This window comes from Semicossyphus pulcher, unplaced genomic scaffold, assembly GCF_022749685.1.
Source record: "Semicossyphus pulcher isolate SPU_LCO1_2020_fin unplaced genomic scaffold, fSemPul1.0.p SCAF_19, whole genome shotgun sequence".
Taxonomy (NCBI): Eukaryota; Metazoa; Chordata; class Actinopteri; order Labriformes; family Labridae; genus Semicossyphus; species Semicossyphus pulcher.
The window spans coordinates 37,114-109,202 of NW_027211692.1; the positions used below are offsets into that span (position 1 = coordinate 37,114).

Below are 72,089 nucleotides of genomic sequence, written 5' to 3' on the forward strand. Positions count from 1 at the left end.
CTCCCACGTGGAACCGCTGCTACAAGCACACAGGGACAACACCACGGTGAAGAAAGTAGTGCTCTCTTTCGGGATCAATAACAGGGAAAACAAACCAAAGGAAACAACAATAAAGCAGGTGCAGAAGGCTCGCAGAGCATCCAAACTTGCATTCCCGGACGCAGAAATCTACATCCCGGTGATCAACTACTCGGACACACTACCCCCGGAACAACAGAGGAACCTGGATACACTGAATAAGTACATCATGGAGAATACGAATCACATCCCAAAACTGCGGAAACAGGACTTTAAAACAGCAAGGGACAACGTCCACTGGACCACAGAAACAGCAGAAAAGATGCTGCAACACTGGATGACGCATTTAAACTAGACATCCCCACAAGCCTACAAACTGAGGAGGGGAGCAAGAACATAGTACTCCTGGCCAACAACTTTCAACCGACAGAGCCCCAAATAAAACTACTGGAAAAAGGACTTTCCTTCATCCCCACGCTAGATATCCACAAACAACAGAGGAATAACCTAAGACAGGACATAGGAATATACCACAGGAAACTAAAACTGGCAGCCTTTTTCCAAAACAAGAGAAAAAAGGACAGGATACCCTTCATGCCCACATCCAAATGGGAGCCTAGAGGGGGACAAATTGCCCAGGAAATCACCGACTTGATCACCCTAGACAGGGAAGCACTAGACGTACTGCCAGAACAACATAGAGATCACTGTAACCTAACGCAGGAGGAGGTAACAGCCCTCAGGAACCTAACCAAAAACAGAAACATAGTCATTAAACCAGCAGACAAGGGAAGCGCTATAGTGATCATGGACAGAGAACAGTACATCTGGGAGGCTGAGAGACAGCTCAACAACCAGGAACACTACAGGAAACTACAGGAACCCACTTACCTAAAAACAGTGGAGGACATAAATAAAATCATAGATACGCTGTTGGACAAAAAATACATAAATACGAAACAGAGCAGCTACCTAAAGGGAAAAGAAGCACCCAGAGCCAGGATATTCTACCTACTACCCAAGATTCACAAAGCACCAGACACATGGCCTAAACCGTATGAGATTCCATCAGGAAGGCCGATTGTCTCTGACTGCAACAGTGAATCCTACAGGACGGCAGAATACATAGATTTCTTTCTAAATCCTCTGTCGAACCGCCATCCTAGCTACATAAAGGACACCTATGATTTTGTAGCCAAAATCAGAGGCATCACCGTCCCACAGTCTGCGTTTTTATTCAGTATAGATGTAGACAGCCTATACACCAACATAGAAACAACAGAGGGACTAAAAGCAGTTAGGAAATGGTTCAACAAATACCCGGACAAAGACAGACCGGATGCAGAAATCCTGGAACTCCTGTTCATCAACCTGACGAAAAACGACTTTGAATTCAACCAGGAATTTTACCTCCAAATCAAAGGGACAGCAATGGGCAAGAAATTCGCACCAGCCTATGCGGACATTTACATGGCTGACTGGGAAGAAACAGTCTTCGAGAAATGCACACACAAACCCACACACTACTTTAGATATTTAGATGACATCTGGGGCACATGGACACACGGCACAGACACATTTTTAGACTTCATGAACATCTTAAACACGCACCACACATCGATCAAAGTTAAACACACCACACATAACTCCTCAATTAATTTCTTAGACACCACCACATACAAAGGCCCTGATTTTAACCGCACTAACACATTAGACACAAAGGTTTATTTCAAAGATACTGACACACATTCATTACTACACAAAAACAGCTTCCACCCAAAACACACATTCAGAGGACTTGTTAAATCCCAACTCTTAAGATTCCACAGAATCTGCAGCCAGTCCACGGAATTTGAAAAGGCCACTCAGACTCTATATGGGTCGTTGAGGAAAAGAGGCTACGCCCGGAGCTTCCTGAGGAAAATCCGAAAGTCGTTTCTGGAAACAAAGGAGAAGAACCTCAAAACTCCCATCCCCCTGATAACAACTTACTCGAGCCTAAGTATCCACATTAACAACAGAATCAAAAGGAACTTTGAAGACACTCAAAGGAACAATTCTGTGATGCAGGAATTTAGGATCATATCAGCATATAGGAAAAACAAAAACTTACAGGACATCTTAGTCAAAAGTAAACTAAAACCAAAACCGGGACAACCACACAAAAACAAACCGCAGTTCTTTAAAGAGAAAAAATCTGTAAAGAACAGGGGAACCAAACAGGTATTTCCCATCCTCCAGAAAATCAATCTGGACACAAGAAACTGCGTGTACATCATCACATGCAACAAATGCGGGAGCCAGTACATAGGAGAAACAGGGAATTCCATCCGAATCCGACTGGCACAACACAGATATAACATTAAGAACCAGAAAGAAATGCACACTAAATTAGTCCCACATTTTCTGGAACACGGCCTTCAATCACTAGAAGTGAGCGGACTCGAACACAACATTAATTGGACAGCTGCACAACGGCAGCAGACAGAGAGATACTGGATTCGTCAACTCGACACCAGATATCCCACTGGACTGAACATTAAATAAATTTGACATGCTTTCTCAGCCCGACCTGCCGAGTATCAGAGTGAGGTTGGAATCAGGGAATCCACAGATGGCCTATGCATTCCCTGTCTTTTTTAGAAGCACAAGTCAGTTAAAACTGACAGCTCTAGAAAGCAGGATCCGTTGTCCCGAACCTAACCAGCTCGTGCCTCTGGGGAAGCAGCCCTGCCATTGGCAGACTGTCCAGATCAAACCGATCAATGAGAAAGGAGGGGGCGGAGAAAGCGGGCGGAGCCCAAAATACACAGACACAAATAGAGCAGCAAAACACTGAGCAGCCACACTGCCTGATGAAGATCTAACCAGATCGAAACGTCGCGACCTACACACCGAGAGAAAGGACAAGCTTCCACCTCCAGCAAGAACCAGAAGGACGAACCCTCCCTCCACGGAAGAGAACTCTCTCCACAGAGGACCAACAAGGAGCAAAACTGACTTAGGTTGATACCTTACTCAGTTTACTCAGGAGACCTTCACAAAGGACCTCTCCACACGCTGCAGCAGCCCTCCAGCAGAAACAGCACTCCGGAGGACTCAGCCTACAGCACAAAAACACAAATCTAACACAGGTCGATACCTAACGGTGCCAACTAAAGCCTTGTTAAATTTGTTAGGTAAGTATGAGCCACAAAGGTAGACGCCAGCCCCGGGCTGACAACACACACTACCAGAGAGGCTACACCACAGCACACACACAGCACCACAGGAAAAGACAAATGACACAGTGTCAGAGCTCTTTTCAAATCACGGTGAGAATAATGTTTAATTTGATCCGTATGGTACACCACCTGCGCAATATTACTGTCAGCGTGGACCACAACAAAGAGTCCAGACCGGATCCTCCCAGCCTGCTACGCAAGATGAAGGAACTGATGGATCTCATCAAACCAGCTTGCCCGACAGGGAAAACCTTGCTCCTCCTGGAAGGCAATGCTAGAAACTGGGGCTACAATACTCGAGTAATCCTTGATGGACACTACACTGATGAGATCGACAGACTGTCCGCAGAGCTCTCCCAGGTGCTCACAGGAAACTGGAGAGAACCATGGGAAGTAGCTCAACGCTGGGCCTGGAACAACCTCGGCAAGAGACTGCACAGGAGCTCTCTGGAGCACACCAGGGCCATCATCATCAGCGTAAACAGCCCCAAAACAACACCTTCACAGCCACCGACCACCACTCAGAACCGGTACAGCGTGCTGACGGAGGAAACCGAGAGGGAGACAGAGACCGGCAACAGCTCTCAGAGTGCTAGCACAGGAGAGAATGAAAATCCTGCCCCCTGGACGATCCCTCCAAGGATCGCCCCTGCAGACACGCCGGCACTGTCACAGACAGAATTCCCTCAGATTCCAAAAACCCGACGCACGCCGAACAACAGGAGCCGTGAGAATAAAAAGAGGAGCAACGCAGAACCAGCCGCGACTCCCCCTCCGGCCTTCCAGCCGTCTGAGATTTCCCCGGCAGGCTCACCACTTGCACCTTCTTCCCTGCAGCTCTCTACCCACTCGGTCACTCCAACACCTAGACCGAGATCCCGCCTGCATGCCTCCCCCACCGCCTCTGCATCCTGCGCGCCTGCCTCCCTCATCTCCCCAGCATCTAACTTGGATGCTTCTCTCCTCCCTTCTCACTCTCCATTTTCTGCTTCCCTCCTCTCTACCCACACCTCTCACTCATCTGTGCCTAATCTTAACCTTTCACCCTGCATGCCTGACCTGAACCCTCCTGCCTTATCTATTAACCTTTCCCTCGACCCTAACTCTAACCCTAACCAAATTCCATCTTCTCTCTCTACCCCGGCTCCTGCTGCCTCGTCTCCTAATCCTTCCCCTGACTCTAACCCTAACCCACCTCCATCCTCTCCCTCGCTCCCGTCTCCTGCTGCCTTGTCCCCTAATCTTTCCCCGGACACTAACCCTAACTTGAATCAACTTTCATCCTCTCTCTCCATCCCGTTTCCTGACCTCTCCACTGCACCGGCTTCTCCAGCCTCCTCTCCCTCCTCCCCCACTCCTCCCAGGGCGCACATCTTCCCCGTAGTAACTGTACAACGGACACTAGTCTCTACGGAGACTCCCAAAACAACTCACAGACCAACACGCCACCCAAACACCAGTAGGAAAAACCTGGATTGGTCCCTGAAAACCCGGAAAAGTTGTCTCATCATCGGTGACTCGAATCTGGCTAACATCCCACCACACACGAACGAGGATGTCCAGATTGACAGCTATCCGGGCGCTAAATTCTCCCACGTGGAACCGCTGCTACAAGCACACAGGGACAACACCACGGTGAAGAAAGTAGTGCTCTCTTTCGGGATCAATAACAGGGAAAACAAACCAAAGGAAACAACAATAAAGCAGGTGCAGAAGGCTCGCAGAGCATCCAAACTTGCATTCCCGGACGCAGAAATCTACATCCCGGTGATCAACTACTCGGACACACTACCCCCGGAACAACAGAGGAACCTGGATACACTGAATAAGTACATCATGGAGAATACGAATCACATCCCAAAACTGCGGAAACAGGACTTTAAAACAGCAAGGGACAACGTCCACTGGACCACAGAAACAGCAGAAAAGATGCTGCAACACTGGATGACGCATTTAAACTAGACATCCCCACAAGCCTACAAACTGAGGAGGGGAGCAAGAACATAGTACTCCTGGCCAACAACTTTCAACCGACAGAGCCCCAAATAAAACTACTGGAAAAAGGACTTTCCTTCATCCCCACGCTAGATATCCACAAACAACAGAGGAATAACCTAAGACAGGACATAGGAATATACCACAGGAAACTAAAACTGGCAGCCTTTTTCCAAAACAAGAGAAAAAAGGACAGGATACCCTTCATGCCCACATCCAAATGGGAGCCTAGAGGGGGACAAATTGCCCAGGAAATCACCGACTTGATCACCCTAGACAGGGAAGCACTAGACGTACTGCCAGAACAACATAGAGATCACTGTAACCTAACGCAGGAGGAGGTAACAGCCCTCAGGAACCTAACCAAAAACAGAAACATAGTCATTAAACCAGCAGACAAGGGAAGCGCTATAGTGATCATGGACAGAGAACAGTACATCTGGGAGGCTGAGAGACAGCTCAACAACCAGGAACACTACAGGAAACTACAGGAACCCACTTACCTAAAAACAGTGGAGGACATAAATAAAATCATAGATACGCTGTTGGACAAAAAATACATAAATACGAAACAGAGCAGCTACCTAAAGGGAAAAGAAGCACCCAGAGCCAGGATATTCTACCTACTACCCAAGATTCACAAAGCACCAGACACATGGCCTAAACCGTATGAGATTCCATCAGGAAGGCCGATTGTCTCTGACTGCAACAGTGAATCCTACAGGACGGCAGAATACATAGATTTCTTTCTAAATCCTCTGTCGAACCGCCATCCTAGCTACATAAAGGACACCTATGATTTTGTAGCCAAAATCAGAGGCATCACCGTCCCACAGTCTGCGTTTTTATTCAGTATAGATGTAGACAGCCTATACACCAACATAGAAACAACAGAGGGACTAAAAGCAGTTAGGAAATGGTTCAACAAATACCCGGACAAAGACAGACCGGATGCAGAAATCCTGGAACTCCTGTTCATCAACCTGACGAAAAACGACTTTGAATTCAACCAGGAATTTTACCTCCAAATCAAAGGGACAGCAATGGGCAAGAAATTCGCACCAGCCTATGCGGACATTTACATGGCTGACTGGGAAGAAACAGTCTTCGAGAAATGCACACACAAACCCACACACTACTTTAGATATTTAGATGACATCTGGGGCACATGGACACACGGCACAGACACATTTTTAGACTTCATGAACATCTTAAACACGCACCACACATCGATCAAAGTTAAACACACCACACATAACTCCTCAATTAATTTCTTAGACACCACCACATACAAAGGCCCTGATTTTAACCGCACTAACACATTAGACACAAAGGTTTATTTCAAAGATACTGACACACATTCATTACTACACAAAAACAGCTTCCACCCAAAACACACATTCAGAGGACTTGTTAAATCCCAACTCTTAAGATTCCACAGAATCTGCAGCCAGTCCACGGAATTTGAAAAGGCCACTCAGACTCTATATGGGTCGTTGAGGAAAAGAGGCTACGCCCGGAGCTTCCTGAGGAAAATCCGAAAGTCGTTTCTGGAAACAAAGGAGAAGAACCTCAAAACTCCCATCCCCCTGATAACAACTTACTCGAGCCTAAGTATCCACATTAACAACAGAATCAAAAGGAACTTTGAAGACACTCAAAGGAACAATTCTGTGATGCAGGAATTTAGGATCATATCAGCATATAGGAAAAACAAAAACTTACAGGACATCTTAGTCAAAAGTAAACTAAAACCAAAACCGGGACAACCACACAAAAACAAACCGCAGTTCTTTAAAGAGAAAAAATCTGTAAAGAACAGGGGAACCAAACAGGTATTTCCCATCCTCCAGAAAATCAATCTGGACACAAGAAACTGCGTGTACATCATCACATGCAACAAATGCGGGAGCCAGTACATAGGAGAAACAGGGAATTCCATCCGAATCCGACTGGCACAACACAGATATAACATTAAGAACCAGAAAGAAATGCACACTAAATTAGTCCCACATTTTCTGGAACACGGCCTTCAATCACTAGAAGTGAGCGGACTCGAACACAACATTAATTGGACAGCTGCACAACGGCAGCAGACAGAGAGATACTGGATTCGTCAACTCGACACCAGATATCCCACTGGACTGAACATTAAATAAATTTAACATGCTTTCTCAGCCCGACCTGCCGAGTATCAGAGTGAGGTTTGAATCAGGGAATCCACAGATGGCCTATGCATTCCCTGTCTTTTTTAGAAGCACAAGTCAGTTAAAACTGACAGCTCTAGAAAGCAGGATCCGTTGTCCCGAACCTAACCCTAACCCTAACCCGCCTGCCTCCCTCATCTCCCCAGCATCTAACTTGGATGCTTCTCTCCTCCCTTCTCACTCTCCATTTTCTGCTTCCCTCCTCTCTACCCACACCTCTCACTCATCTGTGCCTAATCTTAACCTTTCACCCTGCATGCCTGACCTGAACCCTCCTGCCTTATCTATTAACCTTTCCCTCGACCCTAACTCTAACCCTAACCAAATTCCATCTTCTCTCTCTACCCCGGCTCCTGCTGCCTCGTCTCCTAATCCTTCCCCTGACTCTAACCCTAACCCACCTCCATCCTCTCCCTCGCTCCCGTCTCCTGCTGCCTTGTCCCCTAATCTTTCCCCGGACACTAACCCTAACTTGAATCAACTTTCATCCTCTCTCTCCATCCCGTTTCCTGACCTCTCCACTGCACCGGCTTCTCCAGCCTCCTCTCCCTCCTCCCCCACTCCTCCCAGGGCGCACATCTTCCCCGTAGTAACTGTACAACGGACACTAGTCTCTACCGAGACTCCCAAAACAACTCACAGACCAACACGCCACCCAAACACCAGTAGGAAAAACCTGGATTGGTCCCTGAAAACCCGGAAAAGTTGTCTCATCATCGGTGACTCGAATCTGGCTAACATCCCACCACACACGAATGAGGATGTCCAGATTGACAGCTATCCGGGCGCTAAATTCTCCCACGTGGAACCGCTGCTACAAGCACACAGGGACAACACCACGGTGAAGAAAGTAGTGCTCTCTTTCGGGATCAATAACAGGGAAAACAAACCAAAGGAAACAACAATAAAGCAGGTGCAGAAGGCTCGCAGAGCATCCAAACTTGCATTCCCGGACGCAGAAATCTACATCCCGGTGATCAACTACTCAGACACACTACCCCCGGAACAACAGAGGAACCTGGATACACTGAATAAGTACATCATGGAGAATACGAATCACATCCCAAAACTGCGGAAACAGGACTTTAAAACAGCAAGGGACAACGTCCACTGGACCACAGAAACAGCAGAAAAGATGCTGCAACACTGGATGACGCATTTAAACTAGACATCCCCACAAGCCTACAAACTGAGGAGGGGAGCAAGAACATAGTACTCCTGGCCAACAACTTTCAACCGACAGAGCCCCAAATAAAACTACTGGAAAAAGGACTTTCCTTCATCCCCACGCTAGATATCCGCAAACAACAGAGGAATAACCTAAGACAGGACATAGGAATATACCACAGGAAACTAAAACTGGCAGCCTTTTTCCAAAACAAGAGAAAAAAGGACAGGATACCCTTCATGCCCACATCCAAATGGGAGCCTAGAGGGGGACAAATTGCCCAGGAAATCACCGACTTGATCACCCTAGACAGGGAAGCACTAGACGTACTGCCAGAACAACATAGAGATCACTGTAACCTAACGCAGGAGGAGGTAACAGCCCTCAGGAACCTAGCCAAAAACAGAAACATAGTCATTAAACCAGCAGACAAGGGAAGCGCTATAGTGATCATGGACAGAGAACAGTACATCTGGGAGGCTGAGAGACAGCTCAACAACCATGACCACTACAGGAAACTACAGGAACCCACTTACCTAAAAACAGTGGAGGACATAAATAAAATCATAGATACGCTGTTGGACAAAAAATACATAAATACGAAACAGAGCAGCTACCTAAAAGGAAAAGAAGCACCCAGAGCCAGGATATTCTACCTACTACCCAAGATTCACAAAGCACCAGACACATGGCCTAAACCGTATGAGATTCCATCAGGAAGGCCGATTGTCTCTGACTGCAACAGTGAATCCTACAGGACGGCAGAATACATAGATTTCTTTCTAAATCCTCTGTCGAACCGCCATCCTAGCTACATAAAGGACACCTATGATTTTGTAGCCAAAATCAGAGGCATCACCGTCCCACAGTCTGCGTTTTTATTCAGTATAGATGTAGACAGCCTATACACTAACATAGAAACAACAGAGGGACTAAAAGCAGTTAGGAAATGGTTCAACAAATACCCGGACAAAGACAGACCGGATGCAGAAATCCTGGAACTCCTGTTCATCAACCTGACGAAAAACGACTTTGAATTCAACCAGGAATTTTACCTCCAAATCAAAGGGACAGCAATGGGCAAGAAATTCGCACCAGCCTATGCAGACATTTACATGGCTGACTGGGAAGAAACAGTCTTCGAGAAATGCACACACAAACCCACACACTACTTTAGATATTTAGATGACATCTGGGGCACATGGACACACGGCACAGACACATTTTTAGACTTCATGAACATCTTAAACACGCACCACACATCGATCAAAGTTAAACACACCACACATAACTCCTCAATTAATTTCTTAGACACCACCACATACAAAGGCCCTGATTTTAACCGCACTAACACATTAGACACAAAGGTTTATTTCAAAGATACTGACACACATTCATTACTACACAAAAACAGCTTCCACCCAAAACACACATTCAGAGGACTTGTTAAATCCCAACTCTTAAGATTCCACAGAATCTGCAGCCAGTCCACGGAATTTGAAAAGGCCACTCAGACTCTATATGGGTCGTTGAGGAAAAGAGGCTACGCCCGGAGCTTCCTGAGGAAAATCCGAAAGTCGTTTCTGGAAACAAAGGAGAAGAACCTCAAAACTCCCATCCCCCTGATAACAACTTACTCGAGCCTAAGTATCCACATTAACAACAGAATCAAAAGGAACTTTGAAGACACTCAAAGGAACAATTCTGTGATGCAGGAATTTAGGATCATATCAGCATATAGGAAAAACAAAAACTTACAGGACATCTTAGTCAAAAGTAAACTAAAACCAAAACCGGGACAACCACACAAAAACAAACCGCAGTTCTTTAAAGAGAAAAAATCTGTAAAGAACAGGGGAACCAAACAGGTATTTCCCATCCTCCAGAAAATCAATCTGGACACAAGAAACTGCGTGTACATCATCACATGCAACAAATGCGGGAGCCAGTACATAGGAGAAACAGGGAATTCCATCCGAATCCGACTGGCACAACACAGATATAACATTAAGAACCAGAAAGAAATGCACACTAAATTAGTCCCACATTTTCTGGAACACGGCCTTCAATCACTAGAAGTGAGCGGACTCGAACACAACATTAATTGGACAGCTGCACAACGGCAGCAGACAGAGAGATACGGGATTCGTCAACTCGACACCAGATATCCCACTGGACTGAACATTAAATAAATTTGACATGCTTTCTCAGCCCGACCTGCCGAGTATCAGAGTGAGGTTTGAATCAGGGAATCCACAGATGGCCTATGCATTCCCTGTCTTTTTTAGAAGCACAAGTCAGTTAAAACTGACAGCTCTAGAAAGCAGGATCCGTTGTTCCGAACCTAACCCCTCCCCCTTGGACATTTATAGCATATAAGTTTATATAAAAATAAATATAATATATTAAAATGTATAAATAAGTACATATTTTATAGTAAAATCCATAAATAAATGAATATTATACATTAAAATCCATAAATAAATAAATATTATACATTAAAACCCATAAATAAATAAATATTATCATAAATTCCATAAAAATAAATAAATATTATCATAAATAAGTAAATACCATATATTAAAATGTCCATAAATAGTATTAACATCAATTACAAAGCATTGGGAAAGGGAAACATAGGGTTAAAACCTAAAAAATAAAAGACAAACATGCAAAAGTTAAAATAACACTGACACAAGCTCTGGCAAAACTTGTGCAGTATAAAAGCGGCCAAGCTCAGAACAGCACTCACTTTGCTTAGACCATCAACGAGACAACATATCTCTCTCTCATTAGACAGTCTATTGCCAGCTATTCTTTTCTTTTGTTCTTTTTTAGTGTGTGCCTTGGCCTGAAGAAGACCCACTACAGGGTCGAAACGTCGCCTACAGGCACGCAGTATTTAGTTAAAAACAGTTAAAAACAATTTTATTTTACTTTCATTTCATCTAAAAACAAAAAAAAATATAAAAATATAAAAAAAATATAAAAATATATAAAAAATAATTTTTGATTTTGAATTCATTGGTTTAAAAAAATATTATATATATACAGTTTCATTTCATAACAATCTAATAAATATACAAACAAATTCATTATCAATGAATGACAAAGGCGATATTAAAAAACAATACCCACATGATGGGTAACCCGGACGAGGGTTGGACAGAGGTCCGTTATGGCAGGAGACACCAGCGCTTCCGTCAACCCACATGGGACCGGGGCTTCGGGTCCGCCCGAGGGATGGACTGTGCGCCTCCCGCCCCATTCAAGGGACGGGCTCAGTTCCCCTACCCCAACCCTAACCCTAACCCTGAAACGTGCTCCTAGCAACTTTCCACACACTGTTTTTGGGGTAAAACACTTAGGCAAATTTTCATTTTCCCATTCGTTTCTATGGTAAAACTTCAAACGGTTATATCTCCAGAAGTCAAGGTCGGACAGAATCGGGAGTGGGTGGCATCTGCCATAATTCCACCGCGTTGAACACGCCAGACTTGCTCCCATGTCTCTATGACCTTCCGTTCCCGAGATACACACAGTATGACCACAAAAAAGGGGCCTATCTCCCGACCGGAAGACACCACAGCCAAACGGATGACACCGTTGGAAAGCCCGTCACCCATTTTGGAGCTTGGTTTTGTCTCTCTACGGCCTTCCTATCAAAAGTTATTACGCTTATTACAACATGACACAACGTGTCATTCCCCCGTTTTCCCTTATACCTAACCCTAACCCTAACCCAATGGGCTATCCTAACCTTAACCATCCGAGGCTCATGCCTAACCACAAACCCTCCACTTGAAGATCACACTCATCCATCTTCATCTCAGCTGACTCCTCCCGAAGCTCAAGAAAAACACTCTCCCTAACTCGGGAGTCTGGACCTTCTTTGGCCCCGGAAGGGACTGGGGAGAATGGGGATGTGGAGCTGGCTGGACACCTACAGTCAGGCGTTGGTCATTGGAAGTAAGGGAACCGGTTCTGGTATTGGGGGATTCTAATTTATCTAGAATTCCCTCCTACAGCTAATCAGCGGTCCAAATTGAGAGCTATCCTGGAGCCCAAATACACCATCTGAAGGGAATACTGGAAAAGCTGAACCCTCATGCTTCTACTCAAAAGATTGTGCTCTCGGTGGGCCTCAACAACTGCCTAAGAGAAAATCAGTTTGAGACGATCAAAAAGCAATTCCAACAGCTGGTTGCATTGACCCAGAGGGTGTTTCTCACCGCACAAGTCTTTGTGCCTTTGATCCAGCACTCAACCAGGCTCCCACCAAGGGCACAGTCTTTGATTGAACAGACCAATCTCTTTCTGGTACAACATTTTAGAACGCTAAACCTGATAGAAGCCCATCTCTTCAGTGTAAATAATCATGATCCGGTGCACTGGACAGCCAAGACGGCATTAAACATTTTGGATTCTTGGATGAAACAGTTAAACTAAAAGCGGGGGGGGCCGAGGTCCCTCACCCCCACACATTCTAATATACTTAATTTGTCTCTTACTTATGAATTGAATGAGGCTGAACAAATGCTCTTGGAGAAGGGCCTCTTTTTTGTTCCAAGACCACTGAAGGTGGACATAAATGATCTGAGGAGAGACCTACACGAGTATCACAGATGTCTTAAACTGTTGAATAATTTTGATTATATTACAGATATTGGGCCTCATTTACGAACAGTGCATATGCATGAATCTGTGCTTGAACTGTGCGTAAGCACGTTTGACGCACAAATCTGGGATTCATCAATTTGTTCTTACCTAAATTTCTTCGTACTCTGCGAACAAATTTAGAACTCCCCCAGACACAACACACACCCTTTTAACTAAATGCATACGTAAATTAAAACTTCATTTATTGAAAAAAAAAAAAAGGCTTTAATAGAGAACAATAATTGAATTTACTAATGTATGGACCAAACGTAAATGCCCTGTCATCCTCATAATTTATTGTCATATAATTAAAATCTTCAATTATAGCAGTTGAGTTAGTTTATTAAGTTTACAATAGAGTAGACCATATGAAAATGTTCATATTGAAATGGAACACTTTTGGCCTTTATTCAATTTTTTATTGGCCTATAATTGATGGGTGATTCCCAAAAAATTGTAGTGCCATGACTGTGCACATCTGTAGTTGATTTCATTGATTAATTGGTATGGAAGATATGTAAAGGAGTCCCAATTTACCTCCAACCAAATGGAGAGATGGCAGATCTTGCCTTGCTGGAAGATATTGCTGCCTGTGCATTCAGGAGAGAGCGCATCTTCAGGGGCCGTCAAAACATGTTTGACAAAAGTGAAGAATGGCTTATGAGCCGTTTCCGACTGCCAAGGCATGTTTTGCTGGAGCTGTGCAATTCCCTGAAGCCGCATCCTCATCACCCGACACACCGCTCTCACCCTGTGCATCCTCAGGCTCAAGTCCTGTCCACCGTCGTCTTCCTGGCTACAGGTACATTCCAGAGGGAAATAACGGATCGGGCTGGGATTTCACAACCTACTCTGAGCCGTGTCATCCCGAAGGTGTTGAATGGCATCATAAGACAAATGCCAGTCTTCCTTACATTTCCTTATGGCGAACAATGCCAGAGTGAAGTGAAGAGGGGGTTCCATGGCATTGCTGGAATGCCAAATACTGTTGGAGCGACAGACTGCACCCACATGCGCATTAAAGCTCCATCAACAAACTCTATGCAGTTTATGAATAGAAGGAACTACCACTCAATCAACATGCAGATAATCTGTGACGTTGACTGCCGCATCCTCAACGTTGTGGCCCAATGGCCCGGAGGCACCCACGACTCCTTTATTTTACAGAACAGCACAGTGGGAATGCGTTTGGAGGCAGGGGCTATAAGGGATGGGTGGCTTGTTGGTGAATAGCTATTTAAAAGAATATATATCTTAAGTGTAAATCCTGTATTCTGTTTATGCTACAATGTGTTCTATTATTTAGGTGACCGGGGATATGGTCTGAAAACCTGGCTGATGACTCCCTTTGCCAACCCTCAAACCCCTCAAGAGGTGCGCTACAACACCATACATGCACACACGCGTGCCGTAATAGAGCGAATATTTGGACAGCTCAAGGGTCGCCGGATGTGCTTGGACACAGCTGGCGGCAAACTACTTTATGCCCCCAAGAAGGTGTGCAAAATTATTATGGCATGCTGTGTCCTGCACAACGTAGCCATAGCACATGGCATCCCCATACGAGCCGTAGCAGAACCTCAGCCAGAGGAAGACGGGCTGCAGTGCTGGCTCGACACACCTTAATGCAGTGTCTTTAATGATGGTAAGTTAAATGCCTTGTTTCAAGTTATATACCGAATTCATTTAATTCAAGGGTTTCTAACCCTAACCCTAACCCTGGCCCCTGTTAATCTCAGCCTCCTAGCCCAAAGCACTACAGCGTTAGCGCCCCCTACTGGAACCGGGCCATGTTGGGGCCCCTAGTCCTGCAACGCTTGTGACCTGGGGCCTGAAACTTGGCACACATGGAGAACCTCCTAGAAGTGTGCACACATGCAGGCTAAAGAGACCATCACACGCACTAAATTTCAAGTCTCAACATTCAAGAGTTACAGAACATCGCCGACACTCGGCCATCCTGCTAATGCCGATTTTTCAATGGGAGTCTATGGGAGGTATACCAACAGAATGAGCTAGGGACACCAAACTTCGTACAGACCTGTGAGGTGGCGTGGGATCTTACACACCAATTTGGGTGCCTAAAGGACCATGCCCCCGGAAGTTAGGCCACAAAAAAAAATTTCTCCCACTTACGGTGGTCGGACAGACTCGGGGGTGGTACCGTTGGAAAGCCCATCCCCAAATTAGTGTACACCCAGCCAACTTTCAAGTCTCTGTGATCTTCAGAAAAACAGTTATTCGAGCAGGGAGCGATTTCGGGGTGATTTTCATCCCTTATCCTTAGGTCAGTCCAAAATATTGTCTGTGTGTAAGTCTTGAGAGTGCCAGCTTAGGAAAGAGGGTGGTTAATTTAGCGTGCAGACGATGTCTTTGTGTAAGCATAAGTAACCTCAACTACAATCAACACCTGACAACAGTCAGTAAGAAATCAAATCAATAACATGAAAATATAGTAAACGTTCCTGCTTAGCCAGTACGGTTCTAGCTCTGCCCAGATGGTATGTTACCAGACCGTGGATGGAAAGGCGTTGCTGTGCTGTATTGCAGCTTGTTAGGCCGACGATCCTGTTGCTCAACCGGGCTGGGGGAGCAGTGGTTCTGGTGAAGTTGCAGTCGTTGTGTTGGCGTCCAGTTGGAGGGAAACTGGTCCTTTGTTGCTCCGTTGTCCTTATTTGAAAAGCAGGCAGACTCTTTCAGCTGCTGCTAAACTACGGTCACTAGTTTGTGCTGAGTAAACTGGTAATCTTTTCAGCAGGATGTCGTATCGCTGCTGAGGCCTTGCTCTGTTAGCAAGCCTTGAGAGCTGTTGAATTGGAGGGAAGTGTGGCAGCAGCTCCAACCTTCTTGGAGGGCAGTGGAGAGCTTCTGAGCTTCAGAACAAAAAGAAGACAAAAACCTGAAATGGGGGAGGGGTGTTCACGTGGAGGTGCGAAAACCTAGAGGCTGCTGGGAGTTTGAGTTTCAGGTTCAGCTGCCATTTTGAAGTGTCAGTTTAAAGTCCATAAATGAACACATTCCAATATTGGAGATGCAGTGAATCCCAACAATTCTTTTTCAAGTTGTGAGGGTTAGGGTTATTTTGAACTTTTCCTGACATCATGTTAAAGTTTAACCTGTCGTCCAAGCATACCTTTTTTCTATTTTTTGTACCCTAAGAAATCTCATTATTTTAACCCTAACCACCAAGTTTTATTGTTTGGTCCAAATGACATTACATTTGAGTTTAGACAGACAAGTTTAGTTAAGATATTTGTTCCAACTTCATCTTTTGACGGACCGGCATCTATCCCTTATAAGGACTGAAAAACTGTTAAACTCCAGGGACTTTTTACCAATCCACGATGTGACCTTCATTTATCGCCAAAGATATTGTCTGTTTTTATTATTTTTCAAAGCAGAAAGTGTCGGTGTTACAGCCACCGCCACACCCCATTCTCTCAATGTGTGTGTCTTATTCCTTTTTGAGTGTTCTGCGTGTGTGTGTGTGTGTGTGTGTGTGCGTGTGCATGTGTGTGCCATGACCCCAACCACCTCAACCACCTGTGTCTCGGGCTGGAGTGACCTGATTGAACGATCATCTCCGTTGTCATCCAATCAGCAGAGAGAAATCCGCCAACTCATTCCTTTAACGGACCGTTACAGCTCTCACCACGAGAAGATGATTTTTTTCATCACCTGACTGTTCTGTGCCTTCTTATTATCATTGTATATATGCCTATTGTTAGTTGTTCAGTAGTTAAGCAAATAATAAATATTGTAAGAGGCACTCGCCTGTCAGATTGGGCCAGGTAAAGTTGACTTTAGTTTCACACTTGCGCACGTAAGATGAATTATTTTGTTAGACACACTAGGTTTAGGGGTGCTGTTCACTTGTTTGATTTTGGGAAGGTTAGAGTAGTAAGTTTATTTTTATTTATTTGTTTCCCCTGGGCAGCTGTGGCTCAGTAGTTGAGTTGGTTGTCTTTCAATCAGAAGGTCGGAGGTTCGATACCCAGCTCCCTCAGTCTACATGTCGAAGTGTCCTTGAGCAAGACACTGAACCCTAAGTTGCTCCCTGTGGCATAGCCAACGGGTATGAATGTGACAACTGATTGACAGTTGGGCACTTTATGTAGCAGCCTCAGCCAACAGTGTGCCAATGTGTGTGTGAATGGGTGAATGTGTCATGTAGTGTAAAAGCAGCTTTGAGTGGTCGCAAAGACTAGAAAACGTTATTTAAGTGCAGTCCATTTACCTTCGTCTTCGACTCTAGTTTAGAGTCCTTTTGTTGTAAAAGGAACCCTTTCAGTTGCTCATTTTGCCTCACCTTTTTGGTTACTGTTACAATTTTCCTTTTTTTCTTAATAAATAACTTTTCTTTACCATAAGAACTTTCAACACAGAAAATAAGATTATCACGAAATTTTGATTTAATTTCCTCTGTAGCGGAGGTGGTGCCCCTTTCTTAACAAATTTTCCCTTTCTTATTGCAAACTATTAAGTATTACTTTCAATAAAAACTTATTTATGCTACAAAACCATACGTCTGGCTTAGGGTTAGGGTTAGTCTTTTCCAAAGGAATTGCTTTCATTTAGGAACAACTAATTAAACAACACAAAGATATCGTGATTTAGACAATTTAATAAATACTTTTGATTCTCTGCTGATGATGTCACATGTTCAATAAAATCGCTGATTCATTAAAATCACACTCAATTTCATATTTTACAAAATTGTACTTGTACAGTTAGGATTCATTTAATTCTTGAGGAATATAAAGAAAGTTTTACTCTGAAAAACTGAATCACACATTTCTGCTGGCATGATACTGAACAACAAACCATCAACAGGAAGATACTTCTTGAAAGGAGCAGTGCTGATCAATGACCGACAGACAGGTACAAGGGTGGTGATGTTGGAGCTGTGTGGGGGGTCCCAGCAGGTAGAGAACAGAGGCAGCATGCTTCACAGTGTTATATTTTTAATGTCTCTAAAAAGTGTATACTGACAATGAAAAGTCTTTTTTGCTGCTGTTTGCATAAACTGTTAGATTCAGTTAAATTACAAAAAGCAGTCAGTAATTGGATTTCTGCCCAACCATTGTTTTTACACGGAACTGTTCTTTATATGGACCTATAGACATTTATTTATTTACACCAAAAAAACCAAACATTATATAAACAGTACATGGTTTAAACAGAATGCTTCTTCAACTTGTCTATATCTGTTTGTTCTGATCCAGAAAATGTTCAAGATCAGGTCACATTTTTCAATAATCCAGTCCTCAGTGTAGGATTCTGATTCTGAATGCTGTGAAGGAGGAAGGGAGTAATCTGATGACTGAGCAGCCAGATGTCAACTGTAGTCTGACAATAATCAAAGAAAATGTAATTCAGAGTTTAATTAGAGGTTCTGCTGAGCTGCTCCGTTACCGCCTGCTGGGATCTCATGGTTTAATTACGTCACAACATACATTTAAAACAACACATCATTGTGCTTTAGGCTCACATGCTTCCACAACAGACCTGATCTGCTGTCTGAACATGCTGAACTGGAGTCACTCTGGTTTCTGTTTGGTCTACTGAGGAGCACACCTGGACCACTGAGTGAAACATCTAAGTTAACCAGGTCAGAACCAGGATCAGGTCTGAACCAGGATCACTTCTGAACCAGATCAGGTTTAAACCAGGATCAGTATGAGGTCTGAACCAGGGTGAGGTCCAAAGAGTTCTGAACTCAGTGGTCCAGATCTAGTTTCCACATAAGAGTCTAAAAAGGAAGAACCAGATTCAGACAGGATTAGATCAGGTCTGGACTACAAAGTGTTTGGAACTGTGAATCATTTCCTGTAAGTGGTATTCATGGCAACCTGAAAGTCCAGTTATTCCGACACTTTAATCCGGAAAATAACACGACCCAGAAACTTGTCCCTGTCATCGTTATTACGCAGGTCTGAACCTTCGACTTTACACTCGACCGTCTGCTCGACGTTGTAGTCTTCTTTTGTTAATAACAACTGCACAGCGACCACCGGCTGCACGTAGTCAGGCTGTAAGAGAGGCAGAGGGGGATGAGGGAGAGAGACAGAGAATCATGTAATATTATTAATATCTTATTTTTGTATATTGTTGTTAGTTGTTGTGTGTGATAGATTGTTGATGATTTGGCAATATTGTCTTGACTTTCATGCCAATAAAGCATAATTCAATTGAATTCAAATTGAAATTAAGAGAGAGACAGACAGACAGACATGGGGGGGCAGACAGACAGACAGAGAGAGAGAAGGACAGACAGAAAGAGAGAGACAGACAGACACGGGGGGGGGGGGGGCAGACAGAAAGAGAGAGAGAGAGACAGACAGACAGAGAGAGAGAAGGACAGACAGAAAGAGAGAGACAGACAGACAAGGGGGGGGGGGCAGACAGATAAAAAGAGAGAGAGAGACAGACAAACACGGGGGGGGCGGCAGACAGACCGAAAGAGAGAGAGAGACAGACAGACACGGGGGGGGCAGACAGATAGAAAGGGAGAGAGAGACAGACGGACACGGGAGGGGGTAGACAGATAGAGAGAGAGAAAGAGAGAGAGACAGACAGACGGAGAGAGAGACAGAGGGGTTGTTTCAATGTCCATTTATTTTTCTATTTTTTGTTGTCTTTCATTTGGACTTTTGAAACTCGACATGAATATATAAGATATGAATAAAAGATGTCTGGTGAATTCTATTATATTAAATAAACTAACAATTAAACAATAATCTTAATAATAATAAGAATGTTAATAATATTTATAGCTACAAAGACCCACATGAGCTTTCTTGCCGTAGTATGGGAAAAACATTTTATCCAGACGACCTTCTGATGGGAAGTACTGCATCTGTAAGGGACTGTCTCTCTAGCAGAGAGAGAGAGAGAACTTTATTTAAAATGATGAGCTGACAAATTAAAAAAACATTCTTTCACATTAGAAATGTTTGCGTTGATTGTAAATCATCAAAGGACAAAATCTAAAACAAAGATAAACACTTGAAATCTGCACAACAAAAAAAGTTTAAATCTTTTCCAAGTTGTTTATTTTATTTATGTTGTGTGTGTGTGTGTGTGTTTGCGTGTGTGTGTGTGTGTGTTACCTTGGCCGTACAGTTGATGTAGGGGTCTCCTTGTGGTTTCAGTCCGATGACCTGAAAACAAACAGACAAATCTCTGTAATTCTCTCAAAGTGACATCATAACGGAAGACATAGAGAAGGAGGACAGTAAAGTTGGGAATACAGAACAGGACTTCACACCCCACCTTTTTACCTCAAGCCTATTAGATTGTAATTATTGTTTTTAGGAACCTTAAAGCTTTTATTCTGAAAGGAGTTTTAACATTTTTAACTCACATGTTGCTGCGCAGGTGTTTTTGTTTTTGTCATTTTTGAAACAATTGAAGAAACTCCCACACACTGTCTCGTTTGTTGCTATTAATATTTATTTTATATCATCGACGTTTCACAACCTGATGAAGATGCAGGAGTTTCTTCACCTACTGTGACTGCACCTCACTCCGACACACCTGTCACAATTCAGGTGTGCACAGGTCTTCTTAAGTGTTTTTGACATTTAAAATAAAGAATAAATGAGATGTGATAAAGTACAGCATAGTTATTTTAAAGCATTTCTGGTTGTATTTACAGGACCATTACTTTGAATTATACTTTTAGGGTTAGACTCAGAATGAGGTTTTATTTGAACAAATACTAAGACTGAAGCTGAACTAATTTTTGATCTTATAACTTCCTGAGAGACTAAATCAGGTGTTTCACTGACCCGGTTCATCTTGATTATGATGCATGGTTTCCCCTCAGCATATCCGAAGCTGGTGTCCGGGAGACCAGAGCACTGACGCAGCGTACTGCGTTTAAACTGACAAACTTTCTTTATGGGCTCATCGTCCTGCTCGGTGTATTCACCCACCAGGCACAGATCATTACGCTCCTGGATACTGTCGTTATAACCTGCAGAGAGAAAAACAACAACAATAACTAATGTGATCTCAATACCATCTTGTCCACCAGACCTTTAATTTGAAGGCCGCAATGCCCAACAAAAGAATTCACATTTTAAAAGGTATCATTCTCATCTATATCAACAGGGTGACTCAAACATTCACAGGTGTGATTCACATGTTCACAAGTATGATTCACATTATTAGAGGTATGAGTCACATACATATCCACAGGGGTGATTCACACGTTCACAGGTGTAATTCACCTATTCAGGTGTTCATGCTGATAATTTAAGTTTTGTTGGATGTTAAAGAAACAACTGAGTTTGTATTGTCTGACATCACACAAGCAGCTAATCAATTACTGATCATCATACTTGTTGTTTGTTGTTGTTGAGAATAAATAAAGTTATTGTTATCTAAGTCAGAATAATAAAGTTATTTAAAGTGTTTGTTGGTCAGAATAATTGTCAGTCAACATTTCTTGTTCAAGTTTTTTTGTGTGGTTGGTCCAAAAGAAAACAAGCTGGAGATAGTAGGCTTCAAGTCCTAGTCAAAACTCAAGGCTCACAAACAAAAGGTGCTCTGGTGTCGGGTCTCTATCCTCCTCGTGGTTCAGCGCCAAACTACTCACTGGATGCTGTTAGCCAGCAAACTTAAGACACCTACGGAACCGGAGTAATTAACAATTAACAATTAACACTACCAGCTAGTCAAAAAGAAAGAGGGAACTAAAAATGTGTCTACTAAAGAGCATACTGCTCAACCTAAGCTTTTGTTGGTCAGAATAATAAAGTTATTTAAAGTCCTTGTTGTTGGTCAGAATCAATGACTGTATATAAAGATGGACAACGCGTCTCCATCTGCTCCCATTGTACGTAATTGATGCTAAAATAGCCCCTGTGATAGGCGATGGTGAAGTCATATGGAGCCAGAGTCTGCGCAGTAGAGATCAGTGAGTGAAGCGGCGGTAGCCACTTCCGCTAACCCAAACACACACTTAACTTACCGAAACAACAGCAAGGATCCCGCACGCCGGCGTGTTTAACAGCAGAACAGCTTCTTGTGTTGGTCTGAGGTTAACGTTCACAGGTATGGAAACTTCAATGACTGTAGTGATTGTTTTTGTCACATTTCCACTCGCGGATCGTCCTCCGCTCTGCTCATCCGGAACTGATTGGCTGCAGGAGCTGAATTTGTCAGCAGAGCTGACAATAACAATCCCTTAACCCTAACCCTGACAATAAGCATCAAATAACTAATTAAAAGTAAACTTGTCAGAAAAATGAACACGTGGACATAAATCAGCATGATAAGAACTAACTATAATGACAGAAACCATGTTTGAGAAAAATTTATCGGGCGTGTATTTTGATTTTATAGTTTGACTCATGTCCCATCTGTTAACATGGAGGAGGCGGGCTTTATGAGCTATACTGCCTGTACTCGGGCAAGGCAATAAACCAACGAAAACTTCCTTGTGTTTGAAATAATAATCTTCCTTTAATTTCTTGATGAAGCCACATACGTATCGTTTGTCATATTAAAAATAAACCGAAAAAATTCTCAAGCACAGTCGAAAACTGTTTGCTTCTCCCTATAATCAGCCTCACCTGTGCAACACTGATTAACCTAAAGTAACCTACCTGACCCCCGCCAACATCCGGTTCAGGTCAGTACACAAAGGAAATACTGCCGCCTAGTGGCACAATGTGGTATAATGTTTATAAATAAAACATGGCTCCTACAATAATAATAATTAATTATGTTATAATTATGTAATAATTAATGCCATATGTTGCATTGGATTAAATGATGAATATCAATAATTAATATAATTAGTATTGATTAACATTTTGAATATTTTAGGGTCACAACATTATAGTCGGTTGAGGTGTGTTACTTTAGGTGACCTCATCTTCTCCTGGAGAGGAGCTACATCTGGTGAAGAGGGTCAAGAGATCTAAGAGTGACATGAATCTCTCTGATGAAGGTGATAGAACACGTGAAGAGGGGCCTCAAGAGTGGCCAAATGACTGTTTCAACCCTGATGGTGCTCTGCTTTCCGTACGTCTCCTTCAGCTGAATAAGCCAGCCTCACAGAAGCTTAACCTGTGGTCTGTGCGTGTCCCATATCTCATCTCTCAGTCAAGAAATCTTTCCTATCAAATACTTTTTTTTTTATATTGTGTTTGTACTCACGCTGCAGCAGCTCGTGCAGTTGTTGGATGTAGTCGTTGTAGTTTGTCGGGTCACTGCGGTTGAAGGAAATTTCAGCTGCGTGAGGACGAATCACCAAACCTGCTCTCCAAACAATCAAATGGAAAATAGAAATCAACACGCTTTATCCTCCTTTGTCTGATTCCACTGAATTATACATTTTATTAGCTGACATGTGTCACACCAGTCCAGCAGGTGTCCTCAGTGTGATCACAACCTAATGTGATGAATTGTCTATTAATGACGTATGTCTAAGAAATAAATAAAAACGAATTAATTTTATTACAGGAAAAATACATTTGTCCTTCTAACTGACGTGGCTGAGATTGTTATGATGTAAACAGGAAGTAAACATGACGAACTGTGGGAATGAACTCACCTGGATGGGCTACTCTGTCCTGACGGCAGGGAACGTTTTCATCCAAAGTCTGTAACATGACCCACATGGTGAGACAAAACATTCCCGCCAGAAACCCATAGAAGACAAGGTAGAAGAGAAGGATGAGGCCTGAGGGAGACAATTCAACAAAAAATTATTTCAACACGTCAGAGAAGACAAACACCAATTGGCCTCAGACTCAGAGGTGCAGACTCTCATCCCAACAGCTTCACACTACGCTGCAAACTCCCAGTGCCTTCAGGAGGGCCCTCCTCCCCCCGGCTGTGCCTTGAGATCCATAAAAATCACAAACAGGATCGTGACAAGGGACAACCTTGGTGGACACCAACACGCACCTGGAACGTATTTGACTTTGTGCTGAGGATGCTCTCACTTTGGTCATACAGAGACCTCATGGCTATTAGAAACGGCCCCGGTACCCCATATTTCCACAGTACCCCCCACCCACATAAAGTTTAATATGTCTTAAACATTAAATAAAAAAGGCTATGACACCAGGGCCCGTATTCACAAACATTCTCAGAATACTCTCAGAGAGATCCTAACTTTGCTTAAAAACTTCTAGCAAGGAGTCCTAGCCTAGGAGTGATTGAGGAACACTCTCAGAGCAACTCTGAGCAAGAGAGGAACAGAAACTTTGATCTTAGTGAGGAGGCGTGGTTAACCCCGCTGCTAGGTATGACACATTCTTTCAGAAGCTGTGATTGGCTGATCCAAAAAAAAGCTCTTTCAGTGATGCTGGGCAGAGAAGGACAGTGACATCTATCGGCCTAATCACAGAATTTACTCAGCCATTGTGTCATCATGAACACTATTTAATGTACTGAACATCTCTGTTGAATAAATTGTAAGTCACACTTTAAAGTATAAAGCCTACAGAATGTTTGAAACACATGCTCATCTTCACATGCAGTTATATTTACTTGATCACTTTTATTTACAATGCTGCTAATTTTACTACTTGATCTAACTGATATTAACGAGGGAAAATGGCTCATGCCTATTCCCTTTAATTGTGATCACTCTGCTGATTGACGGTTGCAACAGACCAAAGTCATCACTGCTGCACTTTGCATTTTTCCAGTTGCCAAATATTTGAATGTTGTGATCACTTTCATTTCTGGCAATATCGCGTTGTTGCGTCGCATCTCTAATGAGATCTACCACAAACGTGATCCCTGCACGATCCACTCTGTAGGCTGTTGTTTCATTGGCTGACTGTTATTCAGTGTTTGGAGAACTTTTCTCCTATCTCTCCGTCTTTCCGCCATTTTCTTCTCTGCTTAAGAAACTCTTACGCCTCTTAAAAGTCCTCCTCACTACTCCTCACAGTTTCTCACCTCAGCAGCTCTCTTAGGGGCTGAGATGCTTTCTGACTAACTTTGATCTTTACCAGGATCTAGTCTTAACTTTAAGGGAAATTCTTAGAAAACATCACGATTCTCAGAATTTTCTTAGAATTTCTTCACTGGGAGCAACTCTTTGTACTAGGAAGCTTTATGAATACGGGCCCTGGACCACACTGGAAAGGTGCTAATGGAATACGGCTCACTACAGGCACGAGAAACACTTCAGGTATGAATGTACCCAAGCAACTAAGAGGTCAATTTATTACCATACTCAAACATCACTACCTGTGGCACTGATAATCGTGCCCACAGATATTAAAAGATTGTCCTGAGTCAATTACACACGCAGGAGATAACACAGCCATGTGATCCAGCAGCAACAATAAGTAAATAAACATTTAAAGCCGACCTGTCTTTGATGGTCAGCACACAGAACTTTAATAAAGATCAGATCCTGTCCGTCTGGAGATTAAGATAATTAATGCTGCGCCTCGTGCGTAAATGTACACAGCGTAAATGTACGTCTCTCTTCATTTACGCTTCTGTTGGGCAGTGGGATCGCTTCAGTGTCTTTAACATCAATCCGTGATTCGACATGAATCATACAGTGACCTGTGTGTGTTCTGCGTGTTCAAGGACACAGTGGAAAGAAATAAGCTAAATAAGCTGGTCTGAGCCCGGTTTATATGAAAAGAAGGACTGAAATCCGCCGTGTAAATAGCAACACGCCTGCCTGCAGGCACACCGGACTCTTAAAGGGAATGAGAGCTGACACTCTTATGCCGAAAACACGCCTATGAATAATCCAGGGACTTAAGCCAACCTCATTGCGCCTTATATCTCGGTTTGTGCCCAGATTGTGCACAGTGTAACGAGCAAAAGTGTGTCAGACACGCCCTAAATCACTTAGCTCCATGCGCTTTAGACTGTGCGCTTTCCATCGTCTAAATAGGGCCCTTAATGTTTTTATGCATCAGACTGAACGACATCAGCAACATTCAATTTACCCTCGTACCCGACAGGAGTACTTCAGTGTACTGTGATATACTTTAATATACTGTGATGTGATTTTGCTTGCATACAAAACAGCAACAAAAACGTCTCCTGCCTACCTGAACGCTCAACCAGGTCTACACTCCGTCTCGCCCACTACGCTCTGCCAATCAAAGGCGCCTGGTACTCCCATCACAACAGGGCCCTAAGTCTCTAACTTGAATATTCTCCTCTGTCGCCCCCCGGTGGTGGAACGAGTTACCAAACTCCATTCGTTCCGCAGAGTCCCTTTCACCTTTAAGAAGAAGCTAAAGACCCAGCTCTTTATGAACACCTGTGACCTTAATGACATTGATGCTATTGATGATGATGACATCGAGGATATAGTTTATGCTGAGAAGGATTTTCATGATGATGATGATGACTGATCTTGTTGATGTTGCTGATGATGATTATCATTTAAAAAAATTAAAAAAATAAAACAACAACAAAAAAAACGCCCTACACTCTGCCTGTCAGCACCAGTGTCCGATCACACCTGAAGCTGTTTGTTGGCTCTCACTGACTCCGCCCCCTCCTGTCTCGATCGTACATGAAACTGAAACATTGTAAGATGTACTTTAAATACTGTGATGCACTTTAATGTACTGTGATGTACTTTAATATACTGTGATGCACTTTAATGTACTGTGATGTACTTTAATATACTGTGATGCACTTTAAATACTGTGATGTACTTTAATGTACTGTGATGTACTTTAATATACTGTGATGTACTTTAAATACTGTGATGTACTTTAATATACTGTGATGCACTTTAAATACTGTGATGCACTTTAATGTACTGTGATGTACTTTAATATACTGTGATGCACTTTAATGTATTGTGATGTACTTTAATATACTGTGATGCACTTTAAATACTGTGATGTACTTTAATATACTGTGATATACTTTAAATACTGTGATGCACTTTAATGTACTGTGATGTACTTTAATATACTGTGATGCACTTTAATGTATTGTGATGTACTTTAATATACTGTGATGCACTTTAAATACTGTGATGTACTTTAATATACTGTGATATACTTTAATATACTGTGATGTACTTTAAATACTGTGATGTACTTTAATATACTGTGATATACTTTAATATACTGTGATGTACTTTAAATACTGTGATGTACTTTAATATACTGTGATGCACTTGAAATACTGTGATGTACTTTAAATACTGTGATGCACTTTAATGTACTGTGATGCACTTGAAATACTGTGATGCACTTTAATGTACTGTGATGTACTTTAATGTACTGTGATATACTTTAATATACTGTGATGTACTTTAAATACTGTGATGTACTTTAATATACTGTGATATACTTTAATATACTGTGATGTACTTTAAATACTGTGATGTACTTTAATGTACTGTGATATACTTTAATATACTGTGATGTACTTTAAATACTGTGATATACTTTAATATACTGTGATGTACTTTAATATACTGTGATATACTTTAATATACTGTGATGTACTTTAAATACTGTGATGCACTTTGATATACTGTGATGTACTTTAATGTACTTTAATATACTGTGATGTACTTTAATATACTGTGATGCACTTTGATATACTGTGATGCACTTTAATATACTGTGATGCACTTTATACTGTGATGTACTTTAATATACTGTGATGCACTTTGATATACTGTGATGTACTGTAATGTACTTTAATATACTGTGATGTACTTTAAATACTGTGATGTACTGTAATGTACTTTAAATACTGTAATGTACTTTAAATACTGTGATGTACTGTAATATACTGTGATGTACTTTAATATACTGATGTACTTTAATATACTGTGATGTACTTTAATGTACTGTAATATACTGCAATGTACTTTAATATACTGTGATGTACTTTAATGTACTGTAATATACTGTAATATACTGTGATGTACTTTAATGTACTGTAATGTACTTTAATATACTGTGATGTACTTTAATATACTGTAATGTACTTTAATATACTGTGATGTACTGTAATGTACTGTAATGTACTTTAATTTACTGTGATGTACTTTAAATACTGTGATTTACTTTAATGTACTTTAATATACTGTGATGTACTTTAATGTACTGTAATATACTGCAATGTACTTTAATATACTGTGATGTACTTTAATGTAATGTGATTTACTTTAAATACTGTGATTTACTTTAATGTACTGCGATGTACTTTAATATACTGTGATGTACTTTAATGTACTTTAATATACTGTGATGTACTTTAATGTACTGTAATATACTGTAATGTACTTTAATGTACTGTGATTTACTTTAAATACTGTGATGTACTTTAATTTACTGTGATGTACTGTGATTTACTTTAATGTACTTTAATATACTGTGATGTACTTTAATGTACTTTAATATACTGTGATGTACTTTAATGTACTGTGATGTACTTTAATGTACTTTAATATACTGTAATGTACTTTAATGTACTTTAATATACTGTGATATACTTTAATATACTGTGATATACTGTACTGATGGTAACAGACAGAAACCTGCAGTATAATTCAGATGTAATAATAAGTACAAACATAAATGAAACCCATGAACCCTTTCTGACAATCACAGCCATCATCCCCATCACCCACACACACACTCACACACAAACACACGCGCGCGCGCACACACTCGTACACACACACACGCGCGCGCGCGCGCGCGCACACGCACACACACACACACACACACACACACACACCTCATCTGGTATCGTTTCTGCTCGGTTCGGCTCGGTTCTGTCCGCCGTAAAGCTCCCAGCAGCAGGAGAGACGTCCAGAAGCTCAGTTCGTTTAGAGCCGGACCGAGCCGGACCCGGACCCGGACTGTGAGGCCTCCCCATGATCAGACAGACAGACAGACAGACAGTAAGACCGACAGACAGACAGGTAGGTAGACATTGAGAAAATAAGATAGACAGAGACACTGACGGATCTGGTTTTGTCTCACCCCAGCTGCTGGCAGTCCGGCCCATGAACTCTCCGGTCCTCGGGTTGTAAATAAAATCCTTCCAGGATTCTTTCGTCTCCTCCTTCTTCTCCTCCTTCTTTTCTTCCTTCTTTTCCTCCTTTTTCTCCTCTTTCGTCTCTTCATTTTTAATCTCTTTCTGCTCCGGCTTCACCTCCTCCTTCACCTGCTCTTTAGGCTCCGGGTTTGGCTCCGGGTTCGGCTCCTCTTTCGGCTCCGGGTTCGGCTGCTGCGGGGTGGACGACATGCTGCCGGGCTAAACAAATCCGGGCTAATCAACACCGAGCGCGCGAACAGTCGGGATAAACCGATCCGTCAGATTAGTGAGCGGAGCTCGGTCTGTGGCTGCACACACAAACACACACACACGAACGCACACACGTGCCTACACACACGGACTGCTGCAGAACCACGCGCATGCGCAATGCAGACCCCCGGGGGTGAGGGGTCTGCGTGATAATGGCGATCTTCTCTGCTGAAAAATAACCTCAGATTGACTCTAGACAATCCTGTAATAAATCTGAAACGTTAACGGAATAATTTCAATAATATTTTGATTAAGATGGTTATAATATATGTAATTCCTGAGAGAGTCTGCACGACACTATGTTCATCACTAAAATACTATATATTATGGAATATCCTAATATATTATGATATTTTATAATATACTTTAATATAATACAATATATTATATTTTCATATAATGTTATATAATATAATGTAACGTAATATAATATGTCTTATTTCTATTTTTATTTAGTCTTAAATTAAAGATCTGAACTAAATAAAATGCTGCTCTTTAAAGAACAATGTTTTAAACTTAAATTATTTAAAAAAATGAAGATATTCTTGAAATTATTTCACATCTAACTGAAATTATGCAATCACACCAGAGCTGACAGCATGTCATATGACCACAGTGAGGACACGTGATTGGACAAAAACAGGATGACCTCGTGCTGATGTCACCAACACACACAAAAAGGAATCAAGGCACGTGAGGAGAAGGAGAGAACACAAGAAGGGGAAACAAGGTAAGGAGATGAGGAGAGGGAAGAAAGATCAGAAAAAGTGTGTGGGGGAAGAGTCCTTATTAAGTGAACTGGTTTTGAATTTGTGAAAAGTCGACTCTGGTTCTCAAGGTCCAGCAGCCAATAACTCTCCTGATCCTCAGCTGGTCAGTGTACCACTATCACATCATGAAAGTGTTTCTGCATCCCAGGTGGATTTGAGGACAGAGAGTCTGAGGACACAAAGTCTGAGGACACAACATCTGAGGACACAACGTCTGAGGACACAACGTCTGAGGATACAACGTCTGAGGACAGAGAGTCTGAGGACAGAGAGTCTGAGGACACAAAGTCTGAGGACACAACATCTGAGGACACAACGTCTGAGGACAGAGAGTCTGAGGACACAACATCTGAGGACAGAGAGTCTGAGGACACAACGTCTGAGGACAGAGAGTCTGAGGATACAACGTCTGAGGACAGAGAGTCTGAGGACACAAAGTCTGAGGACACAACGTCTGAGGACAGAGAGTCTGAGGACACAACATCTGAGGACAGAGAGTCTGAGGACACAACATCTGAGGACAGAGAGTCTGAGGACACAACGTCTGAGGACACAATGTCTGAGGACAGAGAGTCTGAGGACAGAGAGTCTGAGGACACAACATCTGAGGACAGAGAGTTTGTATATGTATATTTTTTCTTGCCAATGTGCTGAATATTGCTAAGTGCTACTCATGGTGATTCATGTTGGGCCTCTCTTTAAATAACATAGCAAAGAGTCGGTCGAGACCTGCTCTTTTTGTAAAGTGTCTCGAGATAACTCTGGTTATGATTTGGCGCTATACAAATAAAATTTGATTGATTTGATTGATTGATTGAGAGAGTCTGAGGACACAATGTCTGAGGACAGAGAGTCTGAGGACACAACATCTGAGGACAGAGAGTCTGAGGACACAAAGTCTGAGAACAGAGAGTCTGAGGACACAACATCTGAGGACAGAGAGTCTGAGGACAGAGTCTGAGGACAGAGAGTCTGAGGACACAACATCTGAGGACAGAGAGTCTGAGGACAGAGTCTGAGGACAGAGAGTCTGAGGACACAACGTCTGAGGACAGAGAGTCTGAGGACACAACATCTGAGGACACAACATCTGAGGACAGAGAGTCTGAGGACACAACGTCTGAGGACAGAGAGTCTGAGGACACAACGTCTGAGGACAGAGAGTCTGAGGACAGAGTCTGAGGACAGAGAGTCTGAGGACACAACATCTGAGGACAGAGAGTCTGAGGACACAATGTCTGAGGACACAATGTCTGAGGACACAAAGTCTGAGGACACAATGTCTGAGGACACGAAGTCTGAGGACAGAGAGTCTGAGGACACAACATCTGAGGACAGAGAGTCTGAGGACACAATGTCTGAGGACACAATGTCTGAGGACACAAAGTCTGAGGACACAATGTCTGAGGACACGAAGTCTGAGGACAGAGAGTCTGAGGACACAACATCTGAGGACAGAGAGTCTGAGGACACAACGTCTGAGGACACAACGTCTGAGGACAGAGAGTCTGAGGACAGAGTCTGAGGACAGAGAGTCTGAGGACACAACATCTGAGGACAGAGAGTCTGAGGACAGAGAGTCTGAGGACACAATGTCTGAGGACACAAAGTCTGAGGACACAATGTCTGAGGACAGAGAGTCTGAGGACACAATGTCTGAGGACACGAAGTCTGAGGACACAATGTCTGAGGACAGAGAGTCTGAGGACAGAGTCTGAGGACAGAGAGTCTGAGGACACAATGTCTGAGGACACGAAGTCTGAGGACACAATGTCTGAGGACACGAAGTCTGAGGACAGAAAGTCTGAGGACAGAGAGTCTGAGGACACAATGTCTGAGGACACGAAGTCTGAGGACAGAGAGTCTGAGGACACAACATCTGAGGACAGAGAGTCTGAGGACACGAAGTCTGAGGACAGAGAGTCTGAGGACAGAGAGTCTGAGGACACAACATCTGAGGACAGAGAATCTGAGGACAGAGAGTCTGAGGACACAACATCTGAGGACACAACATCTGAGGACAGAGAGTCTGAGGACACAACATCTGAGGACACAACATCTGAGGACAGAGAATCTGAGGACAGAGAGTCTGAGGACACAACATCTGAGGACACAACATCTGAGGACAGAGAGTCTGAGGACACAACATCTGAGGACAGAGTCTGAGGACACAATGTCTGAGGACACGAAGTCTGAAGACAGAGAGTCTGAGGACACAACATCTGAGGACAGAGAGTCTGAGGACACGAAGTCTGAGGACACGAAGTCTGAGGACACAATGTCTGAGGACAGAGAGTCTGAGGACACAGTCTGAGGACAGAGAGTCTGAGGACACAAAGTTAAACTTCCTCACCCTCCTTTCATTCTCTTCCGCTCTCTCTCTACCTCACTCTCTCTCTCTCACCCCTCCCTCCCACTCAAGGGGGAGGAGTCACTAGGGTTGGATGCTGTCAGGTTGCCGTGGTTTCAGCCTCTCGTTTCTTGTGGCGACTGTCGTTGGGGATGATTGTGTATGTGTGCTGCTGAAGGGTGTGTGACTGAGAGATATATGTATGTGTGAGTGTGTGTGTGTGTGTTTGCGTGAGTGTGTGTGTGTGTGTTTGTGAGCCGTGTTTCTTACAGCTGTGAGGATACATGACAGGAGGACGCAGGGAAAGAGGAAAGGAAAAGAGGAAGAAGGCAAGGAAGGAGGTGTTAAAGGGTGGATGTAGAATAACCTCGCTGCAGACGAGAATCACAGCAAGTCATCGTTTCCTCTGAGCAGCAGAGAGAACGACAGGAAGCTTCATCCCTCCATCTTTGTTTGTGCACAGGCTGAAGGAGGCAGAGGAGGAGGCACAGAAGGAGATAAAGAAGGAGACATTAAAGGAGACAGAAAGACAAGATGGAGGGAGTTTGAGTCCTTGCTGATCCTCTGGTAAGCATCCCCTCACCTCCTTCATGCAAGTTCACTCTGTCATGTGTTCTCATGCTTCATGTTCACATGTTTAATGTGTTCACAGGTTTCATATGTTTCACATGGTCATATGTTTCATATGTTTAACATGTTCATATGTTATCGGTGTTCACGTGTTTAACGTATTCAAAGGTTTCATATGTTTAACATGTTCACGTTTCATATGTTTCACGTGTTTTATGGGTTTTACGTGTTCAAATGTTGTTCATGTATATTGTGTTCCCTTGTTAAATGTGTATGCTGTTCACATGTATAATGCGTTTACATGTGTCACATGTTTAACATGTTACTGTTTCACATGTTTAATGTTTTTTTATTTGTTTTGTGTTCATGTGTATCATATGTTTCACACATGAAATGTGTTAACATCATTTGTGTTGACATGTTTGGTCTTGTCATTCGTCCGTTCAGTCGACTCGTTCACACTTTCTTTTTTCTTGTCATCTAGTCGTTCTGACATTATTGACAGTGTTGGTAAAGTCTTAAAAAACATGTAGCCCTTTCACAGTGTATTTTGAAACCAGAAACAGCAGCTCCTCACATCAACAAAGCAGCCATCTTGGATCAGACCTGAGAACAAAGTTATAGACTACAGGAAAATTCTAGTTTTTCAAAAACCAGACTCTTATTTTGAAGTCTTTGTTCATCAGCCCTGAATAAACAAAGTTTAACAAAGTTGAATGTTGAATTTGTTTTCAATAATCCTTCAGGACAGAGGTCAAAGTTCAAACTGGAAGTTGCTCTGTGTCAAGCCAGATGGTTGTTTTTTAAATAATTTTTTATTAATTATCAAACCGAACACAAAATTATAAATCTGCCTGGGTTTTTTTTTTTACACGTGTTTAAATACATGACTGATCAATACGAATGTGATTGGAAAGAAGATGGACTTAAACCCTCCCACACACAACTTCAGGGTCAAAGGTCATCATCAGAGATAAACATTTATCGTTTATGTTAGAATTTTCACTGAAACTGTAAATGTACTAAATCTGACAGGAAACAAGTTAGAGTTAATTAAAAATAATTTTGTTTTACGTTATGACAATAGGAATTACTTTACATCACACCCATCATAGTGTTCTCCTCCTCCTCTTCCTCTTCCCCTCCTCCCATCCTCCCCCTCCACCTTCTACTCCTCATCTAGTCTTCCTCATCCGTGGACAGCAAGCATTACATCATTCTGTTGCTAGGTTACCTCCAGCTGACTCCCTATTCCATTTTTAGACTGAGAGGGGGAGGGGAACGATAGAGCGAGAAAGAAAGATAGAAAGAGAGAGAAAGACAGGATTGTAATAGTCTTTTGTTTGACAATATTTATATCATAAATAAAATACATAAATAATATAAATAAATTAAACAACATTCATTTGCCTTTAATTTAGAAATATAATAAATAATAAATAATTCAACTCAAAAAATAAATAAACTGATTCTTCATTTTCTCTTGGGCTCTTTTCTTCCTCTTGTCAATCAGTTTGTCAGAATCCAACCTGAAGGAAGAAGATTAAATATCACACTCGAGTCCCTGAGACCAGGGCTCAAAGTCTCTGAACATGATCACACTCGAGTCCCTGAGACCAGGGCTCAAAGTCTCTGAACATGATCACACTCGAGTCCCTGAGACCAGGGCTCAAAGTCTCTGAACATGATCACACTCGAGTCCCTGAGACCAGGGCTCAAAGTCTCTGAACATGATCACACTCGAGTCCCTGAGACCAGGGCTCAAAGTCTCTGAACATGATCACACTCAAGTCCTAAAGACCAGCAGAAACCTTTTGAGTCTTTGTGGATCATTCCTTACACTTTAAACAACAGGTCCAGTAAAGACTGGGTCTGCAGGTCCAGTGAGGGGTCAATCAATCAAATCAATCAATCAAATTTTATTTGTATAGCGCCAAATCATAACCAGGGTTATCTCGAGACACTTTACAGAAAGAGCAGGTCTAGACCAACTCTTTGTTAAGTTATTTAAAGAGAGGCCCAACATGAATCCACCATGAGTAGCACTTAGCAATTCGGCACATTGGCAGAAAAACTTCCTTTTAACAGGCAGAAACCTCGAGCAGAACCAGACTCATGTTGAACAGCCATCTGCCTCGACTGGATGGGCCGAAAATGGGATAGAAGGAGATGCAGGATAGAGACAGGCAGAGAGAGCAACAACAACATATGTTCTTGTTACCACAACAACATATGTCCTTGTTACATGAACAACAACAGACACATACTTATGGTTACAATGCCAATAATAGTGGTAGACTAGGGTGAAGATTGGCTAAATAAATAAATAAATAAATAAATTAGCGAGAGAAGCAGAGTAATGATAAAGGCTGAGGTAATCGTAATTGTAACAGTTGAAGTCAACAGGTCTACTATTAGCATTAGCATTAGCAGCAACAATAATGATACTATGGGGAAGGCTGATGTTAGTAGTTGTTGCAGTCGAGCAGGTCCACAGCAGCAGGTGGTCTGCAGCAACGATCCTCAGGAACCTTCAAGACAAGGGAGCACAAGAACTCCCGGGAAGATATGTGGTTAGTAATGTTAATGGGACCAGAAGATACAGAGTTAATGAGCTGCATTAATATGACAGAGAGAGAGAGAGAGAGAGAGAGAGAGAGTGGCAGAGAGAGAGAGAGTCAGAGAGTCAGAGAGAGAGAGAGAGAGAGAAGCTTGGTGTGTCAGATCCCCCCGGCAGTCTAAACCTATAGCAGCATAACTATGGGCTAGTCCCAGCCTGAGCCAGCCCTAACTATAAGCTTTGTCAAAGAGGAAAGTTTTAAGTCTACTCTTAAAAGAAGAGAGGGTGTCTGCCTCCCGGACCTTGACTGGTAGATTGTTCCAGAGGAGGGGGGCCTGGTAATTGAAGGCTCTACCTCCAACACTACTCTTAGAGACTTTAGGTACCACAAGCAGGCCTGCATCCTGGGAGCGCAATGTTCTAGAGGGTCTCAATGTCTTTTCTGGTCAGGTGACTTTATCCGTAAAGACAACCAACTCCTAAAAGTAAACAGTGGTGAAATCGCAGCTTGCAACTCACCAACATATATTTTTATTTTATTTATTGGTAAAGTTAAATATTTCCAATAATTCTAATACAATTCTATTCAATTCTGAGTGTAGAAATGACTCCTGTTCATTTAACTCAGGAACAAAGCTGGGTCAAAGTTACTCTCAGTCTTGTGCTCTTTGTGTCCTCCTTTCAGGCCTTCAGGGAGTCATGACGTCTCAGGAGGAGGCGTCTTCTTTCAGGAGTTTTTTTCAGTATGTGGAGGACAGCGGCCTTCGAACATACGACGGTCTGGTGATCCAAAATGCTTCAGATATTGCCAGAGAGAGTGACCGCATCCGCAACCAGACCAACTGGACCTACCTGCAGGAAAAACACCAGAAGAAGAGACGACAGGAAGAAGCCATTAAGAGGTCAGAAACACCTTCTGCCTTCAGCAGATGTAGCAGCAGGTGTAGCATCAGATGACTCTGGGTTAGGGTTGTAACCCTAATCCAAAATAATATAGGTGATTATAATATAATATACTTTAATAGTCCATCCATTATCTATACTGTTCAGGGTTGCAGGGGGGCTGGAGCCTATCAAAGCTGTGATTGGTCAAGAGGTTAGTTACACCTCGACAGGTCAGCTTTCAATCACAGGGCTGACACATAGAGACAGGCAACCTTTCATGCTCACATTCACACCTACAGGCTATCAATGAACCTAACGAGCATGTCTTTGGACTGTGGGAGGAAGCCGGAGTACCTAGAGGGAACCCAGACTCATAAAATAAATGCAACTCGAGGTGATATGTTTTTGATTGAGTGATGACGTAAAATTTGTTTTTTTATTAGAGCTAAGAGAAACAAAAAGATTAAAACCAGGAAAAGGAAAAAAAGGGGAAAATGATCAAACAAGAAATCTTAGGTTAAATTACACATTTTATTCCAGTTTGGGAAAACTTAATTTAGTTATTAAATTAATTTAGAAAGTTATTTAATTAATATCTTCCTAACGAGCAGCATGAACTCAAAGACAGTTGACAGCATGTCTCAGAATCTCTGTGCTTTAAGCAGTAAACTGTCAGTGTCTGTGCTTGATTATCGATTAACATGAAGGGCATTTATATTTTGTGAAATGCTTTATGATTGGTTGATAATAGTTATATTGTTTTTTTCAATTGGTTTGTACAGGATTGGTGAAGATGTTGCCATGGCAACAGATGGGGCATACTCTGGGAAACATTTCAGGATGGGTTTCATGACCATGCCTGCACCACAGGACCGTCTGCCACCTCCCATTCAGGGCTTCACTGTCCGATCCCAGTCTCTTCACTCAGTGGGAGGAGCAGATGAAGATTCCAACCACAACCCAAAACTACCCCCACCCAAACCCCGGAGAGACCCCAACACCAAATTGAGCAACAGCTCTGAGACAATGAACGGTGGCTCAGGACCAGCAAGCAAGAGGGACAGCCAAGACACCAAAGAGATGCTGGAGCAGGCCGAAGGTGAGAACGCAGCACAACACCTGGTGGAGACACTCGACAGCTAAAACCTGACACCTGCTGGTTAAAACCCAAGATTGTATATTAATCCTGACACCTGTAATCAACAGGTGACATCAGAGGGCACTGGTTTAGCTCAGTTGATAGAGCAGGCACCCCATATACAGAGGCTACAGTCCTCGACGCACAGATCGCCGATCATTTGGTGCGTGCCATCCCCCGCTCTCTCCTCCCCACATTTCCTATCTCTCTTCGGCTGTCCTCTACATTAAAGACAAAAGTCTAAAATATAATCTAAAAAATAAAACCCTGACATCTGATTTTTAAAGTTGACACCTGCCAATGAAAAGGACACTGATGTAATTGTCTGGGCATCACTGCCTGTGGCACCTCCAGTGCCCTCGGTTCCACTGAAGGGTCATCAGCCAGGAACCAGCCGTTTTGCTCCTTTAATCCTGGAAGGTGTTCTGGTGGCGAAGCAGTGACAGGGATGTCTCTCATTGCCACCTCCTGCACTTGGCTTTTGGGTTTCTTCTCAACCAAAGTCAAAAGCTGCCATGCACTGCTTCTTCTGCCAGTTTTTTTATTGTTCCTTCTGCCTATAACTCCTGCTCCCCTCTACAGGGATGTTGTTGACAGCCCCAGGAAGCCTCAGCATCCAACCTACACTGGATAAATTATGGTCCTTCAGCCAGCCTCCCTGCACTCAGCAGCCAGTTCTGAGTACTTGGTCTTCTTTCATTCGAAGAGGGCTCCTCCCATGGTACTGTGAGCTAAATGAGGAGTATAGATTTTGCTGTGGTGGACCACCATTAGTCAGACCAGGGAGATATGGTAACCTGACACATAAAGGGTTAAACTTGACACCTAAGAGATAAATGTGACACCTGATGAATTAATCTGACACCTGCTGGTTGTACCTGACACCTGATGGATAAGCCTGACATCTGATTCTGCATCATAATCCCATTATTTAGACTTTACTTTATGAAGTGATGTAGCTGCCAGTCTCAGTGTCTTCAGGTTTTCACACGCCTGTCTGTCTGTCTGTCTGTCTGTCTGTCTGTCTGTCTCTCGGCAGGGCGATGCCACCTCTACAATGAAGACTTCAAAAAGATGCCTCCACCTAAACCCAAAAGGAACCCAAACACTCAGCTCAGCACCTCTTTTGATGAATCATACATTCGTAACCATGGAAACAAGAAGTCGTCCTTGCGCTGGGACAAGTCTCAGAGTCCGGCATCAAGAGACACGGAGGATGAGGAGCCAGTTTACATTGAGATGGTGGGAAATATCCTGGGAGAGATGAAAGGTCAGGATGCTTTTGAAGATGAGCAGAGCGAGTCGGTTTACGAGGAGATGAAGTACCCAATGGAGGACTTCCTGCAGGATGCTGCCATAATAGATCCTGAAGCCTGGTCATCACGCGGCTCACTTTGCGACATTCCTCCACCTTTCCCTAACCTCCTGACGCACCGTCCACCGCTGCTTGTCTTCCCCCCTGCTCCTGCTCAGTGCTCCCCCAACTCTGATGAGTCCCCCCTGACCCCCTTAGACGTCACCCGGCTACCCGTGATGGACAATGTCTCTTATAGCAAGTCAGGTGGTGTCGAACAGCCACAGAGCTCTGGGCACCACCGAAAGGAGCGCGACCGCGATCGGGAACGAATCCGAGACCGGGATCTGCCCTCCACCCATACTATCACATCCTCCGGACGCTCCTCAGCCCCGCCTCTCCCCTCCAATTTCTACAAGTCCTCCAGCTCAGCCCATGGTGGACATGGTTACCCCCGCAGCCAATCAGCATGCCCGTCTCCAGTCAGCATGGGTCGCTCTCTGACTCCTCTGAGCCTGAAACGACCACCGCCCTACGACGTTCTGATGGCAGGAGGAAGTATGCCCCGTTCTTCATCTTCCTCTTCCTCCTCCTCCCACAGGGCAGGGGAGGCAGGGGCTAAACTCAGTAACTCCTCCTCCACCCACGGCTCCATGCAGAACGTGTCAATGCGGTCACAGACTCCAACAAGTCCATTGGATGATCTTAACAACCTGTTTACCTCAGGAAGACAGGTGATGAAGAAAGGAGGCAGGAAGAGCAGAGATAGTGAAGGTAAATACTGCATCGGTTCTACACCTGTACTGCACCTGTACTGCATCAATACTACACCTGTACTACACCTGTACTACACCTGTACTACATCAATACTACACCTGTACTACACTTGTACTACATCAATACTACACCTGTACTACATCAATACTACACTTATACCACACCTGTACTACACCTGTACTACATCAATACTACACCTGTACTACACTTGTACTACATCAATACTACACCTGTACTACATCAATACTACACTTGTACCACACCTGTACTACACCTGTACTACATCAATACTACACCTGTACTACACTTGTACTACATCAATACTACACCTGTACTACATCAATACTACACTTGTACCACACCTGTACTACATCAATACTACACCTGTACTACATCAATACTACACTTGTGCCACACCTGTACTACATCAATACTACACTTGTACCACACCTGTACTACATCAATACTACACCTGTACTACATCAATACTACACTTGTACCACACCTGTACTACATCAATACTACACCTGTACTACATCAATACTACACTTGTGCCACACCTGTACTACATCAATACTACACTTGTACCACACCTGTACTACACTTCTACTACATCAATACTACACCTGTACTACACTTGTACCACACCTGTACTACACCTGTACTACATCAATACTACACTTGTACCACACCTGTACTACACTTGTACTACATCAATACTACACCTGTACTACACTTGTACTACATCAATACTACACCTGTACTACATCAATACTACACCTGTACTACACTTGTACTACATCAATACTACACTTGTACCACACCTGTACTACATCAACACTACACCTGTACTACATCAATACTACACCTGTACTACACTTGTACTACATCAATACTACACTTGTACCACACCTGTACTACACTTGTACTACATCAATACTACACCTGTACTACACTTGTACCACACCTGTACTACACCTGTACTACATCAATACTACACTTGTACCACACCTGTACTACACTTGTACTACATCAATACTACACCTGTACTACACTTGTACTACATCAATACTACACCTGTACTACATCAATACTACACCTGTACTACACTTGTACTACATCAATACTACACTTGTACCACACCTGTACTACATCAACACTACACCTGTACTACATCAATACTACACCTGTACTACACTTGTACTACATCAATACTACACTTGTACCACACTTGTACTACATCAATACTACACCTGTGCTACATCAGTACTACACCTGTACTACACTTGTACTACATCAATACTACATCAATACTACTACAAGTCCATTGGATGATCTTAACAACCTGTTTACCTCAGGAAGACAGGTGATGAAGAAAGGAGGCAGGAAGAGCAGAGATAGTGAAGGTAAATACTGCATCGGTTCTACACCTGTACTGCACCTGTACTGCATCAATACTACACCTGTACTACACCTGTACTACACCTGTACTACATCAATACTACACCTGTACTACACTTGTACTACATCAATACTACATCAACACTACACCTGTACTACATCAATACTACACCTGTACTACACTTGTACTACATCAATTCTACACCTGTACTGCACCTGTACTACATCAATACTACACTTATACCACACCTGTACTACACCTGTACTACATCAATACTACACCTGTACTACACTTGTACTACATCAATACTACACCTGTACTACATCAATACTACACTTGTACCACACCTGTACTACACCTGTACTACATCAATACTACACCTGTACTACACTTGTACTACATCAATACTACACCTGTACTACATCAATACTACACTTGTACCACACCTGTACTACATCAATACTACACCTGTACTACATCAATACTACACTTGTGCCACACCTGTACTACATCAATACTACACTTGTACCACACCTGTACTACATCAATACTACACCTGTACTACATCAATACTACACTTGTACCACACCTGTACTACATCAATACTACACCTGTACTACATCAATACTACACTTGTGCCACACCTGTACTACATCAATACTACACTTGTACCACACCTGTACTACACTTCTACTACATCAATACTACACCTGTACTACACTTGTACCACACCTGTACTACACCTGTACTACATCAATACTACACTTGTACCACACCTGTACTACACTTGTACTACATCAATACTACACCTGTACTACACTTGTACTACATCAATACTACACCTGTACTACATCAATACTACACCTGTACTACACTTGTACTACATCAATACTACACTTGTACCACACCTGTACTACATCAACACTACACCTGTACTACATCAATACTACACCTGTACTACACTTGTACTACATCAATACTACACTTGTACCACACCTGTACTACACTTGTACTACATCAATACTACACCTGTACTACACTTGTACCACACCTGTACTACACCTGTACTACATCAATACTACACTTGTACCACACCTGTACTACACTTGTACTACATCAATACTACACCTGTACTACACTTGTACTACATCAATACTACACCTGTACTACATCAATACTACACCTGTACTACACTTGTACTACATCAATACTACACTTGTACCACACCTGTACTACATCAACACTACACCTGTACTACATCAATACTACACCTGTACTACACTTGTACTACATCAATACTACACTTGTACCACACTTGTACTACATCAATACTACACCTGTGCTACATCAGTACTACACCTGTACTACACTTGTACTACATCAATACTACATCAATACTACACCTGTACTACATCAATACGACACCTGTACTACACCTGTACTACATCAATACTACAATTGTACTACATTAATACGACACTAGTATTACACCTGTACTACATTTGTACATCACCAGTATAACACCTGTAATTCATCAGTACAACACCTATACTACACTTGTACTAAATCAGTACGTCATATATATAATGTATATAATGTCAATAATAAACGGTGGTAAAAGAAACAAATATATTTACTTAAGAATCCCCTGATATTAAACATATTATTCTGAAATAGGCCGTCCTGCACGATGAGTAGGCTTCCTTCAGTTATGTTACTGTAAGAATATTTTGATCCTCGTCATTTTAACTCTTGCTTAAGTTTTTATTGCAGAGCTTTTGCTTGTAATGGAGTATTAATATACTCTGATTTTACTCTTTTTCTTGAGTACTTATTTTCATCGCTGCAAAATAAATGCAACAAAATACACTTTTCATTACTGCAGCTCATTAATCCACTGACACAATGACAGTAGCTCTGATCAAGTAGTCATAGCTCTCTCCTTCTCGCTCATCCGACAGTCATTTACAAGCTCCTAAGTTCTGCTAGTGATTGTACAGCTCAGCTGTTAGCGATAGCCTTCTGCTATGTGTCTCAGGTGTTACGCTTCTCCTCTGCCTCCTATGCTGACAGTGGTACACGTTAATAGTTTAGATGCAGTGATGGCGAGGCTAAGTGAAGTGGAAATACGTATCCACCATGGAAACTCAATAATTAGCTGCTGTAGCTAGCAAGTCCCCATTAGCCGATGCAGGCTGTTAATGTAGCGTCAGTTGCCCGTCTGGCCCATAGAGCCGTGACACAACACCAGGTTGCCGGGGTGACTGTGTGACTGTGTGACGTATAGCAGTAAGCAGTGGAAGCCCACGGTCCGCTGCCGACTAGTTCACGTTTCTAACAGCTGCTTTGTTAGTAACCTGCCACATTTCAGCCGCACCAGTGCGACCAGTGTAAACTCTTACTTTACAGATTGTTGATGCACTAGAGCCCTGCTACACGAGCTCAATAACAGAAGTGTGAGCGTGCCAATGGTGGTCAGGGAGGGTCAATCAAAGGATCGCATTACAATTATTCACAGATGTGCTGAGTCGTTGCAAAACAAAACTTTGTCAGCAACTTAAAGAATGTTTTGTAGTGATGGGAACACCCACCCCTGGCACCCGCCCTCATTTATTTGAGTCGCCAAATTAGATTTTTACCTGCATCTAGCAAGTGGAGGGTGCTAAGTTTTAGCCTTGCCTGTACTACATCAGGACTTCACCTGTATTACATCAGTGCTTCATCAGTATAACACCTGTACTACATAAGTACGTCAATTGTACTACATCAGTACGTCACCTGTACTACACCTGTACTACACCTGTACTACATCAGGACTTCACCTGTATTACATCACTGCTTCATCAGTATAACACCTGTACTACATCAGTACTACATCAGTACTACATCAGGACTTCACATGTACTAAACCTGTATTACATCAGTACTTCATCAGTATTACACCTGTACTACATCAGTACGTCACCTGTACTACACCTGTACTACATCAGTACTACATCAGGACTTCATCAGGACTTCACCTGTACTAAACCTGTATTACATCAGTACTTCATCAGTATAACACCTGTACTACATCAGTACTACATCAGGACTTCACCTGTACTAAACCTGTATTACATCAGTACTTCATCAGTATAACACCTGTACTACATCAGTACTACATCAGGACTTCACCTGTACTAAACCTGTATTACATCAGCACTTCATCAGTATAACACCTGTACTACACCTGTACTACATCAGTACGTCACCTGTACTACACCTGTATTACATCAGTACTTCATCAGTATAACACCTGTACTACATCAGTACATCACCTGTACTACACCTGTACTACATCAGTACTACATCAGGACTTCACCTGTACTACATCAGTACGTCACCTGTACTACACCTGTATTACATCAGTACTTTATCAGTATAACACCTGTACTACATCAGTACATCACCTGTACTGCATCAGTACGTCACCTGTACTACACCTGTACTACATCAGTACTACATCAGGACTTCACCTGTGCTAAACCTGTATTACATCAGTACTTCATCAGTATTACACCTGTACTACATCAGTACGTCACCTGTACTACACCTGTACTACATCAGTACTACATCAGGACTTCATCAGGACTTCACCTGTACTAAACCTGTATTACAACAGTACTTCATCAGCATAACACCTGTACTACATCAGTACTACATCAGGACTTCACCTGTACTAAACCTGTATTACAACAGTACTTCATCAGCATAACACCTGTACTACATCAGTACTACATCAGGACTTCACCTGTACTAAACCTGTATTACATCAGTACTTCATCAGTATAACACCTGTACTACACCTGTACTACATCAGTACGTCACCTGTACTACACCTGTATTACATCAGTACTTCATCAGTATAACACCTGTACTACATCAGTACGTCACCTGTACTACACCTGTATTACATCAGTACTTCATCAGTATAACACCTGTACTACATCAGTACGTCACCTGTACTACACCTGTACTACATCAGTACTACATCAGGACTTCACCTGTACTACATCAGTAGGTCACCTGTACTACACCTGTATTACATCAGTACTTTATCAGTACGTCACCTGTACTACACCTGTACTACATCAGTACTACATCAGGACTTCACCTGTTCTACATCAGTACGTCACCTGTACTACACCTGTATTACATCAGTACTTTATCAGTATAACGCCTGTACTACATCAGTACATCACCTGTACTACATCAGGACTTCACCTGTACTACATCAGTACGTCACCTGTACTACACCTGTATTACATCAGTACTTCATCAGTATTACACCTGTACTACATCAGTACGTCATCTGTACTACACCTGTACTTCATCAGTACTACATCAGGACATCACCTATACTACATCAGTACGTCACCTGTACTACACCTGTACTACATCAGTACGTCACCTGTACTACACCTGAATTACATAAGTACTTCATCAGTATAACACCTGTACTACATCAGTACGTCACCTGAACTTCACCTGTACTACATCAGTACTACATCAGGACTTCACCTGTACTACATCAGTACTACACCTGTACTACATCAGTGCTACATCAGAACTTCATCAGGACTTCACCTGTACTAAACCTGAATTACATCAGTACTACATCAGTATAACACCTGTACTACATCAGTACGTCACCTGTACTACACCTGTACTACATCAGTACTAAATCATTATAACACCTGTACTACATCAGTACGTCACCTGTACTACGCCTGTACTACATCAGTACTTCATCAGGACTTCACCTGTACTACACCTGTACTACATCAGTACTACATCAGTACGTCACCTGCAGACTTAGACTTAGACTTAGACTCAACTTTATTGATCCCTTTGGGATGACTCCCTCTGGGAAATTCAGTCTCCAGCAGCTTATACAGTACAATACAATAGGAAAGAATCAGCACACAGAGGGTAAAAAATAAAGATCAAAATATATATATCTATCGATATATATATATATATAAAAAGTACAAAATTAGATAACAAAATATATAAAATATACACTCTTAGAAAATATACAAGTAAACAGTGGGTAATTGACCTGGTATTTAGTTCGATTAAACTAAATTAGGTTATTGCACTGTGGTATTAGTTTATTGCACTGTGGTGAGAGATTATTGCACATTGACAGATTTTTATTGCACATATGACCCTTTGAGAAATAAATAAATATTACTAAACTACTATTAACTTTGTGAGGTGAATTAGTGGCTACCGCTTGTGAGAGAGTCTGTCCCTGTTACCTCCTCCCCCTAAGTGAGGAGTTGTACAGCCTGATGGCATGAGGGACCAACGAGTTCTTCAGTCGGTTAGTCCTGCACTTTGGAAGGAGCAGTCTCTCACTGAACAGGCTCCTCTGGTTGCTGATGACGGTGTGCAGAGGGTGGCTGGCATTGTCCATAATGTCCAACAGTTTGTTTAGTGTCCTTGTCTCTGCCACCGTCACCAGAGGGTCCAGCTTCATGCCGATCACAGAGCCGGCTCGCCTGATCAGTTTATCCAGTCTGGATGTGTCCTTCTTGGATGTGCTGCCTCCCCAGCACACTACAGTGTAAAAGAGGACACTGGCAACCACAGACTGGTAAAACATCCGCAGCAGTTTGCTGCAGATGTTAAAAGACCGCAGTCTCCTTAGGAAGTACATCCTGCCTTGTGTCTTCCCGTACAGGTGGCTGGTGTGTGTTGAGCAGTCCAGTTTGTTGTCCAGACACAGCCCGAGGTATTTGTAGGAGTCCACACTCTCCACCTCAGCTCCCTCTAGTAGGACTGGTCTCGGCTTCGGTCTGGACTACACCTGTACTACATCAGTACTTCATCAGGACTTCACCTGTACTACACCTGTACTACATCAGTACTACATCAGTACGTCACCTGTACTACACCTGTACTACATCAGTACTTCATCAGGACTTCACCTGTACTTCACCTGTACTACATCAGTACTACATCAGCATTACACCTGTATAACATCTGCGGCGTCTCTGTTCTCTTCGGTCAGTCAGACTGCAGACAAACAGCTGTCAGGGTTAAATCTTTGGCTTCTCTTCACATTGTTTGTAACTGAGAGAATTTCAGCCAATGGGGGATCAATATAGTTGCTCTTATCTTATCGCAATGCTGTTCCACAGAGAGGCAGACTGAGGATTAACTAAGTGAGAAGAACTGATGCTCTGTAAGGGAGGATTATCATCGCTTCATCATGTCTCCATGGCAACACCGTTGCCATGGAGACATGAGACCACTGTCCGTCACTGTCTGACTGAACACCATTTTGTTTAACAAATTATGTGTTGAGGTGTTCACAGAGACACCTGCTAACACTCCGGTGTTATTACGAATTCTTACTGAGAGTAAAAAGTGAATAAATATAAATCCTCTCCTGAAACAAGGATGTGAGTTTAAACTTGAACTCTATGAAGGAGCCGTCATTCTTACACACGAGTTAAAGTCTGATCAGCTGGAAACTAAATATAATCTCTTCCACATGACAAACTAAATTCAACGTGAAATAATGACACAAGAAAATATGAAGACATGACCATTATTACTGTGAAATAAGATTCATATGTAACCTCAATTAGGTCTCCTGTCATATTGATTAGTCTGATCACAATTTATCAGGATCTCAAATAAGCGTGATCCAGATCAGCATTCAGCTGATGTCCAACAATCATAATCCAGTTCTTCAACAACAGTTATCCAGATCTCCACCCAGCACCACTTCCAACGATCGATAGGAGTCCTGATCTCAAATAATGGCATCCTAATCCTCATCCGACATAATCCTGATTACCAAAGATGTCATTAAATCTTATAACAGAAAACCAAAAGAGTTTGTTATGTTCTCATGGATCTGTCGAGGTCTCATAACTTCTTTTCATTTTAAATTGGTTCCATCTTGTTTTTCCACATTACCTCCATGTTCCACTGGTTTTGGTTCTCTGTTTGAGAATAAAGTTGATGTGTTTTTGTTTCATCACTCTGCAGCAGACTCCAGATCTCTGCCCAGACAAGACAGTAAAGACAGAGACGGACAGTCCAGTCCAGTTTCAAGCAGGATGGGGAGGTCATCCGTCAGCCCCACCATGATGCTATCTGGAGGAGGAGGAGGAGGAGGAGGAGGAGGTGAGTTGGTCAGTAACAACATTACGCCGGGAACACACCGGACGCGAAAGCGCTGCAAATAGCTGCGAAGCGGAGCCAGTTTCCTTTCGGCGCCCATGTTAACCAATTGTGTCGTTCACACCAGACGCACCACGGCGCGCACCTCCGCGGCCTGCAGCGATCGTTTCGGCGTCTGGTCTTTTTTCGATCGGATTGACACGATCGAGCAATCGTGTCAATCCTGGCAGGAAGTCACACATGAAACAACGAGAGAATCCGGTCAATTTTCAACATTAAAACAATTTTCAAAATAAAACACCGCGATTGACAAATGCGATGTTATATTTGTGCTTTTATATATTTGTCAGTAACTACACAGAGCGCGAGAGAGACGAAGATACACACAGACACACACACACACACACACACACAGACATAGACACACACACACACACACACACAGACACACACACACAGACACACACACACATACACACACACACACACACACACACACAGACACACACATAGACACACACACAGACACACAGACACAGACACAGACACACAGACACACACACACACACACACACACACAGACACACACACACACACACACACACAGACACACACACACACACACAGACACACACACACAGACACACACACACACACACACAGACACACACATAGACACACACACAGACACACAGACACAGACACACAGACACACACACACACACACACACACAGACACACACACACACACACACACAGACACAGACACACACACACACACACACACACACACAGACACACAGACACAGACACACACACACACACATAGACACACACACAGACACACAGACACAGACACACACACACACACACACAGACACACACACACACACACACACAGACATAGACACACACACACACACACACACAGACACACACACACAGACACAGACATAGACACACACACACACACACACACACACACACATAGACACACACACAGACACACACACGCACACACACACACACACACATAGACACACACACAGACACACACACGCACACAAACACAAGAAAAGGAGAGACACAAAGTGGACTGGCTATAGGGGGTGCGGGCGGGGTGTCAAAACACGCAAACAGAGAGAGAGCAAGAGAGAGAGAGAGCATGATGAAAACATGAAAACAGCTCCAAATGTGGGTAAACGACAGCTGAGGAGCAGAGCGCTTGTCGACTGGCGCGGAGAAATGCGCGTCTGGTGTGAACGGAAGTGCTCCGGCTCGTGCGTGATTTTCGTTGCGCACGAGCCAGGTTTAAATGTGAGACAGTAACAGGAGGTCAGGTTTAAATGTGAGACAGTAACAGGTGGTCAGGTTTAAATGTGAGACAGTAACAGGAGGTCAGGTTTAAATGTGAGACAGTAACAGGAGGTCAGGTTTAAATGTGAGACAGTAACAGGAGGTCAGGTTTAAATGTGAGACAGTAACAGGTGGTCAGGTTTAAATGTGAGACAGTAACAGGTGGTCAGGTTTAAATGTGAGACAGTAACAGGTGGTCAGGTTTAAATGTGAGACAGTAACAGGAGGTCAGGTTTAAATGTGAGACAGTAACAGGATGTCAGGTTTAAATGTGAGACAGTAACAGGATGTCAGGTTTAAATGTGAGACAGTAACAGGTGGTCAGGTTTAAATGTGAGACAGTAACAGGAGGTCAGGTTTAAATGTGAGACAGTAACAGGTGGTCAGGTTTAAATGTGAGACAGTAACAGGAGGTCAGGTTTAAATGTGAGACAGTAACAGGTGGTCAGGTTTAAATGTGAGACAGTAACAGGTGGTCAGGTTTAAATGTGAGACAGTAACAGGAGGTCAGGTTTAAATGTGAGACAGTAACAGGAGGTCAGGTTTAAATGTGAGACAGTAACAGGAGGTCAGGTTTAAATGTGAGACAGTAACAGGTGGTCAGGTTTAAATGTGAGACAGTAACAGGAGGTCAGGTTTAAATGTGAGACAGTAACAGGATGTCAGGTTTAAATGTGAGACAGTAACAGGTGGTCAGGTTTAAATGTGAGACAGTAACAGGAGGTCAGGTTTAAATGTGAGACAGTAACAGGAGGTCAGGTTTAAATGTGAGACAGTAACAGGAGGTCAGGTTTAAATGTGAGACAGTAACAGGAGGTCAGGTTTAAATGTGAGACAGTAACAGGAGGTCAGGTTTAAATGTGAGACAGTAACAGGATGTCAGGTTTAAATGTGAGACAGTAACAGGATGTCAGGTTTAAATGTGAGACAGTAACAGGTGGTCAGGTTTAAATGTGAGACAGTAACAGGAGGTCAGGTTTAAATGTGAGACAGTAACAGGAGGTCAGGTTTAAATGTGAGACAGTAACAGGAGGTCAGGTTTAAATGTGAGACAGTAACAGGAGGTCAGGTTTAAATGTGAGACAGTAACAGGAGGTCAGGTTTAAATGTGTCACTAATCTTATTGGCAGAATCAAAGTTGGTGTGTAAACTTGGTCGCTCAGCTTCCACATCAGGAGTTCCTTCACCAGGTGGGACACCACAACGTCACCTACATGAGCAGCATCACCCTGCCCTCAGCCAGGTAGAACACCTGTGAAACATCTATCTGTCAACCTTCCTGTCTACCTGTCTGTCTGTTTACCTGTCTGACATTCACCTGTCTGTCTGTAAGTCATCTATTTTAATAGTCTGCTCTTTGACATCACTTTGTAAAGTCGATGACAAACTGATTTAATTTGGACTAGAAAAATACATGGATACTTTATTTTGATCAATCATGTAAACATGTGATCATGCAAACATGTGATCATGTGATCTTGTAAACATGTAAACATATGATCATGTCAACATGTAGTCATGTAAACATGTGACCATGTGATCATGTAAACATGTGATCATGTGACCATGTGACCATGTGATCATGTGATCATGTAAACATGTGATCACATAAACATGTAGTCATGTAAACATGTGACCATGTAATCATGTGACCATGTGATCATGTAAACATGTGATCATGTGATCATTTGACCATGTGATCATGTAAACATGTGATCATGTGACCATGTGATCATTTGACCATGTGACCATGTAAACATGTGATCATGTGACCATGTGATCATGTAAACATGTGATCATGTAAACATATGACCATGTGATCATGTGATCATGTAAACATGTGATCATGTAAACATATGACCATGTGATCATGTGATCATGTAAACATGTGATCATGTAAACATGTGACCATGTGATCATGTGATCATGTAAACATGTGACCATGTGATCATGTAAACATGTGACCATGTGACCATGTGATCATGTGAACACTGTGTAATTTCTGTTTTGTGTAAAATATTTTGGTGTAAATTGTGTCTCAACATTAAAGAATAAACGTTAAACTTCTTCTGTAGATTTTAGCAGTGAAGTGAAAAATGAATACTAACAGTTTAATACTAATATTTAACTCACTGAGCCACACCGACATTAAACAAACACTAAAACCCTTTAACACATTAAATGTCATTACTGTTAAAAATAACACCTCTAATGTCACACAAATCTAACTCCGCCCGCTCCAGATTAAACTCTGCCCACTCCAATACTTTGACTAACCCTGTCATCACATTAAGCCCGGCCCATCCTAAGCAGAACCCAGTCCCCTTGAATAGTATGGGCCGCATTTAGACAGCGGAAGGCGCACAGTCTAAAGCATATGGAGCTAAGTGATTTAGGGCATGTCTGACACACTTTTGCTCGTTACACTGTGCACAATCTGTGCGCAAACCAAGGCGCAGGGTGCAAAGAGGTTGGCTTAAGTCCCTGGATTATTCAAAGGCATGCTTTCAGCATAACATGAATCAAACCAATCAGAGTGTCGGCTCTCATTCCCTTTAAGAGCCCGGTGTGCCTGCTGGCAGGCGTGTTGCTATTTATACGGCGGATTTTAGTTATTCTTCTCATATAAACCGGACCCTTACCGGCATATTCAGCTTGTTTCTTTCCACTGTGTCCTTGAACACGCAGAAAAAAACACAGGTCACTGTACGACACATGTCGAAGCATGGATTCATACAACCACTGAAGCGCTCCCACTGCCCAACAGAAGCCAACATGAAGAGAGGCGCTGTTTACCTTTACGCATGAGGCACAGCATTAATTATTTAAATCTCCAGACGGACAGGATCTTATGTTTATTACAGTTCTGTGTGCTGACCATCAAAGACAGGTCGGCTTTAAATGTTTATTTACTTATTGTCGCTGCTGGATCAAATGGCTGTGTTGTCTCCTGCGTGCATAACTGGGTAACTGACTCTGGACAGTGTATTAATATCTGTGGGCACGATTGTCAGTGCCACAGACAGTTATGTTTGAGTATGGTGATAAACTTACCTCTTAGTACTGTGTGTGAGTGTGTGTCTGTTCTGCGTGTATTAGAGAGAGAGTGCGTCTGAGTGAGTGCACAGTATGGAGAGCTTGGTGTCTGCAGTTTTTGGCCCGTGCGTGGCTCGAGCAGGAATCTCCCTGAGGTGAAGCGGGTGTGTGTGGAGGCAGCGGTGAGCTTGTCCACGTCTTCTCAACAGATCGGTAACAAACCGAAAGCAGTATTTCGATCTAAGGAGACGAGGGAAACCAAAGCTTGCAGTCTGTCCCTTAAACGTCTTTTCACTGTATCTGCAAACACACTGCTTTTTCCTCATGAGTCAAAGCGCTGCTGTGCGTCCCCGTGTGAGTGAAACTCGTGTCTTGAACTCTCCAATGTATGTCCATAATGTGCCCTTTAAATAGCAGAGACAGACATTTGCCTGACCACACGTCATTTTAAGAACAACACGCCCATGGGCGCTAATTATGGCGCAAGAGCACTTGCTATTTACACACCGTGGGCGCTGGGTGTGAAAATGACGACTGCATTGGATGGCAGAAAGCAATAACACTTGCGCTTTGGCGCTTTGTGGCCGGGTGGACAATATGATTCTATATATATAATATATATTCTATTCTATTCTATGATTCTCTTACAAACTTTGGTTTAATAGAGAATTAATTCTTTGTTTCAGTATTCCTTTTACTCTTTTCTGTTTTGTTTTAACTCTTCAGATTGTATGATGTAAATTATAAATGTTGTATCAAAGATGTAATCTACATTAATCTGTGACTTTGTGTGTAAATGTTCACTTCAGTGTTTCCGAAAATAAAATACAAAATTTGACCAAATCAGACATCAAAGATGAGACTGAAGATTCCCTGTAACCACTCTGAAATATGATGGCTTAAATTAAATTCTGTTTCTAATTTGTTACAAAATATTTTTTAACTTTCACTGGATTAAACTCAAGTATCACTAGTGCACATCACCTGTTGTATACATTTGTCTGTCTGTCCGCCTCTCTGTCTGTCTGTAAGTCTGCCTGTCTGTCTGTCTGCCTGCCTGTCTGTCTGCCTGTCTGTCTCTCTATTTGTCAGCATCTCTCTTGGTCGGTCTGTCTGTCTGTCTGTCTGTCTGTCTGTCAAAAAGAGACTCAAAATGGTTTTAGATCAGGTCAACCAGATGTTAAGAATTCAAACGTAGTAAGTGATCAATGAAGAACAAGTATTAATTGTATACTACTGTATATTGTTGTATATAATGTATATACTTTTATATAGTGTATATGCATGTTTATGCATGTATAATACATAAGTATTGATTAATTGACAGGTGGATGCTGTGTTAAATTTGAGCTCCTAATGTTTTAGATGCCGTGGCTCTGTGGAGATTCCACCATGATGGAGATGATCGAGAAGAAAAGAGTTTTGTGTCGAGAGATTAAAGCTCGTCAGCGGCCTGAGAAGAATCTGTGTAAACAGGACAGCATGCCCATCCTGCCCAGCTGGAGGAGAAAGCAGCCACCGCCCTATTCTGCCCCGCCCACCTCCACAGTCGGACAGACCAGCACGGTGTTCTGGGACACGGCCATCTGAAATACACTTCAACACAGCAACAGTTGTTGGTGTGTACAACACCAACATCGACAATGATGATGATGCAGAAATCAGGCCATGCCTATAGTAGCCAACAAGGGCAATCCTACTGCAATATATATATATATCCTACTGCCCATATGATTTCCATTAGAAGAAACAGTCTGCAAATTCAGAAACGATGTAAATTCAAAAACACATGTAAAAGTCCAAAACAAATGCAACGACAGAAACATGCTCCAAAAAGCCAAAACAAATGCATTAACATCAAACGTGCTGCAAATACAGAAACGATGCAAAGTCCAAAACACACAAACCCAGAAAACACATGTGAGAGAGAAACACTGCAAATACAGTCCACACAACAGAAGTGCTCCAGGCCTGCAGGGGGCGCTCAGACTTTGTAATGTGAGACGCTGCTGGTTGTCTCTGTTGTTCATGTCCCACTGACTGCTATGCAAAAACACAACTTTACAATATGAGCAAAGAAATCACAACTTTTGCTGAGAAATGGCTCCTAATCAACAGGTAGCTTTGCTAAAGGAACCGCTGCTCAGTTTAGCTTCGGTTAGCTTCAGATATCAATTAGCCATGCAGCTAGCGCTACTTTTAGATGACTCTGTCCGGGGTCGGGGTCTGAGCACAGTGAAGTGTTGGTGTTAACTCCTCTAACATCGAGTAGAGTGAGTGAATAACACCGCTGCACAGCTAACTCAGATCTGTAGCTAACAGAAGCAACAATTAGCTCTTGCTCTTAGCTGTCGTAGCACTTCTAGCAGCATGTTTCTTCATAAGGAAACTGTTTGGCCGTTGCAGTGTGATTGTCCTTGTTGGCCACTGTCCACGCCACCACCACACTGTGTTCATCTCAGAAAGACTTTTCCGTCTGGTTGGTTTCCTCTTACTGTTTGAAGTATCTGATGACTCCTTACTGCTGCCAACCAGCCTAGAGTCAATAAAGTTTATTCAGAGTGACAGAATGACAGTTAGCACAGCTGGCACTACCAGCTGTTAGCTTTAAAACTTCAACAACAAAGGAAATTAAGTAAAAGAACAAAACATATTACTTGAGTTTGACTTGAAAGGAGTTGATAACTTTCTCTTTCAGTCCCAACACATTTTTGTAAATCTGGTTTAAGAATCAGAACTCTGACACATTTGAATAAAAACAAACAAGATAAGAAATAAACCAAATATCCATGAGATGTACAGAAGTAGTTATTATTATCATGTATAATTTACTATCATTAATGTTATATAAATAATTAAATAAACCTGTCAACTCTTTAAATAACAATTATTTAGTCTGAAAAAGTGACAAATATTTTTAATAACATTTATTTTTATTGTAAATCAATCTTTTGAAGTTTTAGAAATTCACTTTTCATGCTCTGAGATGATTATGTGGGTCTCGAACCAGATGTTGAGACACTATCAGAGAAATAATTTGAGAACATGTGTGAAGAGATTTTGTTTGATCTTTTATTTTAACTTGAATGAGTCTGAAACATTACTTTATTCAAGTCTTAGGCAATCAACACACACACACACACACACACTCACTTATGCAGGTGTTTTCCTGCCGTCCAATGAGAATGCAGGGAGGAGTGGTCGTACAAGTGTAGCAGAACGTTCTGTCGTCTTTCTACTCATTATTTTTCTATCTGACGCTGAAAAAGATTCACCTTTTTTTAAAGTCTGAGAGTCGTGTAGCAATCACTATAAAAAATAATTTCTAAAGTCTTCTGTGTGAAAAAAAACTTCCCGAATCTGTCGAACATGTTTTTATATTTAAACAATTCTGTGACGCTCGTCTGTGTGTGGAAGAAAGTCAGGAAGTGACCATGTTTTATATTTAACAAAAAAAACACATTATGATGCCAGACGCACTATTTAAAAAAAATATTATTTTAACATGTTGGTTTGTTCTCATCAGCTGTCCCAGAAACCCAGACAGGTCTACAGTTCAACACCAGATTAACTGTAGTTTAAATCCAGTATAACTCCAGATTAACTCCAGATTAACTGTAATTTAACTCTAGGTTAACTCCAGTTTAACTGTAGTTTAACTCCAGTATAATTGTAGTTTAACTCCAGATTAACTCTAACTCCAGATTAAATACAGTTTAACTCAAGTTTAACTGTAGTTTAAATCCAGTATAACTCCAGTTTAACTGTAGTTTAATTCCAGTTTAACTCCAGATTAACTGTAGTTTAACTCTAGGTTAACTCCAGTTTAACTGTAGTTTAACTCCAGTATAACTGTAGTTTAACTGTAGTTTAACTCCAGTATAACTGTAGTTTAACTCCAGATTAACTCTAACCCCAGATTAAATACAGTTTAACTCAAGTTTAACTGTAGTTTAACTCCAGATTAACTCCCGTTTAACTCCAGTATTACTCCACTTAGTGCCATTGAAACTCAGTTTGACTCCAATTTAAGTCAAGTTTAACCGTAGATTTCACCTGCTCAGATATTTCTGGTGTTTTATCTACCTGATACTCACGTTCTAAACCAGAGACGCAGATGTTAGATTAGAAAAATGTGCTGATTTTATTTATTTATTGTTTCTGAACATCCGCTGATGATCGAATGCAGAATAAAGTCCCCATTTTCTCAATCACATTACTGATTACAGAATACTAAAATACCACAAACCATAATCCAATTAGGGGCTCTATTTCAACCAAATCAATTCATTGAAGGAACTTTTGAGTGTTTCCCTTAAACAAACCTGACATTTAAAACTGACTGAATAAAATAACAGAGCAGTCAAGAAGTCCAGACTTTCAGTCTTGAGAAGGACATATCACAAACTGTCACTAAAAGTGATGTGAACTATGATATTTTAAATAACTATATATTTAGTGTTTACTGCCGAACGCTGGATAACGTCTGTGTTTTCTTTATTCCAACTCCGGTACAAAGTGAGAATTAAAAAACACTGACTTAAAGTTTGAATATGAAGTTCATACAGCTACATTTCTCCTGTTTGTTTGTTATTCTGTGAATGTTCTCAGCTGGTTTTATATGTTGGAACTCACAAAGGTTTTTATCGCACATTTCAAACAGAAGAAAAATGTTGACTTTTAATGGAAACAAAGTTATTTCAGGACGTTTTATTGGTTCAGTGTTTTTGTTCAATCAAAAAGTTTTACCTTCAAACAGTCAGACAGGAAGTTCTTTAGATCACCTGACTGAGACAGAGGTCCCTGGAAGATCATGTGACCAGCTGAGTCAGGGCATTTCTTAAACCATTCCTTCCACCATCTCCCTATCCCCTCCCCCTCCGTTAGCGCGCTCGCGTGGAGGCTCCGCCACATTGACTGCCGTTCCAAACCTCTGAGTGTGGAGTGGGAGTGGGCTGTTAAACCCTCCACCAGTGAGTCTGCACCGACGCCGACTTACTGACCAGCTGTTCGCCATGAGAGACGTAAACCAAAGCTCTGTGTTATCAACCCGTACAAACGAGAGCTGCTTTAATGAAGATAAACATGAAATAATAAAGTGACGTCAGCCTCTCACAGTGAACGTTACACTCAGGATCTAATAAACCGTTCTCTAGAAACAACACAAGTGGAACGTTTAAAGTGTTTCTATTAACAGGCTGTGAAAGCTCAGCAGGTCATTAACATCACATTAAATATATATTCACAGATCACAAATTTCACTAAGGAAGATTATGTTCCTCCTGATGTGGAGAGATTTTAATGACTCTGCCTCACAGCTGCTATTCTCTGTGTGACGACATGTAACCATGGTTACACACACTTCCTGTCTCCACCTGAGTGAGGGGCGGTCGTCTCAAAGCTTGGCGCTGTGTTTAATCCCTCCACCTAAATGAAGTGCTCCGTTCAGCTGTGGGAGTGACGTCAGTTGGAGTGGGAGTGGGGAGGGTCCGGTTTGGAAAAGGCCCCAACTGAGAGAGAAATGACTTGATGATATCAGTGTACTGATTCATTGATGGATGTGAACAGCTGATCAATAAGCTTGACGTCAAATTAAGGTAAAATGAAACAGTGGCTTAAGTGACTCCTTCAGCCGCCATCAGACTTTATAGATGAATATTAACGTGAGGACTGTTTGTGTGTCTCCCTCTGAATGTTCGCTCACAGCTGAAGATTAGTGTGCTCCACGTGTGATTAAAATCACTTGTGTTCACCTGTTTAACAGGAACACTCCAGCTGACATGGAGATCATATGATGAGAAGAAATCCTGTCTTTGGTTATATTCAGTATGACATTAATAACCTGGACAATGGGCAGTTATTAAAACGATCTCATGATGAGAGAGAGACTGAAACTCTTCATGTTTCTAATCATGAACACTGGTGTCTTCTGTTCAGTGATGTCAAATGAGTGATCATGTTTAAAAGAGACAATAAAGATAAAACAATAACACCTCTCCTCTATCTTCATCTCTTCTGATTTCAATCAACCAATTTATATTTATACGTCTCCAAATCATAAAGTTATCTGAGGACTCTTCACAGACAGAACAGCTGTAGAGCATACACTGTTCTATTATCTACAGAGAGCAACATGATGCACCGTTAGATAGAAACACTTCCTTTAACAGACAGAAACCTCTGCTGTTGCTATGGTGGACAGGGTCCTCCTCCTCCAGATAGCATCATGGTGGGGCTGACGGATGACCTCCCCATCCTGCTTGAAACTGGACTGGACTGTCCGTCTCTGTCTTTACTGTCTTGTCTGGGCAGAGATCTGGAGTCTGCTGCAGAGTGATGAAACAAAAACACATCAACTTTATTCTCAAACAGAGAACCAAAACCAGTGGAACATGGAGGTAATGTGGAAAAACAAGATGGAACCAATTTAAAATGAAAAGAAGTTATGAGACCTCGACAGATCCATGAGAACATAACAAACTCTTTTGGTTTTCTGTTATAAGATTTAATGACATCTTTGGTAATCAGGATTATGTCGGATGAGGATTAGGATGCCATTATTTGAGATCAGGACTCCTATCGATCGTTGGAAGTGGTGCTGGGTGGAGATCTGGATAACTGTTGTTGAAGAACTGGATTATGATTGTTGGACATCAGCTGAATGCTGATCTGGATCACGCTTATTTGAGATCCTGATAAATTGTGATCAGACTAATCAATATGACAGGAGACCTAATTGAGGTTACATATGAATCTTATTTCACAGTAATAATGGTCATGTCTTCATATTTTCTTGTGTCATTATTTCACGTTGAATTTAGTTTGTCATGTGGAAGAGATTATATTTAGTTTCCAGCTGATCAGACTTTAACTCGTGTGTAAGAATGACGGCTCCTTCATAGAGTTCAAGTTTAAACTCACATCCTTGTTTCAGGAGAGGATTTATATTTATTCACTTTTTACTCTCAGTAAGAATTCGTAATAACACCGGAGTGTTAGCAGGTGTCTCTGTGAACACCTCAACACATAATTTGTTAAACAAAATGGTGTTCAGTCAGACAGTGACGGACAGTGGTCACCATGGCAACACCGTTGCCATGGAGACATGATGAAGCGATGATAATCCTCCCTTACAGAGCATCAGTTCTTCTCACTTAGTTAATCCTCAGTCTGCCTCTCTGTGGAACAGCATTGCGATAAGATAAGAGCAACTATATTGATCCCCCATCGGCTGAAATTCTCTCAGTTACAAACAATGTGAAGAGAAGCCAAAGATTTAACCCTGACAGCTGTTTGTCTGCAGTCTGACTGACCGAAGAGAACAGAGACGCCGCAAATGTTATACAGGTGTAATGCTGATGTAGTACTGATGTAGTACAGGTGAAGTACAGGTGAAGTCCTGATGAAGTACTGATGTAGTACAGGTGTAGTACAGGTGACGTACTGATGTAGTACTGATGTAGTACAGGTGAAGTACAGGTGAAGTCCTGATGAAGTACTGATGTAGTACAGGTGAAGTACAGGTGAAGTCCTGATGAAGTACTGATGTAGTACAGGTGTAGTACAGGTGACGTACTGATGTAGTACTGATGTAGTACAGGTGAAGTACAGGTGAAGTCCTGATGTAGTACTGATGTAGTACAGGTGTAGTACAGGTGAAGTCCTGATGTAGTACTGATGTAGTACAGGTGTAGTACAGGTGACGTACTGATGTAGTACTGATGTTGTACAGTTGAGTACAGGTGATGTACTGATGTAGTACTGATGTAGTACAGGTGTAGTACAGGTGTAATACTGATGTAGTACTGATGTAATACAGGTTTAGTACAGGTGAAGTTCTGATGTAGTACTGATGTAGTACAGGTGTAATACTGATGAAGTACTGATGTAATACAGGTGTAGTACAGGTGACGTACTGATGTAGTACAGGTGTTATACTGATGTAGTACTGATGTAGTACAGGTGTAGTACTGATGTAGTACAGGTGAAGTCCTGATGTAGTACTGATGTAGTACAGGTGTAGTACAGGTGACGTACTGATGTAGTACTGATGTAGTACAGGTGTAGTACAGGTGAAGTCCTGATGTAGTACTGATGTAGTACAGGTGTAGTACAGGTGACGTACTGATGTAGTACTGATGTAGTACAGGTGAAGTCCTGATGTAGTACTGATGTAGTACAGGTGTAGTACAGGTGACGTACTGATGTAGTACAGGTGTTATACTGATGAAGTACTGATGTAATACAGGTGTAGTACAGGTGACGTACTGATGTAGTACAGGTGTAGTACATTTCAAGGGTTGAACTCCCTGCGGAGAAGTGCAGCCCCCTCGTCGACTGTGTCGTCGACAAATGGACATGCCATGGTCGCAGATAATTATCTTCTTATTATTACGTTTTTTTTTATTTTTCGGTAATCACTCTAAGACACGCGTGAGACGGGGCTGAATGAACGAGGAAGTGAATGAGGGTTTTATATTCTAGAGGGAGGAGACGGAGCCAAACTCTGAGTGTCCTGAAGAAAACCTGCTCGCGACCAGGTGAGGTTCACAGACTCAGTTACCATAGTAACCAACTCAGAGTTAAAGTTACCTCTCTTTCTGAAACGGCAAACCAGAGGTTTCCCTCATTTCAGGGTGAACAAACTCGGGGTTTCACTAAACCCGCTTTCTGAAACGGACCCCAGGGCACTTACGGCACCTTCACCTTCTTACTTGGTTTACGTCCACCTATTCTCATCTGAACCATGTTTTGTTTATTTATTTTCATTTATTTGTTTACAGTGAATTCTAAGACAGCAGAGGACCATGTAGTCGTTGAAATATATTTTATTTGTATAGAACTTCACAAATGCTTCATAGTGGGAAACATGATACAAATAAATGTAGTGATTGGAGGCTTTTGAGTTCCAGGAAGATTTCAGAAATGTGCAGGCTCATTCTCCCCATCACCATTAATTGCCCAGCTCATACACCCCATCACCATTAATTGCCCAGCTCATACACCCCAACATACCTGGCCTCTCCATGTGCTGGGAGATAGCCTCAGATATGCATGATGACCAGTATATGAACAAAGCTGTAGTGGCTCATTTTGGAGATCTTTTAAAATGTAACAACAATGATTCTGCTGGAGGAGAGCTGCCCCGTTCATCATCATTTGTACTATTATATATTTATTTTATTCTCCTGCATGTCTGTGTACTGATGTGCTTAGAAAAATGTTTAACTATCCATTGCTGATACCACTGAAGCTTTGAAACCAGTGACAACAATCAGAAAAGAATGATGGTCATGGAAGACCAGGTAAATAAGATGGAATGTTAGGGAAGAGGGAACCTGAGGCTGTATGGTCTACCAGAGCAAGAAGGCAAGGAGGCTAAACAGAGTGTCACGGATGTGTGCAGAGGACTTAACCCAGAGGTCGGAGACAACCTACGCTTCCACTTCGTCTTGAGTCACGAGATTGGAAAGAAAGAGGGCGGCAAAACTCACCGCCAAAAGAAACCGTCCGGAAATGTGCAAAGGACTCTGAATTCCTCAAAGTCAGGAAGCTAAGATTTGGAGAAGAACGAACAAAAGATGAGGAAACACGCACAAGACTGTGGCCACAGACTGAAGAAGCACGCGAGCAGGGGAGAAAAGGCTTCGTCATCGGAGCCAGAGCCATCGCTGATGGTACATTAGAGTTTGATACATAATGGAAAATGAACAGGTCAATTCACTTGGTACCTTCACTGAACACTTTTTTCACATCATCAATAACAAAATATTATTTTGATTTAAACAAATTTTTGAACTGATTATAAGGGTCAGAAATGTTCTCTAAACTCTATACAGTTAAAGTTGCTATATGTAAGATTTTACATATATTCATCAATCAAATATAATTTTTATTGCCAATGTGTGAAGGGACAGTAGAGGAACTGATGAATTGAGACCTTCCCCAACTTCCTCCATCGGCCCGAACAGCCTGTGGGCTGATTTTTATGTAAAGCACTCAGGACGTTTTTCCGGGAAACAAGAGGATGTGACGTATCTGCACGTTCACGAGTACCTCTGCAGAGAGCTCATTCTACACCTCTACAGTCAACAGTGTGCAACACGAGACAACGCAAGCTGTGAAATGGAGACGGATAATGTTAACAAACAACAGCACCCACAACTAACAGCTAACTCACGCAGACTCCAGGGGCTGATCTGGCTGGTAATTGAGTAATTTGCCGTTTGATTACGAAACACAATGCCAGATCCATGCAGTGTATCATAATAATAATAATAATACATTTTATTTAGGGCCCGATCAGACAGAGCGCGTTTTAGCAGCTGGGGGCGGCTTTTTTTCCCTACTGTTGTTAAGGCAACCACCGAATCATTAGCTGTCATTAACCTAACCGTTTCATTGTAAACTGACAGAGGGCTCGCCTCTCCTTTCATCCGATTGGACAATGAGAAAAAACGCCCATGACATCGGGCGCTTTTCTGCTTTGAATTGAAGTTTTTTCAACTCGAGCCGCTCCTCAAAAACGCGAGGCGCACAGAGCGGAAAAAAGTGCGGCGCTCTGCAAAGCAAAAGCAGCATGTAAAAAGCCTCTCATTGAAAACAATGACAAAAAAGCCGCCCCAGCTGCTAAAACGCGTCCTGTCTGATCGGGCCCTTATAAAGCGCTTTTCAGGACTCAAAGACGCTGTACAATATTTAAAATCAATACTAAAAAAAACAAAAAAAACATAGACAAATGTACATAGTTCACACAAGTCAGAACAAAGCAACAGTACAATCACAGATTAAAAGCTAACTTAAAAAGGTGAGTTTTCAACAGAGATTTGTTGCAGCTTGTTGCAGCTTGTTGCAGATCTAATGCAGCGGTGAGATCGAGGAGGATGAGAATGTTGAGGTGGCCGGAATCGGAGAACAGAAGAAGATCATTTGTGATTTTGAAGAGCAAAGCCATTAATCAAAGCATCTCCAACCTGATGCATCTTCCTCTAACACCTTCAATCTCCTTTTAAAGAGATCAGGTCCTTCAGACCCAAAGCCTCCTGCAGCTGGCTTTGGTCTTTCAGAGAGCGATACAGACTTTATATACTGACTGTAGTAGCTCAGTTAAAGCTCCCTGGGGAACGCTCGCAGGTTTAACAGGTATTGAAAACAAGGAGATCCAACAGCTCCTCTTTTGTTCCTTTAGTCATGAACGGCTTTACACATACAGAATGACCCGTTCCAAGGCATTACAATTTTAGAAAAAGGAATCCAATGTCGTCAGCGAGCTGATGATACGGCTGTCTGTCTCAAAGAAACAGGTTAAAAGAATGAAGGACGGTCTGAATGAGTTCTCTCAGGTATCAGGGCTGACTCTGGATGTTAAGAAATGCACTCTTTCTCCACTCAAAGACGGCAGCATTCATTCAACAGAATGTGGAGGTTTTCCAGTTAAAGAAGATGTCGGATATCTTGTAATAAATGTTTGTAAAAATCAGGCAGATAGAGCACAATCACATGTTCAACCTCTTCACCCAAACATGAAACCAAAATTTGACATGATGCTCATGAGAGATGGGTCACTAAAAGGTCGTGTGACTGTCCAACACTGAAGGATTGTCCCATTTAGTTTCAATAGACTCTCATTTATTAAGTTTATAAAAATAAGCCTCATTATAGAAACAAGAACATCTCATGTAATTCATTCAGTCAAAGGCTTCAGTGTGCTTGACCTCCACACATGTGATATAATCAGACACTAAGAACAAAGTTACGTTCTGGTGCTTCATCTGATCGTTGAACAAATTGCTGGTCCAGAGTTACTTTGATAGAAATAAACTCCTCTCCAGTTATCTCGTTCTCACAGACCAGCTCTTTTATGTCGGCCTCTTCTGTCCAAACATTCAATATGGAATAAAACACAATAAAAAAACAAATCACTTTTCTACCACAAGTGGGTCCAAAATTATATTTTTTTTTCATATCTCAATTGATTAATGACAAAGATTACGACGGAGTATTAGGGCCACATAAAAAAGATTACGAGAATGAAGTTTTAATTTAACGAGAAAAAAAGTCATAATATTACGAGAATTTTAAAATGAATCCTAAAATGGACAGGCAGCCAGTGGAGTGAAGCAGTCATTGTCAGTCTACAGTGGGTGGAGGATGTTAGACCAGATCCGGTGGTGGTGTGCACAGATTCACGATCAGTATTGGAAAGCCTACAGTCAACAAACACAGTCAGAGAAGACTTACTAATTGATCTTCAGCACAGCTTGTTCAGACTGCACAGAGGTGGAATAAATGTACAATTATGTTGGGTGCCAGCACACGAGGGGGTGAAAGGAAATGAGACTGCAGACAAATTAGCAAAAGGGGCACTGGAAAAAAATATTACAATCCCAATATCTCTCGGTTAAGGAGAGGAAAAAGCATTGATTAAAAAGAATGGAATGGAAATATGGCAGAAAAAGTGGAAGGAAGATCAGAAAGGAAGGGGTTTCTATAAAATACAAAAGTCTGTTATAACAAAGAACTATAAAGAAGGAACAGGAAGGAGGAAATCGTTATACTGAGACTTAGGGTGAGCCATACTGGACTGAATGACATAATGTATATTCTGGGGAAAAGGAATAATGACAGGTGTGGAAGGTGTGGAGCAAAAGAAAATGTAGAACATATAATACTTCAATGTTAGGTATGTAACAGAGCGAGAGGGACTGCAAAAGAAAGTCAGAACAGCAGGGCGGGAGTGGAGCCTGACAGGTATTCTAGGAACAGAGGGGGAGGAAGAGGGAATAAGAGATGTCAGGAAGGCGCTTATTACCTTCCTATATAACACACGGCTCATAGCCAGAATCTAAAGTAGGTAAATTATATGATGCTACACACTATTGTACAGTAGGTGGCGGTATGCACTTTAAAGTTGTTTGCGATCCGCCAAAAAACCGAGAGAAGAAGAAGAAAAAAAAAAAAAAGAAAAGAAGAAGAACCGGAAGTAAACAGCGTATCAGAGCGCCATATTGGCAGCGGATAACCATCCCGACTATTTGTTTTCGGACTTTCTTAGTTACGCATATAGGTGGACTGAGACCCGACTACCGGCTCTGAACCCCGTTAATCTCGGGTGTTTTCTTCCGGTGGGCTCGCGCTCCGGGATGGAGCAGACCGACACGTTCCGTGGTCAGACGGAGCTGATCCTGGAGGCTGCGGTAGAGTCCGCCGTATCCGTCCTCCAGCAGACCCCCGGGCCGGAGCGGACAGGCCAGGACGAGGGACGGGTAAGGAGATGAACTCAGATTTAACCTTTATAATGTTTGAGAAGAAAAAGAAGTGTTTCAAGGCAGAGAGTCATCAGTGTAATGTTTAAGAAGACTTAATCTAAGAGCTAAATCCCGCCGTCACTTCCTGCTTCGCTGAGAGCGGATATCACGCGCGAGACAGTCACAGAAAGACGATGTTAAAATACGTTTTAAAGTGTAAAAAGTTTAATCCTGTTTAGATCAGACTAACACTGCTGTTCACATATTTCGTCTAGTACCTAAACAACCACTGCTGACTTCACTGTGAAGGTCGCCATTTTGTTAATCATGTCGTCCATCAACATTATGCTACAGGCTCGTTTATCTGTAAAGTAACATCATTGACTGTAGATATGTTTCGGTCCTGAACGATTCGTTCAAAAACAACGAATCTTTTCACTGAACGGAATGATCCGTTCACTTTCATGCATTGAATTCGTTCATTTCGTTCACTCTGCTCCGCTCTCGGCTTCCCAATCCCTTCCTTCTTCCTTATAGAAAACCAGACTGATGTTAGCACGCGCCAAGTGCCTTTTGGAGGAGGGCTGTATGTATCAAATCAAATGCATTAAATGACCATCATCGGTTAGGAGAACTACGGAACGTATCGGATGACCGAATCTCTCTCTCTCTCTCTCTCGTTCACTGAACGAGAATGGTCCTCGCGAACGAAATGTAAAGTGAAGTCATCTAAAATCGGCCAGTTTTTTGGTAAATGATCTTTAAGACCATCAGAGAGGCTGTGCATGAGCTCTAATCATATTTATATCAGTTGGCACAGGCATCTTAGATACTTATGTGTTTTAAAAAAATGTTGAAAAATACAATTGTTTTGGTATCGTTTGTTCACAGCAGTGTTGGTGGGATCTCTGATTAAATATATTACAGCCTTAGGCCCTGTGAATACACAAGGAGCCTCATTCACCTTCATTAGACTTTGAAAACATCATTTCACTAAAACTGTGACGCAGACTCGCAGCGCTGAGAGGGGGAGAGCACCGGCACAGAGGGAGGGAGGCAGCGGGTCAGCGCGGACTGAAGTGATGGCATGATCTAAAACTTAGTTTGATCATGAAGCCTGATGATCCTCTGCAGCTCTGTGTGAAATATATGAACTATACAACAGACTGCAGTCTCTGTGAACAGTGACAGACAGACAGTTTGAGCGTCGGGGGGTTCATTCATGAACGAGACCGGGTCATCTCTGGGTCGTGAACGAAATGAGTCCCAACAGGTCATTCTGATCCTCGACCACGACAAACTAAGGCGGCGGGGGTTCATCTTTTACGAAGTCGGCATGTTTTGTAATGGAAGTTCGCCGTTAATATATGAACTATTATTAACAAACCAACTGGTCAATAACTTTGTGTGAAGTACAATGAAGTTGTTGCCTTTTATGTTTTTTATTGTGTTTTTTTGTCCTGATGAGGACCTATGTGTCTGAAATATAGGAATAAAGTTACAGAGAACCGACATGAATTCAAACAGTGGGCTGGTCCAAGCCTGAGTCAGCCCTAATTGTAAGCTGTATCACAGAGGAATATATAAATATATGTGTGTGTGTATATATATATCTATATATAGATATATATATACATATATATATCTATATATAGATATATAGATATATATATATACAGCAGTGAACGATAGCTGCCATCTCTAACTGACTGATGGAGAGTCATGTGAAACAGAGTTCATGAACTGAAAACCAGTCAAACTATGTCCATGGTAACCACAAGACTTCCGGTATTGATCTGTGACCTTCAGAATAAAAGCCATTTGGCTGTCTACATGATGGAGTTTAGTCACAGAATGGAGAAGTAGAAATGGTCATAGAAGATGTAAGTGATAAAAGGTCTGTACTTATACAGGGATTTTCTAGTCTTGCGACTACTCACACCTGAACACACGTGTCCTGGGTGATCTGATCATAAGTGGTCAGCTCTAAGCACTGGCGTTCACACTTTGCATTGTGATCGGATCTCACTTTACCGCTCTGTATGCAAATGAGCACAGAGCCATATTCACCTTAATAAGACTTTAAAACATCACATGATACAAAAACACTGAAGCAGACTCGGCTCAGAGAGAGGGAGAGCTGCTGTGCAGGCGCTCGGAGGGAGGGAGGGAGGGAGGGAGGGAGGGAGCGGGTGAGTACGGACTGAAGTGATGACGTGATATGAAACTTTGATTATGAAGCCTGATGCTCCTCTACAGCTCTGTGTTTATCAGTAAATATATGGAGGCGGAGTTTATACTTTATAGTAACTGTGCGTGGAGTCAGGTACAGAGCACGAGACACACAGATCTGTGTCCTCACTGCGCTGCATTATTAAACTCTGATTGTTAAACTGTGGTAAAATACTCATGGAACATATCTCTGACCCGCGCAGTCTCTCCCCCTCGTCGGTTCGGGATCGTCCCGTATTAAAAACTTCATTGCCGTCTGAATAAACACACGATCTGTGTGTGTGTCCGCGCACACTGTAAATCTACGTTTACACACGCTGCAGTGACATGAGACATAAATAAAAATAAGATTTTCACGTTACACAGCAGAGAAATGTTAAATCAGACGGGAATGAGAGGCGAGTAATCTCTCTGTATCCATGTGATCGTTGCCATGGATATGGGGAGAGTGGGCGGTGCTTAATGTGGCCCAGGACACGTGCGTACACACTGCCTATGTGGATAAAGGCGTCAGACCACCTCCGTATGTGGCCTGAGTGATCAGATCTGAATGCGTCTTCAATCCGTCCTTCACACCTGCACGTTCACACCTGTAGTTAAGGCATTCCAGGTGTGATCCGATCATGAAAACCCCATGTTGATACCAGGTGTGATCAAAGCTGCTTTTACATTACATGTCACATTTACCGTTTCACACACACATTCACACACTGATGACTGATGGCAGATGGACCTGGTCCTGGTTGTCTCCCTCTGGCCAGGCCAGATATAGAAGTCCTCCTGCGGACACCTGAAGATGCTCCGGTGTTCAGCACAGTGTGACAGATTTCTGGATTCATTAAATGATTGTTTAGTTTATGAATTGTCAGATTTCTATTCTGAGATAGAAAACAGTTAGTTATTCAGAGAGTTAGCAGCTCGCTGGTTGTAGCGTTTTGGGGTGTGAAGGCGAAAATGTGCAGAAACAACACGTGTTTCCTCTGCAGGCTCTGGCTGCCGTCCTGCACGCTGTGAGAAGAGAAGCTGCTCGTAAAATCTGCAGAGTGTTCAGAGAGCTGCACACCAGCACACTGAAGGAAAACCGAGCTCTGAAGGACAAAGTGGAACATCTGGAGTCTGAACTGAGGTCAAAGGTCGGGAGAACCACACAGACACTTTATAGGATCAAACCATCAGGTCAGTTTCAAACATCCTGCAGAACCTGAACACAACCCTAACCCTTCGAAATAAAAGTAGAGTTTCCACCATGTTTCAGCATCCTAAAGTGAACTATAGTTTTTTAATAAAGTATGACGTGTGATTTAATTAGAATGTGGAGTGAACAATAAAGAATTCATGTTACGTGTTATCAATAATGTTATTTATTACTACAATAATCTGAAAAACACGATAAAAACAGTTTCTCATTTGGTCATAGTTTGTTTCTGTTTATCATCGCTGATGAGACCACACCAACAATATTAACACTAAACTATATTATTAATATTAATATCTGATTGACTCACAGTGTGAACTTTAGTTATGTGTCCTCGGGGAAATACCTGAACGACATTAACACAGACAAACGTGTGCAAACAGAAACAGATTCAGTTACAATTTACCAAACTAAACCAGGAACGTCCAGCTCAGGGTGACTGAGCTCAATCAGAAAGGCAGCTGGACTCAGTTCTGACTGACTGGTGGACCTTTTAATCTGAAACTGCAGTGTGATTACTGAGTGACTTCCTGTTTGTGTTTCTGATTAACTGAATCTTCCAGATGGCCCCGCCCTGTCACTGGACTTCAACCAACCAGCTGCCAACCCCACTGCGCTCGCCATGGCCATCCTCAACACTGCTAAATCCAGACGCAGCGTAACAGGAAGCAAGCCTCAGATTCCTCTGGTCATCATCAGCCAGCCGCTCCCTGGACCAGTCACAGGCCAGAGCAGCCCCGCCCGCCAGGTACCACCTGAGAAACCAGATCAAACCACTGCTAACACTAACGGTATGCTGGGTGATGCTACGAGTCAGTCTGAGCTAGTTTTAGAAATGAACCAGATATCCACAGATCGTTATCAATCACCAGGAGATGTAACCCCATCCTCCATGACACCTTTACTTGTGGCTAATTATCAGCCAACCAGAGAGCCGACAGCCCGAGAAGACACGCCCCCACCAGAGGAAGAACAGGCTGATGTTGTAAGTGTTTGAAGGATGCATTTTTATATTATGAATTTAATGTGTAACTATAATGTTTGAATTCTTTAGATTAATAACGTTCAGTTGTATTTATTTGATGGAACAACACTGTTAGAATTCACTGATTATTGAACTGCTTCCACTGCCAAATACAAGTCAACACTTCCTGCAGATTTTTCACACTAAAAGCATCGCCTCACGCGACAGTTGGCCAGTTCAGGTATAATCCATAAAAAACCCAGTTCTTGAATCAAACTTTACTTTAACCAACAGAATACTGTCAGTCGGCAAAAGATTGACCTGAAGAACATAATGATTTTCATTATTGATAAACCTGTCAATTATTTCTTTGATCAGTTAAATTATTTTTGTGTAAAAAATGCCATAAAACTAATGCTGTGTCCGAAACCACATACTAACGCACTGCCTACTACAGACTCAAACAGTATGTCCTGCACACTGCCTACTACAGACTCACACAGTATGTACTGCACACTGCCTACTACAGACTCACACAGTATGTACTGCACACTGCCTACTACAGACTCACACAGTATGTACTGCACACTGCCTACTACAGACTCACACAGTATGTCCTGCACACTGCCTACTACAGACTCACACAGTATGCACTGCACACTGCCTACTACAGACTCACACAGTATGTACTGCACACTGCCTACTACAGACTCACACAGTATGTACTGCACACTGCCTACTACAGACTCAAACAGTATGCACTGCACACTGCCTACTACAGACTCAAACAGTATGTCCTGCACACTGCCTACTACAGACTCAAACAGTATGTCCTGCACACTGCCTACTACAGACTCACACAGTATGTACTGCACACTGCCTACTACAGACTCACACAGTATGTACTGCACACTGCCTACTACAGACTCAAACAGTATGTACTGCACACTGCCTACTACAGACTCAAACAGTATGTACTGCATACTGCCTACTACAGACTCAAACAGTATGTACTGCACACTGCCTACTACAGACTCACACAGTATGTACTGCACACTGCCTACTACAGACTCACACAGTATGTACTGCACACTGCCTACTACAGACTCACACAGTATGTACTGCACACTGCCTACTACAGACTCACACAGTATGTCCTGCACACTGCCTACTACAGACTCAAACAGTATGTACTGCATACTGCCTACTACAGACTCACACAGTATGTCCTGCATACTGCCTACTACAGACTCAAACAGTATGTCCTGCACACTGCCTACTACAGACTCAAACAGTATGTCCTGCACACTGCCTACTACAGACTCAAACAGTATGTCCTGCACACTGCCTACTAACCTGACTGTTAGGATGCCGTTGGCATCATACTCAGAGCCGTCTTCTCCGTATCACGTGACTTAATCGTTTACGTATGTCCGCTCTGATCTCCGGTCCATCTCCGCCAGAGTAGAAGCTGAATAGCTGCAATGCATTTTGGGGCGGTTGAGTACAACCAGTGAGCTCCCATCTCATACTCAAACATCCGGGCCGGTCTAGTTTATATGCG

The 72,089-nt window shown here is 42.4% G+C and overlaps 4 protein-coding genes across 5 annotated transcripts in view; 2 read left to right on the plus strand and 2 right to left on the minus strand.

Moving 5' to 3' along the window:
- Nucleotides 1–17,877: 17,877 nt before the first annotated feature.
- Nucleotides 17,878–29,646, minus strand: LOC138596710 (sodium/potassium-transporting ATPase subunit beta-3-like). The gene is made up of 7 exons (XM_069668016.1): nucleotides 29,243–29,646; nucleotides 23,842–23,970; nucleotides 23,445–23,543; nucleotides 21,065–21,252; nucleotides 20,384–20,434; nucleotides 20,062–20,148; nucleotides 17,878–19,303 (listed from the first exon to the last, which is right to left on the minus strand). Exons 1-7 carry the CDS (start codon nucleotides 29,505–29,507, stop codon nucleotides 19,136–19,138), a joined length of 987 nt encoding a protein of 328 aa, XP_069524117.1. The 5' UTR covers nucleotides 29,508–29,646; the 3' UTR covers nucleotides 17,878–19,135.
- Nucleotides 29,647–30,441: 795 nt separating this feature from the next.
- On the minus strand, nucleotides 30,442–34,409 carry LOC138597348 (uncharacterized). Its single transcript, XM_069668941.1, has 6 exons — nucleotides 34,364–34,409; nucleotides 32,485–32,634; nucleotides 32,107–32,396; nucleotides 31,829–32,051; nucleotides 31,486–31,785; nucleotides 30,442–30,926 (listed from the first exon to the last, which is right to left on the minus strand). The coding sequence occupies exons 1-6, from the start codon at nucleotides 34,407–34,409 to the stop codon at nucleotides 30,442–30,444; spliced, it is 1,494 nt and encodes a 497-aa protein (XP_069525042.1).
- Nucleotides 32,766–57,439, plus strand: nyap2a (neuronal tyrosine-phosphorylated phosphoinositide-3-kinase adaptor 2a). Its single transcript, XM_069668017.1, has 8 exons — nucleotides 32,766–33,016; nucleotides 33,151–33,254; nucleotides 36,503–36,719; nucleotides 37,485–37,801; nucleotides 38,880–39,908; nucleotides 48,361–48,498; nucleotides 50,982–51,094; nucleotides 54,253–57,439. Exons 3-8 carry the CDS (start codon nucleotides 36,517–36,519, stop codon nucleotides 54,475–54,477), a joined length of 2,025 nt encoding a protein of 674 aa, XP_069524118.1. The 5' UTR covers nucleotides 32,766–33,016; nucleotides 33,151–33,254; nucleotides 36,503–36,516; the 3' UTR covers nucleotides 54,478–57,439.
- An 8,430-nt stretch (nucleotides 57,440–65,869) lies between these two features.
- The window catches only part of LOC138597499 (zinc finger protein 665-like), a 9,308-nt gene continuing 3,088 nt past the window's right edge, over nucleotides 65,870–72,089 (plus strand). The window contains exons 1-4 of one of the 2 annotated variants that reach the window (XM_069669104.1): nucleotides 65,870–66,152; nucleotides 69,353–69,542; nucleotides 70,125–70,309; nucleotides 70,484–70,546. In XM_069669104.1, the coding sequence (XP_069525205.1) occupies nucleotides 66,030–66,152; nucleotides 69,353–69,542; nucleotides 70,125–70,309; nucleotides 70,484–70,546 (561 nt within the window). In that variant the 5' untranslated portion in view covers nucleotides 65,870–66,029. Of the gene's footprint in view, nucleotides 66,153–69,352; nucleotides 69,543–70,124; nucleotides 70,547–72,089 lie in introns of both variants that reach the window. The other variant, XM_069669103.1, reaches the window with a different exon arrangement.

What these genes read in the sequence shown, in the direction of transcription:
- LOC138596710 (XM_069668016.1), bottom strand. Translation starts at nt 29,507, where the DNA reads ATGTCGTCCACCCCGCAGCAGCCGAACCCGGAGCCGAAAGAGGAGCCG. An exon ending in GGACAGAGTAGCCCATCCAG is followed by an intron (nt 23,544 to 23,841) that starts GTGAGTTCATTC and finishes TTTGGAGAGCAG; the next exon opens with GTTTGGTGATTCGTCCTCAC. An exon ending in ACTGCACGAGCTGCTGCAGC is followed by an intron (nt 21,253 to 23,444) that starts GTGAGTACAAAC and finishes TTCTCTCTGCAG; the next exon opens with GTTATAACGACAGTATCCAG.
- nyap2a (XM_069668017.1), top strand. Translation starts at nt 36,517, where the DNA reads ATGACGTCTCAGGAGGAGGCGTCTTCTTTCAGGAGTTTTTTTCAGTAT. An exon ending in CAGGAAGAAGCCATTAAGAG is followed by an intron (nt 36,720 to 37,484) that starts GTCAGAAACACC and finishes TGGTTTGTACAG; the next exon opens with GATTGGTGAAGATGTTGCCA. An exon ending in AGGAGGAGGAGGAGGAGGAG is followed by an intron (nt 48,499 to 50,981) that starts GTGAGTTGGTCA and finishes TCTTATTGGCAG; the next exon opens with AATCAAAGTTGGTGTGTAAA.
- LOC138597348 (XM_069668941.1), bottom strand. Translation starts at nt 34,409, where the DNA reads ATGGGAGGAGGGGAAGAGGAAGAGGAGGAGGAGAACACTATGATGG. An exon ending in CTCAGACTCTGTCCTCAGAT is followed by an intron (nt 32,397 to 32,484) that starts GTTGTGTCCTCA and finishes CTCTGTCCTCAG; the next exon opens with ATGTTGTGTCCTCAGATGTT. An exon ending in CAGACTCTCTGTCCTCAGAC is followed by an intron (nt 30,927 to 31,485) that starts GTTGTGTCCTCA and finishes TTGTGTCCTCAG; the next exon opens with ACTCTCTGTCCTCAGACTCT.